Source organism: Nylanderia fulva, unplaced genomic scaffold (assembly GCF_048542155.1).
Source record: "Nylanderia fulva isolate GAGA-0341 unplaced genomic scaffold, ASM4854215v1 Scaffold567, whole genome shotgun sequence".
Taxonomy (NCBI): Eukaryota; Metazoa; Arthropoda; class Insecta; order Hymenoptera; family Formicidae; genus Nylanderia; species Nylanderia fulva.
The window spans coordinates 231-65550 of NW_028190662.1; the positions used below are offsets into that span (position 1 = coordinate 231).

Genomic DNA, 65320 nt, shown 5'->3' on the forward strand with positions numbered 1-65320 from the left:
ATGTGGGATCATCACCCGGATCTCTTTTCATCTGCTGCTGGGAATTATGTAACAATACCTGCGATTTATATCAGCAGGGTGTCGCCCTTCAGGTTTTCCATGTGTTGCAAATCATCAAAGTCAGCCAAATTGTGAAGAACGCAGAAGCGAAGATGAATTTGAAGAAAAATTTCCCATATTCCTCAACTTGAGGAAATAAATGTCTGAAACGTTTGTTTCAGTTTTCCAAACCCATGCTAAAAATGAAATTCTGCATGACTGGGGTATACGTTTAAAATTTTTGGGCCTGTGTCAAATGTCCATTATCCCGATATGGAGTAAGTTTTTGGAAAAGGGCATGGAATGCAGATCTCAAAGAGTATGCTTCCATCTAAATAAAAGCAGTATATTTAAAATTAACAGCTAAGGCTAGGTCTTTTTGATATTCATTCGGTTTAGTTGAAATCTATATTTTATATTAGTACTACAGTTTTATAATACTGGCAGAAAAATACCCAAACGTAGACATGAAAACATTACAGTAAAAGTATTTTTTTTAATTTAAAAAAATCTTACAGATATGGCAATGCATAGTAAACCCACATCTACATACACGGGGAAAATTGAAAAAGTTTCTTTTTTAATTTCTCCTCCGGACTTCGAATACAGAAATGTTGACGCATGTAATAAATTTGTATAATTTCAATACTTTATTAACGTCGTATATCAACGGAAAGGTTCGATCGTTCGAACCGACACACGACAACATTATCGACCTTGTTCACCATCCCATGTGATAGAGTCACGCTGTCAGTGTACATTTATTTACTCCTATTCTTTCGTCGCTCCGATTCGCACGAAACAAACATCCCGATCCCGAGAAAGAGGGGGATTCCGTGACGAAAACTCGGAACGCTCCGAAAACCGAGAATCAGATCTCTGCGAACCGTGCTATCGATCAGCTGCAAATACAAGTAAACATATGTTTCGTTGCTGTATCACTTTCCCTCTCGGGAGCGAGCCTTCACCGAGGCTGTACAAGCCACCAGTCGATCAACAATAATTTGAATTAGAGCGACAGCCGTCGCGCCTCCCTACTGATATCGACAACAGAAAACTATAGAATAATTAACCAGTTCATATCTACAAAATATCTACGATTTACCCGAATTGAATAAGGAATATAAAATATTTGATTTTAAAATACAGTAATTAATTATGAATGTAATAAGTTCATACTTCCACAAAATATTGGCAAATCCTTCTGGGCTTATGACCACGACCTTTAGTCGTACGCACTAGTAACGGGACCCGCGTAATCGACGCCGGTATGATTAAAGGCGCGTGAAGTCGGGTTCACGCGGAAAATCCGGCAGGTCGCCCATAAGCTGTTCGGGCACGCGTGCATTCTCCCGTGTGCACACAATACATTGGTAGAGGACGGTACGCACAGTGGCGCGAGCGCGAATTAGCCAATACTGTTGTCGCAGGAGCGTGAGTGTGAGTTGCGGACCGGCGTGTAGGGCCGCAACATGAATCTGTTTGATAAGGAGGTGGACAATGGATGTGATTTTAAAATTAGCGGATGTTTTAGCGTCATCTGACAGGCTTGCGTGCTTAATCGGCCTCGAACGCGTAACAAGCTGTCTCTGTCTATGTAAGGAGAAAGCGAAGCTAATGGACTCGTTTTTGAGACGCAACGTAGTTGTTTTAGGCGAGCTATGTCGTCAGCAAATAGATTGAGTTGAATCAGTCGAATCCAAAAATATGAGCGGCGACCAGCTCATCGGACCGGAGAGCATGCGGGTTGCGAGTGAGAGGCATCGCATTGTGTTTTCGTCTGGTACGAGCGTTGCGAACGTTATATCACGCCATTTTTGACGCTTTGTTTCATGGATCCTTTTGGTACTGATCACGCACCATCTGAAGTTTTGTTTCAGGATCCTTATGGATACTGATCACGGCAACCATCTTGACGTTTTGTTTCAGAATCCTTATGGTACTGATCACGGCATCATCTGCCGTTTTGTTTCAGGATCTTATGGTACTGATCACGCACATCTGACGTTTTGTTTCAGGATCCTTATGGTACTGATCACGCACCATCTGACGTTTGTTCAGGATCCTTATGGTACTGATCATGCATTATCTGACGTTTTGTTCAGGATCCTTATGGTACTGATCACGCATTAATCTGACGTTTTGTTCAGGATCCTTATGGTACTGATCACGCATTATCTGACGTTTTGTTGCAGGATTATAAAATATTTTTCTTTGTGAGAAAAGCATCTTTCGATTCGTTTCGAACGCTTTTTCCTCAGTTTCCTTACGTGCAAGTCTTTTTCTCCAGTGCATCCCTCTCTCGTCTTTTCAATGTCTCCAACGGCAGTAGCGTTAATGGAGCAATTGAATCATAGAGGTACGGAAAAAAGAGTTATTGTTTGTTTTTCAAACATTGCGGACAAAGGAGTTTTTAGCAACGATTGATTATACGTCCACAATTATAACCGTCACCTTGCGACGAACTTTAGGAAAAACTATTAGATTGTTTTGAAAATCAAAGAAAGGGAAATAATCTGTCCACAAAAATTTGAATTTTTTCCATTCAAATTATGTATTTGCATACGACTACCTTCATGAGAATCAGATATAATAATAGATTTTGCATCGTAATGGCAAGCAACCCAATGTCACCAAACCAAAATCACTGTGCAGTATTTGCAAATGCTTCTTCTTTGAATTATTCAGTGGAACAATCTGATCGGGAAATATTGTCAACCATACAGGTCGAGGGGCCCTAATCAGAATGCTCTCGAGTAGCGCATGGAAACTGTCTATCATCGTTTCCGTCAACCATTCTTTGAAAGCCAAATATTCTTTTCCTTATTGCCATAATGGAACTTGTGACACTGATGATCCATTTTCAGTTGTTTGGGACAGTTTTAGTTATAGATATACGGCGTTTGGGGCAGCCTTCTAGTGATGCAAGTATCAAATAAGATTTTTCTAATTAGACGCCTAGAGCAGGCGAAAGGTCTGAGATATTGCAGACTAAAATGCTACAAAAGCGAATACTGTTAATTTGGATGTGTAATAGACCCAAAACAAAAATACTTTTTCTAATTGTATAGGCGCCACGGGCAAGCCAAAAATCTGCGCTATTACAGACGAAAACGCTATAATAGCGAATAATTTTAGTTTGGATACGTAATAGGCCGAACAAAATTAATTTTTGTAATTGGATGCAGGCGTCTAGGGCAAGCCAAAATTCAGCGCTATTAGCAGCCGATGTTCTAATTCAGCGCTTATGGCAGCTTTTATACAGCGCCTGAGCAGCCGATTAATTTTTTTTTATTTTTCCGGATCTGTAAAATAAAAAAGTTATATAAATACATTATAAATTATTTTAATAAACATATGCAAAGATTCAAAATTATTACACTAATTAAACAATACTTCAGAAACTGCAGTTAAAAAGAAATGAAATTACATCTGTTCATTTTTCTTTTGTATAGTACTTGTAATTCACGTAATCACATTGACACGTCAAAATAGTATTTATTTATTATTATTGTAAATAAATCATCATTGCAGTAGACCTAAAATTTCTTAAAATTAAAAATCATAATCGAAAATTTGAAGTAAATCTAATTTTTTTTATAAATAGAAATATTCTATTTTTTTTTAATTTATCGATTCTTCACTATATATTTGATTCAATAATCTTACCTCAAGATTTTTATGCACAAAATGATGAATACCAATCGAAGTTAAATGCCTATCTTTGTTTTCCCTTTAAACTAAACAACTTTTGTCTGAAATTTTCCTATATACTTTCGAGATATTTAATAAGTACAAAATTTACTTATGAAATAGGTATTTCTGTACAAACAAGATTTATAAATACAGGATTTACTTACAGATTAAACAAGAATTTTTAAGAGGCATTGATGATTTATTGATAATAAAACTTCCTACGACATTTAAATAAACTTGTTAAATATGCAAGACGAAAAAATGTTTCAAACAAACACCATAGGATTTGAAGAAAGACAGATGATGCTGATATTCATTTGACCTTGCAGAGATCTTGAAAATTCCTGTTAACGTTAACCCACTAAACATGAAATATACATGCAATGTTTCAAATTGTTTCATTTAGATTTCAAATGATACATTTTACGTATTTGTTTTTGATATAATTCATAAATGTTACAATTGAAATATTTCATCATAGTATATATTAAAAATATTTCAAATGAAATATCTCAATTGATATATATTTAAAACATTCCAAAGTTATCGTTTTAGGTATATTTACAAAATAATAGTAAAATAAATATTTATGTACACGATTAGATAATCGCTTACATAATTTGGAAAATGGCAATCACGTATTACATTCAAATTGTGTTTATTTATTATAAATAAATTATTAGAGAGAAATATTGAAAAATATTGAATAACATAATTAGAATACGTTGTATATAAATATTTATATAAATGGTCTTGTTTTAAAATTGTATTATTATTTAAATGCTTAGAATGTATATATTTTGTTATTATATATTTATTTATATATTTATATTTTTTTTATATTGAAAAGATTCATTTTTCTTTTTCCTTTTTTTAAATTAATAAATTTTATTAAATATTTGTTTGCCAATTAAACAAAAATGTAATCGTACACCAGCAATTACTTTTCAAAATATTATTTTTCTTGTGTGTGAATAGTTTCATATAATATCTGGATTGCAAATATATATTGTTAATAATAATAGTTTTGTTGCATATCTATTATGCATATAATTTGGAAATAATATAATTTAATAATTAAAAATTGCAAACAGAATAATATATTCACATATTTATATTTATTATATTATATCTGCACATATTCATATTGATGAGATAATTGTTTATTATATAAAATCATGTGCGTGATAATTAAATATTTTCTATGCAATCAAATTAATAAGGAATATAATGATTTAACATGATTATATTCTAAATCTGTTGGTGAAAACGTTACGTGCAACAAATATATACAATTTAAGTTATTAAAATTTTATTATTTTTGTAAAATATCATTGACTTTGTAGAATACTTGAAAATATTACAATTCTATTTCTTAATAATAAATTAATTAAATTTAATAAAGGAAATAAAACATTTTATCGTGTTCTGATATTGGACTTATTAACCATAGCGTGTAATTAAATATTATAGGTCTACGCTTATTGTGATAAAGCTCTTTGATTGTTAATTGACTGAAATATAACCTAAGAGCTTTGGACATTCACATTCCACAGTAATCAAAGAGTTAGGATTATCAATTCTTTAAGGTAACGTATTGATAGTTTGTTCATTACTTATCATAATGCAAATACAATTTGACTTTATCACTTTATAATTATTAAAAATCGTTTTAGAGTGAATCTTATGTAACAAGCTTTTTTTGGTTTTCTTCGGAATTTTTTATAATGAACTCATAAATGTTTTGTATATGTATAAAAAATTTCATTTTAAAAAAGGTAAAAAAAAGTTGTTAAGTCCGCGTCAAAAACTATATCTCCAAAATCTTACAGAATCTTAAAACATATCTGAAAAATAATGTATTTAAAATATATAATGACATTAAAAACTTGCAATAACAAAAATATAAACATTAAAGACTTGCGACAAAAAAAATTAATTTAAAAACTTAACATACATATATTATATAACATACATATATATACATATATTACATGAGGTGAGACACGATGTGAGTTATTTATAATAAATAAACGTTATTTGAATGTAATGTATAAAAGATTGTGAAATAGTTACATGTTTGAACACATAAAACGCTATCTAGCTATCAAAAAAAAAAGTGTATTACCACACACCACACACACACCGCGCGCACGCGCACGCACGCACCCGCACGCACGCACGCACGCGGCACGCACGTATACATTCTTCTTTATATGCTCAGAATAAAAAATCAGCACATGATCCACATTCTCTCAAAACCATGAATATGACACATTTTCATACATAATTTCCAAATATTTTTAAACTATTAATTGTAACAATAATTTTTGGGGTATCACTAAGTCTAGGTTTCATCAAGTAATAATTTAAAATATATATTTAGTATTAAGGCAGAAAATCTATAACTTGGCAAAAATAATCTTATTTATTTATGATCTCCTTCGACAGCGCACATGCTGATTCACTAAAACTCTGATGCTATTACTTTGACTTTGCAACCATATTTTCTATGTATTCCGAATTAGACTTCTTCACAATTATTTTTATTAATCAGTGTAATTTCTGTAACATGTATGTTACGAAAATTGTATGTTACTTTGCACTTATTATTATATTAATTTTATAAATATAATTAACTTTTTTATAATTTTTATTATTATTAGCATAAAATACATATTTATAAATATATAATTTTAATATTGATTGATATAATATAAAAAACACTGATGTATACCTTAATTATATATTAAATAATGCAGAACATTACACAAAAACTTTTAAAAACTATTATAATTATATATAATGAATATTTCAGATTTTTATACGATAATGAATAAAATAGACAAAAATATAAAATAATATCAATTGTGTGTATGTGTGTGTAAAATGAAGACGAGTAATAAGTCATAATGAGTCAATGATCGATATTTATCAATTTGTTGCATATTGAATATCATCCAACTATCCTCTTGAAAAAATAATAGTTTTGATTTTCTGCTTGAATTTGCGCATACCATGGAATATAAAAAAAATCGTAAAAATCGGGATATGTTTCTGTAATATAAGTAATAGGTAAGCAATCAATCTCTAATTCATTAATATTTTCTATGGACCATCGGAAAAATGTTTCGTACACCGGATGACTATAATCTCGTATTATTTTTATGAGAGGACAATGCTTTTCCAAATCCCAATTATGCAAGTAACGTAGATCATCATCTGTTTGTGATTCTGCAATTTCCCTCATAAAATTAATAAAACTTGAGTAGGAATACTAGGGGGGTTCTAACCCGGTCCTCTGAGGGGGGTGCGTGGCGGGGGGGGTTTTTCGGTGGCGAGGGGGTATGACGTCACGCGGGCGGGGGGTCTTATCAGCAGATAAGCTTATCTATGTTTATAAACAAAAGATAAACAATATCTATTACAAAGGGCTGCCGACATTCGGGGGGTGGGGGGGGGGGTTGCGTTTCTTCTCTTCATACGTTTATGTTTATAAACAAAAGATAAACAATATCTATTACAAAAGGGCCGCCGACAATCAGGGGGGGGGGGGGTGCGTTTCTTTTCCTCATACGTTTATGTTTATAAACAAAAGATAAACAATATCTATTACAAAGGGCTGCCGACAATCAGGGGGGGGGGGGGGGTTTGCGTTTCTTCTCCTTATACGTTATCTGTATATTTCTAAGAAATATAATCAAATTCTAAGAAGGGCCACCGCTTGGCATACGCCGACAATCAAGGGGGTTGCGTTTCTTCCCCCATACGTTATCTGTATATTTCTAAGAAATATAATTAAATTCTAAGAAGGGCCGCTTGGAGCCGAGCGCCGACAATCAGTTCTCTGAAAATCTAAGATAATCAAATTCTAAGAAGGGCCACCGCTTGGCATACGCCGACAATCAAGGGGGTTGATACATGATCTATACGTATATTTCTAAGAAATACCAGCGCCGAAACCAGCGGCTGCAGGAATTTATAAACAAAACAAGCGCCGAAAATTTACGTCATCTAAATTTTTCTCGTTCGTACGTTGACGAACAAAGGGTTGATTGGGATATATAACGAGGACCGATGCCGCTGCCGGGCCATAGTACCACTGGCGAGCGCACGCTCTCTTCATTCAAGATGTTTGTCATGCTATCAAGTGCTTCCGACATTCTCAGTTTAAGTGCCGAACAGTTACAATATATTCCGAAGATTGTTTTACTACAAAAGTGTGGATATTTCGTAGAGCATTTGTGGGACAAGCTTCCAGAGCATATCAAGACGGATCCGGAGGTTCAGACATATCGTCGCTGCCTCGAACATTACAATCGGCCGTGGATGCGAACGCATATTGACGGTCCAGCACCGATGATCAGAGATTGCAGCGAATGTCAGCGAAAATAGGCTGAGGTTAAAAGTGTGAAAAAGTGCCAGACATAAAAAATGGAGAACATTGAGCGCGACCTGTTGGAGCGTTCCCGCCAAGTCGGCACCTTGGGCGAATATTTCGGATGGCTGCAAGAGTGCGAAGAATTTATCGAAGAGCTGGAAGAACGCAGCCGTGCCAAGCGTCCGCGGTCTCTCGATTGGACATAGGCAATCTCTCGTGGCGAGAATAGCGCGACTCGAGGGTTGCGAAGGTGCGCTTGCAGAGACAGTATGTCGGTGAATCCATGTTTAGTGGTGGATCCATACCTAGTGGCAGCGGGCGGCGGCAATAACGCGCAAAGACTCGTTTGGCGCGAGATCGATACGGCGTTCGATAGCCGTATACTTACCGGTGCGGTAATTAACGTCGACTATATCGAACCGCGTCAGTTTTTGGAAAATGCAGCAGAACATTGTAGTCGAGAACATGGAGAATGTGCTGCAGAGACACATCAGTGTAAAAGTGAACACTGTTTTCAACGGCGAATTTGTGTCCGGTGACAAGCGTGCCAATAAAAGTATTAATACGAGAAACTTTGAACTCTTCGCACGTCCGATGTACGCGAGTGGTACGAGCGCCCGCGTAATCGAGCCCACGCTAGCATCGCTAGAAGAGTTCCCAGGAACGCGATAGCGGCTGGGCATTGTCGCGGATAATAGATTTGACAGTAAATATCAACAAGTATAATCCTATGCGCGCTGGATGCCATGTCAAATTACCGCAAAAAATTATGGTAAAAAGAGCGGTTGTTAATGTGCTATCAGCGGACAATGCGTGTTCGCATGGTCAGTAGTAGCCGCTCTGTACCCCGCTGAAAGACATATGGAACGAGAATCCTCCTATCCGCATTACACCACAGTGCTGAATCTCCAAAAACATTGAGTTTCCAGTGACTGTGAAATCAAATTAAAAAGTTTCGAACTTGCAAACGACATCTCCGTAACTGTGTACATCATCGAGAACGAGAACATCGTCCCCGCTTGCGTCTTTTCGGAAAAAAAGAAGGACAGGCACGTCAATCTGCTGTACGTGGAAGACGAAAACAGCGTCGGCATTTTGTTTTGATAAAAAATCTGTCTCGTCCTCGTGAGCTCAGCAAGCTGAGCAAAAAAGATCATAAAAAATTATATGCGATCGGTAAGTATATATATATTATTAACTTAAATTTATATTTAAATATTTCTAATTAAATTTTTTATTTTTTACAGATGCTACACTTATTTCGGAGCGGCGGATAAATTGCAAGCGCATACGGAAGATTGCGGGAACTTGAACGACTGTGCTATTCCGGTTGCCGAGCGACAAGGACAAGTGGCTCAGCTTCGACCACTACACGAGGAAGGAGCGGCTGCGTTTGTAGGTGTACGCCGATCTCGAGTGTGTTTTGGCAAAGACCGAAGATGCCAAAAATTATCAACACCATCAAGTATTCAGCATCGCGTATTACGTACAGTGTTCGTATGACAGTTCGTTGTCCACATACAATTCCCGCCGTAGTGTCGATTGCGTCGCGTGGTTCGGCCGAACAGCTTAAAAATTTAGCAATCCGCGTAAAAAATATTTTAACGACCAATGTCCCCATGATAAATTTAACGCCTGACGAGTGGTACAAATTTCGCATCGCAACACATTGTCATATATTGTCGAAAAACCGTTTGACGAAGACGATACACGCGTCCGCGATCATTGCCACCTCACCGGGCGGTACAGGGGTCCCTGCGCATTCAAATTGTAACTTAAATTACAAAGAATCATTTTGTATCCCTATAGTCTTTCACAATCTGTCCGGCTACGACGCACATTTATTATCGAGGACATAGCCACAGCGTTTCGAAGGGGAAATCGAATTACTGCCGATAACAAAGGAAAAATATATATCATTCTCGAAAACTGTTAGATTGACACAAGACAAAAATGCAAAAAATTATATCAAATTACGCTTTATCGATTCGTATAAGTTTCTCAGTGCTAGTCTCGACAAATTAGCGTCATTTTTGGATAAAGATAAACTAAAAATTTACATTCGGAATATCAAAATTAACTAGTGAAAAATTCAATTTATTGACACGAAAGGGTGTCTTTCCATACGAATACATAGACTGCGTGGACAGATTACAAGACACACGTTTACCGCCGCGCGACTCATTTTACAGTTCCTTACCGGCGACACAGTATCCGAGAGTGATTACGCGCACGCCGAGACCGTCTGGAGCCGATTCCCCTTCGAACGCTAGGCGAATATAGCGATTTATATTTAAAAATTGATGTCTTGTTATTGGCCGATATATTTGAGAATTTTCGCGATAGTTGTATAAAAAGTTACGGACTCGATCCCGCGTATTATTATACTCTCCCGGATATACATGGGACGCCATGTTAAAAACATACGAATATAAAATTTGAATTATTAAACAGACATTGACATGGTTTATGTTTGTCGAACGAGGTATACGCGGCGGCCTTAAGTCAATGTTCAGGCCGATACGCACAGGCTAATAACAAGTACATGCAATCGTACGACCCATCGAAACCCTCATCGTACCTCATGTATTTCGATGTAAATAATTTGTACGGATGGGCAATGTGTCAACCATTGCCATATGCTGATTTTCGGTGGTCGACGATATATCGAATTTTGACGTATCATCTATCGCGTTCGATTCGCCTATAGGCTATGTTCTCGAAGTAGATTTAGAGTATCCGCAGCATCTTCATGACGCGCACATTGACCTACCGTTTTGCCCGACGCGCGATAAGCCGCCCGGCAAGCGGGAATATAAACTCCTAGCAACGCTTTACGATAAGAAGCGCTACGTAATACACTATCGTAATCTGCAGCAGTGCACGCGCCACGGGCTACGCATAACAAAAATATATCGCATACTACATTCACGCAGTCAGCGTGGCTTCAAAAATACATCGAACTTAACACACGTTTAGAACACGAGCGAAAAACGATTTTGAAAAAAATTTATATAAATTGATTGAATAACGCGGTATTCGGCAAGACGATGGAAAATGTGCGCAATCATATGGATTGTAAAATTATTAACAAAAGGGGACGGACGGTACGGTGCGGAGGCAATGATCGCTAAACCAAATTTTCATAGTACAAGCATAATTTTCGGAAAAATTAGTTGCCATAGAATTACGCAAACTCGAAGTTAAATTCTACAAACCAATCTACGTCGGCATGTGCATACTCGACGTATCAAAAGTATGTCTTTATGAATTTCACCACGAATACATGTCACCGCTCTATAGTGACATTGTAGAGTAATGTACACCGACACGGATAGTTTTAATATATCAAATTAAATGTCAGGATGGTCTATGAAATTTGAAACGCGTACATCGCTCGATTCCGATACCAGCGATTACGCCGCGAATAATGCGTACGGTATACCGCTCGCGAATAAAAAGGTGCCGGGTCCTGATGAAAGATGAGAATAACGGCGCGATAATGACCGAATTCGTCGGGCTTAGAGCAAAAATGTATGCTTTGCGGGTGGATGGTAAAAAGGACACTAAAAAGGCAAAATGTGTCAAAAGTAACGTCGTAGCGCGTAGTATAACATTCGACGATTATACACGCTTGTCTTAATGACAAGATTGAAATGACCGCGTCAACAGTCATGTATAAGATCGAAATTGCATAAAGTGTATACCACAGCGAGACGAAAATTGCTCTAAGTCCCTACGACGACAAGCGGTATGTCGTACCTGATTCGACCGACACCTTGCCGTGGGGACATTATCGAATACCGTTGTAAATAAATTATATTGTAAGGACGTATTAATGAGAATTATATATATTTTGTTATATATTTCATATATTCATATGTTATACAATATATATATTGTTATACAATGATTGAATAAAAATACATTAAATAACATTGTTTTTATGTATCCAAGAGTTGTGCGAACTGTCGAATCCCAGCCTTTTCACATAAACCTCGTCACCCCTCCTGCGCAGTATTTTCTCCACGAGGTACACATCCGGATAATTTGAAACGATGCAGCTCATGCTCGTAAAACGCTCCAGCGATAGATGTCTTGTGATAATCCTCGAGTAGATATGTTACGGGATTAGTATGCTGCACTTTAACAATCTTAAACACCTCGGTTGTCCAATTTGGCGTGTATCCCTTCTCGAAAAGTTGTTTGTACTTGCTGACGCGTACCTGATCACCTACTTTGAACTTTGCCGGACCCGCGATTTTTACACGATTGTACACGGTAGCCAAGAGTCTTTCGGCGATCGCGGGGGTAACGTCGACGGGTCGCATACCGTTCGATGCTTGCGTCCGTTGTAATCTGATACGAGACGTGGCAGCATGTCGAACCACTTGTAAGTACCATTCAGCGTAAACATCTTCCACATATCGTTCTTTAGTGTGCGATTGAATCGCTCGACGACCGACGCCTTCAATATCGAATATGTAGAATAGTGATTAATGTCATGTCTTCGCATAAGTCGTTGCACATCGGCATTGTAAAATTCCTTTCGTTATCGGTTTGCATGTTTTTCGGGCTCTCTTGCTATCCCGAATTATCTTGGCGATTGCGTCAGCTGTCTCGCTTCCTCCTTTACTCTTGAGTGGTACAGCCCACGCATACTTGGCTCAACACATCGATGATGGTGAGTATGTAGTGGTAACCTCTGTTGAAACGGGAGTATGGACGCATCTCGACAATGTCGGCTTGCCACAAATCATCGATCTCGCACTATGACATGTCTTCGAGGGAAATTTTTCTCGCTGACGCGTGCAACTCGTTTACCAACTGCCGTCTCTCCAAACTATGTTGCTCGTTGTTATTTTCACTATTCATTCTCGTTCTTTCGGGTTCTTTCGGGTTCGTGCCTCGTTGTTTCGGTTTTTTCGGGTTCGTGCCTCGTTGTTTCGGTTCTTTTGCGTTCGCCGCCTCGTTGTTTCGGGTTCTTTCGGGTTAAATTCCTCGTTGTTTCGGGTTCGTGCCTTGTTTTTTTTGGGTTTAAATTCTCGTTCTTTTGGGGTTCTGCTTTCGGGTTTTTTTCGGGTTCGTGCCTCGTTGTTTCGGTTTTCTTTCGGTGGTCGTGCCTCGTTGTTTCGGGTTCGTGCCTCGTTTGTTCGGGTTCGTGCCTCGTTGTTTCGGGTTCTTTCGGGTTCGCGTGCCTCGTTGTTTCGGTTTCGTGCCTCGTTGTTTCGGGTTTGTGCCTTGTTCTTTCAGGTTCTTCGGGTTTTTTCGGGTTCGTGCCTCGTTGTTTCGGGTTCGTGCCTCGTTGTTTCGGGTTCGTGCCTCGTTGTTTTCGGGTTCTTTCGGGTTCGTGCCTCGTTGTTTCGGTTTCGTGCCTCGTTGTTTTCGGGTTTGTGCCTTGTTCTTTCAGGTTCTTTCGGGTTAAATTCTCGTTGTTTCGGGTTCTTTCGGGTTCTTTCGACGTTCGTTCACTCACGTCCTTGGCCCATTCGAAAATCGTTCCTGACTCGATCACAGCCTCGTCCCAAGTCGTTTCTGATACGTTCGTAGCCCGCCTTGGCCCGGTTCGCAGCCGTCCCTGACCTGTTCGCAACCCTTACTGAGTTGTTGATAGCCTTTTATGTAACCTTTAAGGACTTGTTCGTAGCCTCGTTCGCAACCCTGTTTGACATGATCGTAACCTCGATCGTAGCGGTCGCGTTCAACCACCGTTTCCCAGGTCGTTCACTGCTGCTTCCGGGTCGTTCACTGCTGCTTCCAGTCGGTCACTGATGCCACTCATTGTTGTTTGGTAACACGTTTGATAATCCTCCGAAAGCTGTTCAACATTGTTTGCACCCACCGAAAATCCTTTTTTACGTTTCACAACTGTTTGAATATTTTTTTGACAACCCTCTTTTAGATGCCTGTGTCTGAGAAATTTTTGGGCCCGCAGGGCAGAAGCTTTTTTATGGGTTTTTCCAACGCTCGTAACCCTTTTCTCAAACCCCGCCAGCTCTATCTGACTCTTTCTGTTGGGATATCAATGTTTTTAAAGCACTCTTCTAGATACAATTTGTTGACGACATCGGTATCCGCCTCAGGTTGCGCTACACGGCGAATCTTGCGCGATCTCGCGTCATAATCTGTAGCGACGCGATGCAGAGCGTTTTTGCGCACGCATTTTCTAATCAATCTATACCATTGATCGTTTGTGCCAGGGTTGCATCATTTCTCCTCTCGAATAATCCAAATTTTATGATAGACATTTTTTCAATGCTTTGTAAAGTGTCACACGATGAACTGAATAGATTGTCGGGAACCTTGTTTAATTTATAATAATGCCCGCTTCCCGCAGTTCCTCGATAATCGACAAGATCTCGTTGTCATGCGCGTTGTTGCCAGCTTGGTGCGAAGCATCGAGCAATCGTAGGCGATTCACTAGCTCGTTGGGGTCGTCCCAGTGCACGTAATCAATCTTATTGTTGGTTAGCGTCATAGCGCGAGGCATTCCCATGCCAGCTTTTGGGTCGTCCGATTCCACCCGCGTCAACGGTGCGATTATATATTGTACTTGTCTCCCTTGCTACTTTTCACACGGCCTTGCACATCAAAATTGCGTTTATGCGCATTTGTCGCCAATAATATATATTTGTATTTTTGCAAATCATCCTCCTGGTAATCAGGTTTTTTCTTGAAGATCAACTCGTACAATCCGGGCGTTCCAATGTACCGCGTGTCGCCTATGATTATATTGTCATCTTTGTCAATCGCGAATCGCTTGTTTCCGATGCGCATTTCATTCTCGTCGAAATAGACTCCGTATACATTATCAATTTCTTTCTTCTCATCAGCACCGAGGAGAGCGTCCATGTACTTTTGTCCTAATGGCCCCCCAATCCTTTCGCATCATTTGTCGACCTTCCGACGATCTTAACCAGTGTCGAAGGGATATTTCGGGCGGGTTATGCGTGGTTTCGAAAACATTTTCGTCTACGAGTGTTTTGGGTATCACAGGTTGTGCGTTTTTTCGGTGTAGATGTTGTCGGCAATGAAGCGTCCAATGGCTTCGAAATATCATATTTTCTTTTTTTCAATGTCTCCTCCTCTTTATATCGCTTAATGGTTTTATGTTTTCTCTTTTTCTGTGTCTCCCCCTCATACCATGTCTCAATCTTCACACCGTCGTCGTTGTCATCGTCGGTGTTAGGCTCGTTTTTCACCAAAATCGTCGCGTTGTCGACCATCTTTTGTAGCGGCTCGATAATAGGTTTAAAGTGAGTCTTGACAGCGATATCATCATCGATCTTTCCGGTCTTCAGAGCGCGGTGTTTCTTGCGGATCGATTCAGCTGTCTTCGCAATCTCCATGGCAACCTTTTCACGCTCGCGAATATTATCAGCCATGTCGGCAGCACTCTCTAGAGTTTCTCTCGACCGGGAGGATTGTTGGCGACGACTAATGGCTCTGCGGTATCGCGAACTCGTTAAATCCTTTTCTGTATCGCCCGTTCGAAAGCGAGCTGTCCTTGTCTATCACTAGAAATCCATACTTTTGCTGCCAACAAGTACGACATAACTCACTGAAATCCTCATACGACATGTCGGTATTCACGTGATCGTTGTACACGTGCTTCAAATTGGTGGCGTCCTGTTTAAACAGGATTAGCAGGTTCGCGTTGTCGCGTATAAGATGTTTCGGTATTCTCGCGGATGTCTGACAGAGATAGAAGCAGTCGATGTTTGAGTGGCGCCCCATTGAGAAGTACTCTCTTATCGTATTTTGCTTGTCGCATGCCACGTCATCAAAGACAAAAATTGAATTTGGATATGCCTCTCTCGGTGGAATGACGTCACTGTTATTGGAGAATGTAAAGTAGCCGATTTCGTCAATCGGCGTCAATAAATCTTCCAAATAGCGATATTTCGGCTGTTGCAGCGATTTAGAGTACACGTACACGTTCTCGAAACGCACACCGTGCGGACTTTCCAGCAGGCTTATCAACACGTTGGTTTTACCACAGTTTGAGGGGCCGCAAACGATCGCGCGTATAGTTGTCGGTAGCATCGTACCGTGTTTGCGCACACCTTCGTTCACGCTGCAGCGTACTCTGTCGTCGTAATTCATCACTCGTATCGTCAGAGGTTGTTGCACGAATTTCATTTTCTCACTCCCGATTTGACCTCCAACGTTCGCCTATTTATAGCTGCGCGGACTCGCGCTTTGCTCAGTAATGTCTAGAGATTGCAACGGATGTCAACGAAAATAGGCACAGGTCTATTAAATCGTGCGATAAACGCACTTCCGGTCGAGCTTCATATTCCCGGCTATCAATTTGCGGCCCGGGAACTCGTTTGGAAAAGCGATTGGCTAGAGGTGATCAAGGTGTCAACCTATTGGACGCGGCGTACCGTGAACACGATATAGCGTACTCTCGGAGCAGCGAACTCACCGAGAGACACGCGGCGGATAAGGTACTCGCCGAGAAAGCGAAAACTCGCATCGTCGCGAAAGACTCGGGTCTCGGTGAGAGAGCCGCGGCCACAGTTGTCTGGACAGCGATGAAGGCCAAGACGAAGCGCGGCATGGGCTTAAAAACGAAAAAGAGGAAGACGAAGAGTAGAGTACTTTCGGCAGCGAAACGAGGCGGATTTTTGCCGATTTTACCAATGCTGGGCGCGCTCGGATCCCTGGTTGGCGGAGCGGCTGGCGTAGCAAAAGCGGTAAACGACAGAAAAACCGCGCAACGTCAGTTGCAAGAGATACTACGCCACAATCGCGCCATGGAAGGCCGCGGACTGTATCTCGCCCCTTACAAATATGGACGAGGAGCGAGGAAAAAAAAAACGTCAAAAAACGTTAAAAATGCCGAAAGGTGTAACTACAAATGTGCAATTGCTACAACTTGCAAAACGTATGCACATTCCATACTTTAGAGGCGTATTTATGCGCAATAATTTACCGATAAATGGCGCGCGAGAAAATGAGAGTGGTATCGTTAATCTAGACAGTACAGACGGTCCTGGCACTCATTGGATGGCGTATTCAAAAAGAGGAAACCACGCAATTTATTTCGACAGTTTTGGCAATCTTCGACCACCCGAGGAATTGGTGCGATATTTAAATGTGCCGAAATTGGAATACAATTACACCTCTTATCAAACGTATGATCAGAGTATCTGCGGACAGTTGTGCTTGCAGTTTCTCCGAGATTTCTCGCCGCAAATTTAAAGACTGACATTGCGTTATTTAACTCAGTTTGTCAACATGTCGCTAACACTAACATTGACTGGGAAGAGTAGTGTCCTCGCGGCGACCTACTTTTCCCCTATAGATTTGAGCGATGCGGACTACGAGCTCGGTCTGGCAGACTTTGAAACTTATCACACTATATCGAATGTGAATTCCTCAAATAATAAATTTTACTATGGCAAAGACGACGCGGAAATTACGATTCCCGAGGGATCGTACGAGCTGCAAGCGATACATGAATTTTTGAAACGCGCACTTTTCCGAAAACATAATGCTGTTAATGATAAAGGTGTCGACGATGAAGATTACCCAATCGTGCTCCGCGCTAATTATAATACGATGAAAAGCGAGATTAAATGTGCATACAGAATAAACTTTAGCATGCCCAACAACATTGGATCGCTGCTGGGATTCTCGAATCGTATACTGCAACCGCGAAAATGGTACAAATCGGACATGCCGATTAATATTATCAACGTGAACATTATCCGCATAGAGTGTAACGTGACCGCGGGTGCATACAGCAACGGTAAACTCGTTCACACGGTACATGAATTTTCACCGAGAGTACCTCCTGGATATAAGATATCGGAAACGCCGGCGCAGATCATTTACCTGCCGGTCTTCGTACGGAGCATTACTGATTTAGTGTTACGCGTTGTCGACCAGAAGGGACGATTGCTCGATTTTCGAGGCGAAGAGATAACAGTTAGATTGCACGTACGACGGCGGGCGACAGCAACACCTCGTGCGACGGGATGCTCGTGTTGAAAAAAGACACGAAGAACACAATCAGGCTAGCAGCAACATCATTCGCTAATATCAAATCAATCACGAAGAAGAGACTCACCTCGTCAAACGTTGCGTTTTTACAATCTTTGGGGTTTGCGGTGCGTGCCATCTGAACAATGACTGAGATTCTCAACATCGAGGAAGAGCCAGTCTTTGACGATCGCATCGTCAAGATTGAGACTCACACATACAACCCGTTTGCCAACACAACATTTGGACACAGCGATGAGATAAGAATACCCATACAACAACAGGATTTGTTTACATTGCCGTACAAGATTTTCTTATATGTATATCGAGGGAGAACTAAAGATAAACCATCCAATTGAGGGATCCAATGTGACACTGGGAAATAATTGTGTCGCATTCATGTTTGACGAAATTCGCTATGAGCTCGATGGTGTGGAGATTGATCGCAACAGAAATGTAGAAATAACAAGTTTGCTCAAAAACTATGTAACGATATCATTCGATAGAAGCATGGTTATGAGTAACGCTGGCTGGAGTGATCCGATTTCTGCGAGTGGGCACTTCAATTTCTGCGTACCGCTCTACATGTTGCTGGGATTTTGTGATGACTACAAACGAGTAGTGATTAATGCGCGTCATGCGTTGATCTTAATACGATCGCGCAACGACAATAATTGCCTGTATGGAGATTCTGCACTGGAGCCTGTGATCAACATATTCAAGATACAATGGCGAATGCCACACGTGTTGTTGAGCGAGATTAAGAAGCTGTCGATGCTGCGCGCTCTGGAAAGCGGACGTTACCCTCAGCATGGGTTTCCGCTCGTGGGATCTATACGAATTTCCGCTTTGCAGCGTACGACCAAGCATTCGTGGGCCATTAAGACCGCAACTCAACTGGAGAAGCCGCGATATGTAATTTTTGCTCTGCAGACAGGGCGTAAAAATGTCATGTCCGAGGATATCAGTCGATTCGACGACTGTAAATTAACCAACGTGAAACTCTTTCTGAACTCGGAAAGTTATCCGTACGACGACATGAATCTGGATTTTGATAAAAACAGATGGTCAATTCTGTACGACACCTACACACGGTTTCCTGCAAGAACTATTACGGATACGACTACCTCGAGCCAATCTCACCATCACACGGTTTTTTTTACAAAACGTCCTTTGTGATTAGCGATTGTTTTCTCGACAACAACGAATCTGATCAAGAGCGCAACGTGGAATGTGAATTGAATTTGGAGTGTAAGGAAACGTGCCGTAATACTACCACTGCGTACTGCCTTATTATACACGATCGTGTGATCCAGTAAACCCGTGTGAACCAACGTTGTGCGCAAATCACCTAAAAAATGTTTTACACAAAACGCTGTGAAAGAGGGGAGGAGGAGGATACATAATCAGATTATGTGAGATGTTTGATGTTAGTGAATAACCTCTCGACTGACTCGCATCGAAGAGACATCCGCAGCCAACTTTTCGACCTGCAAGGATATTTTATACTAACAAACATTTATCGTAGGAAGGCGGCAATCCTGAGAAGAGTGATGTATCCTGTCGCACTATTTCTTCGCAGCCCTGTGCCATGAATTACTACATGCCGAGACGCGATGAAACGTGCGAGAAGAAATGCGACGAGTAAGTATAACTTTTTCTATTTTATATATTTTATATTTTATATTTTTCTATTTTCTATTTTTATATTTTTTTTATGAGTTATAATTTCTTTTTTTCCTAATTTAGTTTTAATTTCTTTTTCCTAATTTTACAGCGTTTCGCTGGAGTCTCGTGCGGTTCGTATACTAGGAAGACGATACGCATTGACGACCACGGAATTCAAATTCCTCGAAATCGGCATCAGAATGGATCTGCCGAGTTACGTGGAGATCGCCATAGGAGATCATCGGGGAAAACAGCTAATACTATCTCTCGAAACGTGGAAAGGACTCTACGAGCAACGTCACGCTATTCAAAATTATTTGAACAATGACTCTCCCAGCAACAATGTGTATAACTTCATAAGTGTCGGGCCGCTAACAGTACGTTTTCACAAGATAAACGACACCAAGCTCATAAGTCTCGAATCGGCGGACGTGCGCATGATGATGGTCGAATCGACGTTACGTCGTATGTTCGAGCTCGATTCATATATCGAAATAATGTTCGATCGATTGACGAGGCTCATCGCAACGGTCGATATCAAACATACAATGACGGAGACGTGACGCGCGGGGCCCTCTCACCGGGAGCCATAAGGCACCGGTGGGAGGGCAACGCCGTCCACGGAGGGGGTTTCTCTCCTTCTGAGAGGAACCCTCCGGCGAGGGCTCCCCTGGTGGAACGCCGAACCGGATCACCCTCTTGGGGGTCCGGGGGATGCGTCCAGCAGGGGGGCGGGGGGCGATGGCTCAAGCGGGAGTTCTCGAGCCATGGCCCCGCCCCCCAAACTCTTTGGGAGGGCGCGGCGTGGGGCCGGTGTTCGCCCTGCACCGCAACCGCGAGGGAACCGCACAGCCATTGACTGTGCGGTAGGGGAGGGGTCTCGGTCGCAAGACTGAGGCAACTCCCCGGAGACGGCTTGGCGGGGGGGCGGCGAGTCGGCATGGGATACCAGCATCCTCGCCGCCCCCTATCCAACGCCCGGAAAGAACACCCGCTGGGGTTTTAGTGAGGTAGGTCTTGGGCCCCCTGGTCGAACCATTTGTGGCTTGACCAAGGGAAACAAGGAGTTCCACATAACCCGCACCCCTACCCGGGGGTGTGTGGTACCATGAGGTTTCCCCAGCGTCACAAAAAAAAAATATCAAACATACGCAATTCTCCAATATTGCATCCACTGTAACGAATGCGAGAGAATTGCCGAATGCGATACGCGCTAACAACGCCTTCGACATGCACCAACTTGTCGATTGCGAGCTGGTGGCTTTAGTTTTTAATATGTAATAAAATTTTATATATAATTATGTATTAAATATAAGACAAATAAATACTTATATGGTGTACTTTATTTGCGCGCCACCCGTTACATACTTTGCGAGAGAGCAACCACTAGAAAAGAAAGAGACAGCGCGCGAGAGAGAAATCGGATGTGGCGGCTCGCGGCGAGAGAGAGCGGAGAGAGCCTTATCGCGGCGAGAGAGATTCGGCTCGGGCCTGCGGCGAGAGAGAGACGGCGAATTAAGACGCGAGAGAGAGAAAGAAGACGGGCTGCAGCGAGAGACGTACGCGAGAGAGAGAAAAAGAGACATACGAGTTTTGAGAGAGACGGCGAAATAAGATGCGAGCGCGAGAGAGAAGATGTGAAGGAGAGAGAGAGAAAAAGAGAGAGCTTTTAAAATAATTTTTAATAATTTTTTTATATTTTCCTAATATTTAAAAGGGAACAAGAGGTAAAGAGGACATTTTAATCTAAAATAAATACACTCATTTGATAATAATATTTTTTTTAATCTATAAAATATGTGTAAATTTACATTTGTGTGTGTGTGTGTGTGTAAAATTAAAAATGAAAAAATATAAAAATAAAAAATTAAAAAATATAAAAATAGAAAATAGAAAAATATAAAATATGTATATAAAAATAAGGATGTAAATAAAAAATAAAAAATAAAATAATTTACATTATGGACGATTGGGGTGGCGACGGTGATTGCGACGGTGATTGCAACGGTGATTGTGGCGGTGATTGCAGCGGTGACGGCGGCGGTGACCGCGGCGGCGTGGCGGCGGTGTAGGCTGAGGCCTAACATCGTACGGGTCTGGTAGAGTGAAAAGCTGCACCAGACCCCAATCGAGCAGGTCGGCTTCGTCGTCGCCTTTTAAAAATGCGTCCCAATCGAACATCTCTGGAACCATTATTGGAACGTATGGTTCATCTGTAAACATAACAATTATTAATTTAAAAATATAACAATTATTAATTTAAATATATAATACAATATTATAAATTTTATTCTTATCGTCCCAATTTTCATACACAGGTACAGGATCCGGCTCGAACAGCCACACCAGACCCCAATCATATAAATCGCCGTCATCGTCTCTTAAATATGGGTCCCAATCACACATATCTGGAACCATTATTGGAATGTAAACATAACAATTATTTATTTAAAAATATAATACAATATTATAAATTTTATTCTTACCGTCCCATTCGTCATCCCCTATCCATTCTTCAAAGTCATCATCCGAATAATTCTCTCATTCTGCATCCTTTAATATATCATAAACCAGGTCCTTGATCACCCAACAACAACAAATAATACATAGGGCAAACTACAAAAAAAATATTAATATTAATATATTTTTTCCTCCACTATTAATTAATATTTTTGCACTTAAAAAGCACTACCATTTTCGTTGCAATGTCCCGACACTTCGTTGATGACCGTTCGAAACTTTATGATTGCAGAGACAGCCCTGCTCTCCACAGGCTGTACCCCACTTAAAAAATCTTCACAAAGAACTATATCTATTTCAAAAAACATTTCAAGTGTCGAATGTTTACATCTCGCGTTCGAGAGAGCCGGCGGGTCGCATCCATGCGAGAGACACGTGGAGAGGCGCGCGCTCTTCCATGCATTTGCGAGAGAGAAAACGAGCCGCAGCGGCGGCAGCGCGAGAGAGAGACGGTGAGAGAAGGTGCAAAAGAGAGAGACAGCGCGTGAGAGAGAAAAAGAGACATACGAGTTTTGAGAGACGGCGAAATAAGACGCGAGAGAGAAGATGTGAAGGAGAGAGAGAGAAAAAGAGAGCTTTTAAAATAATTTTTAATAATTTCTTTATATTTACTTACAGGTATAATTTAAAAGGGAACAAGAGGTAAGGAAGACATTTTAATCTAAAATAAATACACTTATTTGATAATAATATTTTTTTTAATCTATAAAATATGTGTAAATTTACATTTGTGTGTGTGTGTGTGCGTGCGTGTGCGTGAACATGTAATTATTATAATATAAAATTTATAAAATTATAAAAAGATACAAATATAAAAAAGATATATGAAATAAAAATTATATAAAATAAACATATAAATGATATATAAAATTATGCAAGATATATAAAAATATATAAAAATATATATAAAAAAAGGCCGTCGGAGGCGAGAGAGGTACGGCGGCTTGGGATTCACGCCTGGATTCAGCGGCGAGAGAGAGCCGGCGGCTCGAGGTAGCGGCGAGAGAGAGAGCCAGCGGGCCTGCTGCGACTGCGAGAGAGGGGGTCGCGTTAACCATCGCTGTCAGACTGTGCCTCGGCATCTGCACATAGAAATATAATAAATTATTATACTATTTATATATATATTTTGACATATATACAGGGTGTCCGGTAATGGTCGCCTCAACCGTCGTGTGCAGGTAGAGTAAGTTAAACCGAATAGGAAAGTCCTCTACCGTTTTGCGATTTTCGCAATAATTATTGTGTTATTAAATAAAAAAGATCGGCCAATCTAAGCGCGCGACGAGATGAGACGGCCCCCTGTCACACGATACACGGCGCGCGGCAAAGCGGAGGGAGGAGCGAACGCGATGGCTACGAACGGCGCGTAACGCTAAAGCTCCGCGACAACTATTTTCTCTCTTTCCCTTTTCATCTCACTTTCTTTACTAAAAACGAATCTTTTTATTTTCAAAATGGCATCTTGATTAATTATTGTAAAGTACAGTTTTGAAAAATTAATAATCGCATTGACATCATTTTCGACGATGTATCTCATTAAAATTTAACATGCATACAAAGCAAAATAAGAGTCTGATGCAAATCACACCATACACGGAGAGAATTTTCTCTTATTAGAATTTATCCTGAAAATCATGGTAATCGTGGGATAATATGGTGTAGGAAAAATTTTATAAGAGTTTCTCTGATTAATATTTACTACATTAAAAATTATTAATATGAACATAGTAAAATTAATCGAGTACATTTTTTATTTTATTGTGGTAGATATTAATATTTTTATTGTGGTAAATATTAATCAGAAAAATTCTTATAAAATTCTTCCAGTACCTTACTGTCCCACGATTACCATGATTTTCAGGGTAAATTTTAAGAGAAAATTTTTTATGTGTAGTATTCGGATACGTTTTATCAAAATTTACGTTTTTAAAATAATCAATAAATGATAATAACGAGAGAGAGAGAGAGAGAAAGAGAGAGTGAGGAACGTTATTATCATAAATGATAACGTTCCTCACTCACTCACTCACTCTCTCTTTCTCTCTCTCTCCCTCTCTCATTATTATCATTTATTGATTATTTTAAAAAACGTAAAATTTTGATAGGATGTATTCGAATACTATACAGAGAAAATTTTTTCTTAAAATTTACTCTAAAAATGATGGTAATCGTGGGACAATGGTATTGAAAGAATTTTATAAGAATTTTTCTGATTAATATTTACTATAATAAAAATATTAATATCTATCACAATAAAATAAAAAATATACTCGATAAATTTTACTATGTTTATATTATAATAATTTTTATTTTTATCATAAATGATAATAACGTTTCTCTCTCTTTAGTTCTCTCTCTCTCTCTCTCTCTCTCTCTCGCGGCATAGAAAATATTTGTTATCCTTTCCGCACCACCTTGCGGTAGATAACACGGCGCATTTTTTTAAAAGTGGTATCCCCAGTAGGTCTAATCCATTATCTCATATTTTAATTTAATAATTGTTCGAAGTGCCTTCCTCGTTCTTGCGAACAGAGTTCAGCCCTTCGAACAATATTACGCGTTGCGCGATACGCCATTTCTGGAGTAATGGTAGCAAAAGCTGCGAGAATTGCTTCCCGTACTTCAGCTTCTGTACCATCACGCCTATGCTCGACTAAATCTTTAATGTGACCCCACACGAAATAATCGAGCACATTAAGATCTGGCGATCGCACCGGCCAGATGATCGGGCCGCCTCGACCTATCCATCTCTCTGGATAATGCGCGTTTAAAAAATCGCGCACTTGTCGAGAAAAGTGCGCAGGAGCCCCGTCTTGTTGAAAAATGAGTTCCGCTCTATCGCGAAGAGGAACATCTTCGAGAAGAGCAGGTAACTCATTTTGGAGGAAATTAAGATAGATCGCTCCATTTAAACGGGGTGGAAGAAAATATGGCCCGATCTAAAAAAATAAAATATTAAAAAAAAATGATTTGTTAAACTCGCGAAAGAAAATTTTTTTGCTTACTAACAAGTAAATTTACTACTTACTATTTGGTTCGCTTTTATTCCTGCCCATACATTTATCGCCCAGCGATATTGATAAGCGCGTTCTCGAACGGCATGCGGGTTTTCTTCTGCCCATTGCAGAAAATTGTGTGAATTAAACACACCGTTCGGTGTGAACGTGGCTTCGTCAGTCCATAAAATTCGATCGGGGAAAAAATTATTTCGTCGATACTGCGCAAGAAATTCTGTGTGTTTCACCGACTATTAATATTTATTAAAAATAACGCGAAAAAATATGAAATAAAGATAATAAAAATACCTTCACAAAAATAGACGCGCTGTTCGTCATCTCTCGGTAAAAGTTGCTGTACTCGCTGATGATGATACGGATGCAATCCATTTTGACGTAGAACATGATGCACCACGTATCGCGAGAGACCGAGCATCCGAGATACACGGCGCACACTGGTCCTGGGGTTTTCTTCGAACGCTCGCAGGATTCTCTCTTCTTCTCGTACGTGATAACGTACTGGTGCCCCCACGTTTCGTCGATTTGGCATCACAACTCCTAGTGTTTCTCTGGCGCGTTGAACACAATTCAAAATTGTTTTATAATATGGATGACGCTCACGTTCGGGAAATCGCTCCGCGTAAAGACGAGCCGCAGCACGAGCATTTTCTCCGGCTGCTCCGTATACGATAATCATGTCCGTATACTTTGCTGAAGTATAATCTGCCATTATTTAATAACTTTTTACACGCACCTTACGAGACGTACAACTCGAAAGTTGGGCAGCTACTGTAGAGCAACAAATTACGAGGAAAAGAGAATCGATGATAATTTAAAAAAAATTATTTCAAACGTTTGCCGCAGTATCATCTGATATCCTTGCGCGCCGCGGCTTTATCGCTCCGCGTAAAGACGTAAAGAAAAGCCGCGGCGCGCAAGGATATCAGATGATACTGCGGCAAACGTTTGAAATAATTTTCTTTAAATTATCATCGATTCTCTTTTCCTCGTAATTTGTTGCTCCACAGTAGCTGCCCAACTTTCGAGTTGTACGTCTCGTAAGGTGCGTGTAAAAAGTTATTAAATAATGGCAGATTATACTTCAGCAAAGTATACGGACATGATTATCGTATACGGAGCAGCCGGAGAAAATGCTCGTGCTGCGGCTCGTCTTTACGCGGAGCGATTTCCCGAACGTGAGCGTCATCCATATTATAAAACAATTTTGAATTGTGTTCAACGCGCCAGAGAAACACTAGGAGTTGTGATGCCAAATCGACGAAACGTGGGGGCACCAGTACGTTATCACGTACGAGAAGAAGAGAGAATCCTGCGAGCGTTCGAAGAAAACCCCAGGACCAGTGTGCGCCGTGTATCTCGGATGCTTGGTCTCTCGCGATACGTGGTGCATCATGTTCTACGTCAAAATGGATTGCATCCGTATCATCATCAGCGAGTACAGCAACTTTTACCGAGAGATGACGAACAGCGCGTCTATTTTTGTGAAGGTATTTTTATTATCTTTATTTCATATTTTTTCGCGTTATTTTTAATAAATATTAATAGTCGGTGAAACACACAGAATTTCTTGCGCAGTATCGACGAAATAATTTTTTCCCCGATCGAATTTTATGGACTGACGAAGCCACGTTCACACCGAACGGTGTGTTTAATTCACACAATTTTCTGCAATGGGCAGAAGAAAACCCGCATGCCGTTCGAGAACGCGCTTATCAATATCGCTGGGCGATAAATGTATGGGCAGGAATAAAAGCGAACCAAATAGTAAGTAGTAAATTTACTTGTTAGTAAGCAAAAAAATTTTCTTTCGCGAGTTTAACAAATCATTTTTTTTAATATTTTATTTTTTTAGATCGAGCCATATTTTCTTCCACCCCGTTTAAATGGAGCGATCTATCTTAATTTCCTCCAAAATGAGTTACCTGCTCTTCTCGAAGATGTTCCTCTTCGCGATAGAGCGGAACTCATTTTTCAACAAGACGGAGCTCCTGCGCACTTTTCTCGACAAGTGCGCGATTTTTTAAACGCGCATTATCCAGAGAGATGGATAGGTCGAGGCGGCCCGATCATCTGGCCGGTGCGATCGCCAGATCTTAATGTGCTCGATTATTTCGTGTGGGGTCACATTAAAGATTTAGTCGAGCATAGGCGTGATGGTACAGAAGCTGAAGTACGGGAAGCAATTCTCGCAGCTTTTGCTACCATTACTCCAGAAATGGCGTATCGCGCAACGCGTAATATTGTTCGAAGGGCTGAACTCTGTTCGCAAGAACGAGGAAGGCACTTCGAACAATTATTAAATTAAAATATGAGAGTGGATTAGACCTACTGGGGATACCACTTTAAAAAAAATGCGCCGTGTTATCTACCGCAAGGTGGTGCGGAAAGGATAACAAATATTTTCTATGCCGAGAGAGAGAGAGAGAGAGAGAGAGAGAACTAAAGAGAGAGAAACGTTATTATCATTTATGATAAAAATAAAAATTATTATAATATAAACATAGTAAAATTTATCGAGTATATTTTTTATTTTATTGTGATAGATATTAATATTTTTATTATAGTAAATATTAATCAGAAAAATTCTTATAAAATTCTTTCAATACCATTGTCCCACGATTACCATCATTTTTAGAGTAAATTTTAAGAAAAAATTTTCTCTGTATAGTATTCGAATACATCCTATCAAAATTTTACGTTTTTTAAAATAATCAATAAATGATAATAATGAGAGAGGGAGAGAGAGAGAAAGAGAGAGTGAGTGAGTGAGTGAGGAACGTTATCATTTATGATAATAACGTTCCTCACTCTCTCTTTCTCTCTCTCTCTCTCTCGTTATTATCATTTATTGATTATTTTAAAAACGTAAATTTTGATAAAACGTATCCGAATACTACACATAAAAAATTTTCTCTTAAAATTTACCCTGAAAATCATGGTAATCGTGGGACAGTAAGGTACTGGAAGAATTTTATAAGAATTTTTCTGATTAATATTTACCACAATAAAAATATTAATATCTACCACAATAAAATAAAAAATGTACTCGATTAATTTTACTATGTTCATATTAATAATTTTTAATGTAGTAAATATTAATCAGAGAAACTCTTATAAAATTTTTCCTACACCATATTATCCCACGATTACCATGATTTTCAGGATAAATTCTAATAAGAGAAAATTCTCTCCGTGTATGGTGTGATTTGCATCAGACTCTTATTTTGCTTTGTATGCATGTTAAATTTTAATGAGATACATTGTCGAAAATGATGTCAATGCGATTATTAATTTTTCAAAACTGTACTTTACAATAATTAATCAAGATGCCATTTTGAAAATAAAAAGATTCGTTTTTAGTAAAGAAAGTGAGATGAAAAGGGAAAGAGAGAAAATAGTTGTCGCGGAGCTTTAGCGTTACGCGCCGTTCGTAGCCATCGCTTTCGCTTCTCCCTCCGCTTTGCCGCGCGCCGTGTATCGTGTGACAGGGGGCCGTCTCATCTCGTCGCGCGCTTAGATTGGCCGATCTTTTTTATTTAATAACACAATAATTATTGCGAAAATCGCAAAACGGTAGAGGACTTTCCTATTCGGTTTAACTTACTCTACCTGCACACGACGGTTGAGGCGACCATTACCGGACACCCTGTATATGTATATATATATATATATATACTTACAGCCTTGACAGATTGGGCACAAGTTGGCCAGGAAGAGTACGAACACTCTTTCCAAACAATCGATGCAATAAAGATGCGGTACATCTCTGTACCGCATCGTCACGTGCCTGTGTATTAGTGTGGTTGCCGCGAATCTTTCCCTGTTTCTCATAAAACAGGGAATGCAGATTTTCACTGACCCTCCTGGTGAGACGTATGCTGTTATAACGCATACCCATGTTTCTTCGTCGAGGGTTGCGATGGTCCGTATATCTAACGTACGCGAGTGGTACGCCTCGCAAACAGCGTTTTCGCTATCGTATCCATTGTCATGCAAATCTTCTTCCTCCTCTTCTTCTTCTTTATCATCATCATCCTCTTCTTGATCTTCATCGACGATGGGTACGATATTGACCTCCATCTTCTCAATATCACCTAGTAGGATATTCACATCCCTGTCATAGTCGGGGTCGTACATTGCCACATCGCTGTCGCTGTCGCTGTCGTCGGAGATTGTTATTATCTCAATCTCGTCATCAGCAATTGTGATCACCTTCATCTCATCGTCGCTCTTACGCGCTACGTTCTCCATTTTTATTGAAAAAAACTATTCACTCGCTCACTACTATGCTCGCAAATGTTACCGTACTATGACCCGGCAGTGGCATCGGTCCTCAATATATATCTCGTTCAGCCCTTTGTGCTTCACATGCGATCGAACTTATCTCAGAAAGAAAGATGATCGGTCATAAAAGAGCAGCCGCTGCAGCAGTTGATTATTGTTTTGTTTACACCTCGTGAAAATATGTCTTGACACATTCACTACAATCCTCTCTTTCACGCGTGATAAAACTTATCTCATAAACACTGCTATACTCTTCGCATATATTGTACACCTATTTAATCAGACAAATAAATAGGTTGCAACAAGTAATCTGACGATGACGATGACGACGATGGCGGTGGTGACGGTTCTCTCATATCTGTCTCCTCTATTTCTTGGTCCGAATCATAATCAGATGATTGTGTTTTGCATGACACCGATGGTGAAGGCATATCCATGTCGGCAAAATAAAGGTTGTCCACAGTGAAATATTCTGCACAATTTTTGTAGCGACGCTGATAACATGCGACTCGCTTGTGTCGTTTAGACGATCTGGTGCATTTGGATAACCCACCGGTCACTCTTAAAATGTCTTCGTGCATTTCCAGGAAATAGGCAATATCTCTCGTATGCGGTTTTTGCACACCAAGTTTGCGATTTCTTACGAATTGCACACTTGAAGTCACCGCTTCACGTTTAAAATGAAACGGGTCATCTTTTTTTTCATCATAATAGCATTCATCGAGATGTCTATACCATCTCTCAACATTCTCAAAACACCTCGAATGATCTTTTACCGCGTTCTCCATTTTTGTAAAAAATTCACTTGTACTGCACAGAAATAATTACTTTAATTGCACACTAAACTTTTTTCTCACAGCTATTTTTCCTTGAGAAAAGCATGCGCTCGCCAGTGGTACTATGGCCCGGCAGCATCAGGGTCCTCATTATACATATATCCCGATCATCCCTTTGTCAACGTCAACGTACGAACGAGAAAAATTTAGATGACGTAAATTTTCGGCGCTTGTTTTGTTTATAAATTCCTGCAGCCGCTGGTTATCGGCGCTGGTATTTCTTCCTAAGATAAACAATAAAGAACCGCCGCTTATTGGGGAGATACCGCGAGGGTGATATACAATCCCATGCAAAAACATGTCGCAGGCCGCAAGCGGCGAGGTTGCAGGCAGCAACTTGTTCGCCCTGAAACTTTACCCACTGATATTTCTTAGAAATATACGTATAGATCATGTATCAACCCCCTTGATTGTCGGCGTATGCCAAGCGGTGGCAAGCCCTTCTTAAAATTTGATTATCTTAGATTTTCAGAGAACTGATTGTCGGCGCTCGGATCCAAGCGGCAGCCCTTCTTAGAATTTAATTATATTTCTTAGAAATATACAGATAACGTATGGGGGAAGAAACGCAACCCCCTTGATTGTCGGCGTATGCCAACAGATAACGTATGAGGAGAAGAAACGCACCCCCCCCCCCTGATTGTCGGCAGCGGCAGCCCTTTTGTAATAGATATTGCTGGAATGTTTATCTTATCTTTTAATAAATATCGCTGGAATGTTTATCTTTGTCGGCAGCGGCAGTCCTTTTGTAATAGATATTGCTGGAATGTTTATCTTATCTTTTAATAAATATCGCTGGAATGTTTATTTTTGTCGGCAGCGGCAGTCCTTTTGTAATAGATATTGCTGGAACGTTTATCTTTTGTTTATAAACATATAAGGTAACATGAGCTCCTTATCAGGTAACCTGAGCTGATAAGATAAGCTTATCTGCTGATAAGACCCCCGCCCGCGTGACGTCATACCCCCTCGCCCCCGAAAACCCCCCCGCCCCGCACCCCCCTCAGAGGACCTGGGTTAGAACCGGCCTAGTATTCCTACTGCATTTTTTTCGTCTCTCCGATTTTTGCAAATAAGACATTTGTATTAGACACTTTTTTGCAACAATATTTATTAGAATTACACATTTCTAGTATAATGATAAATTTTTATTAGTTAGGAAAAGGCGACAGTTTATTTTCTGCTATACTTTTTAAGAAATGTTGTCTCATACGTTTAACATCAGCAGAATATGTCTTATTACAAGGATTTCTTCCTAAAGCTATATTGTAGCAAATGCGGCAGCAAAGATTCCACAATATATACCATCAGGTTGTGTTTGAACGTTTTCAAATATTATATTATTTTTATTTATTTGTGGATAACGGCGATGAATGTAATTTTTTTCTTTAGCCTTCAATGTTTCGTATGTACAGCCAGATAGACTGTCGTACACTCGAAGCTTGGTGCCGTCAAAAGAAATACATCGCCAGTGATTACTGCAATTTCCCCCAATAATTTGTAAGCTTTTGTCGTTACAACTTGCTTCAATTATATGAGGATATTCCAAATATTGCACACTTTGTGTCTCAAAACAAGAATTCTCTCTTATGACGCGCAAAAATCGATCCCATGATTCGTCATTTATTTGACTATCTAAAGGTAATACATTTTCCTTTACTGAATCAAAAGGAGCAACTCAATTATCAAAAAATTCTTTTTGCTTTGCAACTAACAGACGAATAAATCGTCTTTGATATAAAATATTTTTTTTTTAATAACCAGAACGCACATGCAAATTGTTCTGGTAGAAGATATTTTTAAAGCAACTAACAGACGAATAAATCGTTTCTGATATAAAATATCTTTTTTTAATAACCAGAACGCACATGTAATTCGTTCTGGGAGAAGATATTTTAGAAGCAACTAACAGACGAATAAATCGTCTCTGATATAATTATATATAATCATATATAATTATAAATGTATATATAATTATATATAAATAAAAAATTCTCGTGCAATCTTTCAAAGCGAAAGCGAAAGACACAGGAAAGGAAAAAAAGTAACATTGAATATATGTGTGTGTGTGTGTGTGTGCGCGCCGTGCGGCAACATCTTATTTGCAAACAAATAACAATCAGCCGCGCGGCAACAACGCACGAACTCGGGAGATGTGCAGTCCACTTTTCGTCGCCGAAGACAGAGAAACTAAAGATGCCGCGACGTAAGTATTTTACATAATCTCTCTCTCTCTCTCTCCCTTTTTTTATCTAATAATATTTTTTATCTAATTATTTTAGCAAAAAGTGAGGGATACGTCATCCCGAAGAGGAAGACGATAGCGGACGCGAGGACGGCGACGGCGCCGCTGCTAGCGGACGCGAGGACAGCGACGGCGCCGTTGCCAGCGGACGCGAGGATGATTATGACTCCGCTGCCAGCGGACGCGAGGATGATGATGACCCCGCTGCCAGCAGACACGTCAGCGCAAACAGTAAGGCAGGTTAGTAATATTATATGTAATATTTTACACACACACACACACGCACGCACGCACGTACGTACGCACGCACGCACGCACGCACACACACACATATACACACATACCTATCGATTTATTTAGCTATCTGCCTCTCTGTCTATCGATCTACCTATCTACCTATCTATTTATCTATCTGTTTCTCTGTGTTTCTGTCTCTGTTTCTTCTCTTTTCTACATTGCTTTCTTTTATATCTGCACACGTATATAATAATTAATATTTTCAACATTACTTCAATAAAAATAATTACATACATACATACATGCAAATATATATATATATATATATATATATATATATTTATATGTATGTGTGTATGTATATACATATAAAACATGGGTAAAAATACACGGTTATGAGAAAAAAGATAAAAAAGATAAAATAAAATCGAGAAAAGATAGCTGAAAATTCCTTATCTTGATTTCCATAAACTTTTTGTAGTGCCGAAAATCTACGGCTGCTTTATAATCTACATTATCTAAATTTTTCTCGTTCGTACGTTGACGAACAAAAGGATTGATCGGGATATATAACGAGGACCGATGCCGCTGCCGGGCCATAGTACGGTGACCACGAGAGCGCATGCTTCATTCAATGTGTAAGATGTTTGTTATGCTATCAAGTGCTTCCGACATTCTCAGTTTAAGTGCCGAACAGCTGCAATATATTCCGAAAATTGTTTTACTGCAAAAGTGCGGCTATTTCGTAGAACATTTGTGGGACAAGCTTCCGGAGCATATCAAGATGGATCCGGAGGTTCAGACATATCGTCGCTGCCTCGAACATTACAATCGACCGTGGATGCGAACGCATATTGACGGTCCAGCATCGATGATCAGGGATTGCAGCGAATGTCAGCGAAAATAGGCTGAGGTTACACGTGTAATACGTGTGAAAAGTGACAGACATTAAAAATGGAGAACGCAGCGCATATGACGGACAAGAAAAATTGTGCAAACTTGTGTTTAAAAATGGAAAAAGACATTGTGATCGACGTTTCTGATGACGAGATGGAGGTCATCACGAACTCCGATGACGAGGCGGTCGACGAGGTGGTCGACGACGACATGTACGACCCTGTGTACGACAGGGAGGTGAATATCGTCCTGGACGATGTAGCAGAAATGAAGTTCGAACCAGACATTACTGAACAAGAAGAAGAAGAAGAAGAAGAAGAAGACCAACCATTAATTGATAATAGTTACAAAAGTGATGATCGCGTGATCGAGTCGTCTCGCGAGATTACGCTAAATAATGCGGAAATCATATCCCTCGATGAAAACACGAGAGTGTGCGTGTTCTATTCGTACGCGTCACCGTACAGATCTATGAAAATCTACATTCCCTGTTTTATGAGAAACAGGGAAAGATTCGCGATCATTGATGTCATCCAGAGGCACGAGACAATGCGGTACAGGGATGTGCCGCATCACCATTGCAGCGACTGTCAGGAAAGATTGTTCACAATCTTCCTGGGCAACATGTGTCCAGTATGTCAATGATGTAAGTATATATATATATTAAAATTCTAAAGAAAATCTATAAAATATTAAATTATTATATTTCTGTGTGCAGGTGCCGAGGCATAGTCCGCCGCGTGAGCTTCTCTCTCTCTCTCTCTCTCTCCCCCCCCCTCTCTCTCTCTCTCTCTCTCGCAGTCGCCGCATGGATGCGGCCCGCTGGCTCTCTCCTTCGCGCCTCTCTCACCACGCCGGCTCTCCTTCGCGCCTCTCTCGCCGCTGAATCCAGGCGTGAGCCGCCGTACCTCTCTCGCCTCCGACGGCTTTTTTATATATATATTTTTTTATATATTTTGCATAATTTTTATATATTTTGCATAATTTTTTTATATATTGTTTAAATGTTTATTTTATATATCTTGTATATCGTTTTATATAGTTTTACATAGTTTTTATTTCATATATCTTTTTATATTATAATAATTACACACACACACACACAAATTTTTGTAAATATACACATAAAATTTATAATAAATTATATATTTTACCTAAAAATTGTACAAGTAAACCTTATCGTTTTCCCATCCCTTGCGACACCCCCACTAGCAAAATAAAAATAATAATAAAAATAAAATTTTTAATATAATATATTTCTTTTTGAAAAGATAAATTAAAATATAAAAAAATCATTCTCTGCATCATCATCTCTTCTCTCGATGCCGCCGGATCCAAGCATGGCCCGTCTTCTCTCTCACAAATGCATGAGAGAGCGCGCGCCTCTCCACGTGTCTCTCGCATGGATGCGACCTGTCGGCTCTCTCGAACGCGAGATGTAAACATTTGACACTTGGAATGTTTTTGAAATAGATATAGCGTCTAGTGATATAGGCCTTTGTGAAGATTTTTTTAAGTGGGGGTACAGCTTGTGGAGAGCGGGTCTGCCTCTGCAATGGGTATCATAAAGTCTTTGGCAGTTATAGAGTGAATGTACATTTGTGGCCACAAACATTTAAGAAAATGTGTTACGATTATAACAACTAGCTCCCCGAAATTGTAAGTAATACAATTTATTTAAAAATTATTTCAACTAATATTATAATTTATTTCAAAGGATATTTTGATAGTATTAAAACTTATCATATTTTCTTATTCTTTCAGTTGGTAAATCAAATTATTGATAATGAAGGAATATATGTGGAACCGATTGAAGAACATCTGACGGAGAGGGAGTGGATACAGATAATGAGGATGTAGGAGCGGCGTCTCTTAGACGAGATGTGGGGCGACACGGAGGACGCCCGCATGCAGAAAACCATTTATGCATCACCGCATAATATTTTCCACCTTCGGGAGCTGTTCGGATTGGACCTATATCCATCTGAACCTGAAGTGGAAGATTGGAACGGTAAGAATAAAATTTATAATACAGTATTATATTTATAAATTAATAATTTTTCTGTTTACAGACGAACCGTTCGTTCCAATTCCGTTGCCGCCGTGGCTCGTCCTATCGGACCCACCACCGCCGTCGCCGCCGCCGTCGCCACTGTGACCCGCCTCTTAAATTAAGCGGTTTATTTTTTATTTTTATTTTTATATATTTTTTATACTTATATATTTTTAATTTTTATACATTTTTAATTTTACACACACACACACACACACATGTAAATTTACTCATATTTTATAGATTAAAAAATATTATTATCAAATAAGTGTATTTATTTTAGATTAAAATGATCTGAATTACCCAAAGCTTTCGGACTGGCAGAAGGTACGAATAAAGGCATTTTTCCACATTTATTCAATACTATCGATAATCAGTCTTATGTCGGAGCGTTACCCGGTGTTCAATATTATTTACCCGATTCTATGCAGATGAAAGAACGCAAAAAATTTCTCGCGTGGCACTCCGAGATGACGCGCGCGAACTAAGTGTTTGATTTTCAACGTGAAATATTGCTTTATTGTCGTAACAATGTAGATATCCTTAGACGAGCGTGTAGGCCTTTAGAAAAATATTCTTAGAGCGTGGAAACGTATGTCTATTCGAGGAATACACAACCATCGCCTCAAGGTGTATGCGAGTATTTAGAAAAAACTTTTTACGCGAAAGAGAGATCGGTATTATTCCAACGGGGGGATACAGACATGCGAATATTCACTCGCGTAAAACCCTGCAATGGTTGATATGGAAAGAGCGGGAGCTCGGTCATCATATTATCCATGGTGGTCGCGCTCGAGAATATCGATTACGCGATGGTACGCTAATCAATGGATACTACGAGTCAGTAGAAAATAACGTAACGCAATATTACAGTTTCACGGTTGTTTTTGGCATGATTGTCCAAGATGTTTTCGGGTAAATCGCGATAGACTGCTTTCGACGGATCGTACAGATACGTGTGATTCACGTTACGAGCACACCGTTGCAACGACATTTCGCCTTCGAAAGCGCGAATGTAGGGTGATTGAGAAATGGAAATGCGACTTTGATCGCGAGATGAATGAAAATGTCGAGATGCGCGAATATTAACATCGACATCAAATGATAGACACCAAACCGCTCGATCCCCGAGACTCATTTTACGGTGGACGCACAGGAAATATTGTAACGCGATACGAGATCACGGGTACGGAAAAGATACGTTACGTGGATGTATGTTCTCTGTATCCGTTTGTGTTGAAGACCGGTGGTTTTCCGATTGGTCACCCGACAATATACGTAGATGAGGAATGCGAGGAGTTAATTGGATTATCACCGGGATATAATTTCGATTCAGTCGAGGGGGTCGTGCGATGTAAAGTACTTTCTCACCGCGATCTCTTTCATTCTGTATTACCCTATTGTGTGCAGGGCAAATTATTATTTGCGTTATGTCGTAGTTGCTGCGAAACATTTTCTCAGATTGTGTGTACTCACAAAGCTCACGAACGCGAATTCGAAGGTACATGGATATCGTGCGAATTACGAAAAGCAATCGAGAAAGGATATTTTGTGACAGGGGTTAGTGAGATTTGGCAATATAACATCACTCGTTACAAACCCGGTACGCGACAAGGGGGTCTATTTATGGAATACATCAATACATTTCTACAATTAAAGCAAGAAGCTAGCGGATGGTCGAGCAACTGTGTCGATAACGTTGCTAAAGAGCGTTACACCCGCGAGTATGAGGAAGTAGAAGAAATCGTTCTTGAAAAAGATAACATTGCACTCAATTCCGGTTTACGCTCGTTTGCTAAATTATGCTTGAATTCTTTTTGGAGTAAATTTGGTCAACGTGCAAACTTACCGAATACCGTGATTCATGGTGGAAGTAACAAGGTGTGCTATCTTCTCGGACGAATTTTCGTCACATTCTGCGCAGCACCAAGTTTCCGCCATCTTGCAAAATCACCATTGCCAACCGATAGCAACGCGACGATAAAAGTAAACGAAATAGTGTCACGGTATACACAGGTTATACACAATTTTATAATGCCGTCGTGTTCTTTCAAAAACTGTAAAAATACGTCGCAAAATAAAAAAAATGTAAGATATTTTTCATTTCCAAAAAATCAAGAAATGATTGCGAAATGGAAAATACTTTGCAAAGAAAACGTCAACCCAAACAACGGTATGTATATAATACTGACAAGTGATAAATGGAATTTAACAAATTAAAAATTATAAAATATAATAAAATTGATAAAATACATTATTTAAAATTTGTTTATCTAGCTCGGGTTTGTTCCCAACATTTCCATTCTTCACAATACAAAGATCGATCGTGACTACTTGGGCTACTACCTAACTATAGCCCTGTGAAATCTCGGAAATTGAAACTTGATGCAATTCCAATGGAATTTGTAGAGAACAATGCAACAACTGTGGTGGAGAAGGATTTGAGTATGTATATAGACATTACTTCTATTGCTGTGAATAGATTTATGTATTAAGTAATTATATATTAATAATGTATAAATAATACTCCTGTCTTCCATACAATATATTAAATATACTTTCAGGAACAGAAGTAAGAGAATGTACACACGTTGCTACAGACTGTGTTGCATCGAGCTCTGAGAGTTTGCCGGAGCGTTGGCCGAACTCCGACGGGTTAGCGCCCTCATTTGAGTGGAACTAAAATTGTCGATAATTACCGACAATTTTAATTTTGCTATTATCGACAGTAATATATATATGTCAAAAAGCCATTTTAGTATGTTCAACATATTGAAATCAGACAACATAATATATTTTTACTGTCGAATCATCTCGCACACGCATCTCAGCGTGTCAATGACAGTAAAACATACATATATAAATGTGTCTCTTTATGACATAGTTGAACACAATTTCAATATTGCTCTTTTATATATTTTGATGATATATGCATATTTTCATGTATTTTTCAAAGGAAATATACAATCTACCATATATATATATATATACAAGGTGGTTCAAAAGTCCGGCAACGGTCAATTATGTCCAAGAAATAGTGGTCTTATGAATAAAATATAAAAATTGCAGGGTTCAACCCGGGAAAAATTTTTTATATATAATTATATCTAAATAATTATATAATTATACATAATTATATGTGAAATATGTTTATTTTATATATAATTAAATTTATTTATATATAAATTATGAAGTTCATGTATAATCTCATGTCAAGTTATATATGAAACATTATATATATTTATATATGTGAATACTTATTTATTATATATATATATATATATATATATAAATTTATATAAGTATATGTATATAAAAAGCTCTTTTATCTAATTATATATAGACATATTTCATATTTAATTTGGCAATTATATGTATAATTTTATATATTTCTATATAATTTTATATTGTTATATATAAAAATTGTTTCTAGGAAAAATAAGCTATTTTATGGTGACTTTGACTTTGACGTAGAGGTCAAATTTAAAGGTCATTTCAAGATCAACTTTTATTAAACAAAACCCTCTATTTTTATTACATATTCTTGTAGCTTATCTCGAGAATTTTCCAAAACACTAATAAAATATTTTTTGATGTACTTATTGAGTTATAAAGGTTTGAAGTGAACAATTCTTTTATAAAATTGACAATATCTTGTAAAACATTCAATTTTCGTTATACATTTATACTTTTTATGCACGGAATAATGAGACCAATCAATAAATGCAATGAAAACACAGTTGCAAAAGACGTATGTAATTTTCAAGAAGCAACTGCCCAGCAAACAACATTATAATTGCTATATAACACGTAATTAACGTGCATGTAACATGTAACATACACGTTAGTTGTAATTTCCCACTTATGGATTCTATTATTTATTGTAATTATATCCTAGATAGGATAGTGACTTAGCGAAAGATTATCTTTCGGCATCCTACAATATCGATGCTATCTGGGATGTAATTACAATATATAAATAACATATGTCATATTACAAATGTGACATCTATGAGTGAGAAATTACCGTATATATTACATGTAACATGCACGTTATATAGTATTATATACATGTAACATAGCAGTTATATTTTGTGTTTGCTGGGTGCATTTTCTTTACACCAAATTGGTCTCATTATTATGTGCATAAAAATAAAAAGTATGATAACGTAAAACTGAATACTTTACAAAGATATAATTTTATATCAAACAATTGCTTCGAATCTTTATAATTCAAAAAGTACTTCATGAAAAAATGTTTTATTATATAATGCTTTAGAAAGCTGTCGAGATAAGCTACAAGAATATCTAATAAAAAATAAAGGATTTTAATTTAAAAAATTAAGTTGACCTATAAATGATCTCAAAATTTGACACCTAGGTAAAAGTCAATACCTTTAGTATTTTTTTCATAAGACCACTATTTTCGGAGATAATTGGCCATTGCCAGACTTTTGAATCACCATGTACATATTATATATATGTTTATGCATGGATATATGCATCTATATACATGTATATATATGTATTGCAACGTCTTTTCCTGCTCCGAAACGCCAAGTTCGGACAGGGGAGCGTTCAATTTAAAGATTCCCCAAGTTTAAATAATAAAACGGTAAAAATCGGTACCAGAAGAGTTAATTACTCGCACTTAGGGGCGTTCATTAACTCACGGTAAAGTTGGGCGCCAGGCGCATGTGAACGCGCCACGATACTACTGTGAACAGCACTTAAAGTCACTTCTCCAAATTTCATACAGAGTCGCGGGTCTATAGGAGTGATGGGTCTATGGGAGAGAGAGAGATATAGAGAGACATACACGTGGTGTTATAATTTGACATAGATATATATATTTGACACTTAGGATTTACAATTTGACATCTGATAAATACAATTGGATAATATAATTAGATAACAAACAGTAATATATAAACTAGCGGTAGGGAAACAAAAATATAATATCCTAAGATCTGCGAATATCGGTACTTCGGAATTGATTTACAAAATTATTCTTAATTATACAAGGTGAAGCATCTTAGAGAATTTTGCGACAATAATATACAAACGGGATAAACAAAGACAAAATCGGTAAACGTTATGATGGTCCAACTTATTTTCGCGGGCATAGACAGAGGTCACAATAAGATACTCCGGGACACGGCGCGGTATGCAAAAAAAAGATAACAACTAGATGACGGTAATTTCGTGACTCTCTCGCACGACTCTCTCGCCGAGTCGAAAACAATGAAATAGTTACCAAACTCGCGGAGAACGGCTACACGCAAATTCCGAAAATCTAATAATCGAGCCTATAGGAAACGTGGCTCTGAATATCTCGGTAACCCGAATTTATAATAATTACTTTCGAGACGATGGACTGTCGGCGGCACTTTTCGGAGAGGGCTCGGCTCGCGAAACGCAAAGTCGGCTGGCCCCGCGATACGATACTCCAAGAAAAGACAAGAGAGAGACCGCTCTCTTACACACAAAATGATACGAAAAATGAGAGAGTGCGGTACTCACGGTAATTACAATACACGATCAATACCTACGGTACCAACCAACACGGATCTACGACTACTCGAGAGGCGGCTTACAGTTTCTGGCGACGAATTCTGGTCCTCGGGTCGCACGTTTGGGAGTTCTGGAGGCACCCTCTCTGTTCTAAGGCACACCGAACAGTGGAGAGCCGGGCCTCGCGCGCCTCGGTACCCTACGTGCCGCGCCGATCTCTCGCGCATTCCCTTGATGATAGGGTCGATGGCGGGGCCCTAAAGTCTTCCCCGCCTCCCCCTCTAGCGGGGTAATTCTCTCGCCGGTATCTTCTTGCTGCTCGAGAGGATTTTTCTCCGGGTCTGTTCCTGCGGCTTTTCTCCTGGTGGAACAAGCGGTAGGCTGGCCGGGCCCTCCGTCGTCCTTCTCCAGGAGCGGTCCAGGTGTAGGCGCGACTCGGAGTCCCCTCGGTATCCTAGAATATCCGTACGGCATCAACATTGCGCGAGAGATAATAAATAAAATTCGGCTTCTTGATACTTAACTGCGCGCGGTCCCGTGCTCTCTCTCTCACTCTCGATCCATCCTTCTCTTCGGCTGTGGTATTTCGGCATCCTCCGTCTCTCTCTCTCTCTTGCTTTACAACCTCTCCTGCCGCTCTCTCGGGCCGTCGTTGTCGCTCTCCCTACAAATCGTGTTGCACGCGCATCGACGGGCCGATGCTGCGTGCAATTGCGATTCTCGCAAAAATACGGTAATAAAAAACGAAACCACGCAAACGGATCGCACCCTCCCCGAAATGAGGGGCGCTCCAGATCACCGCGTCCTACCCGATCGGGCTTTTCGCCCTTGTGACGGCGCTCTCAAAAGCGTTACGTCACAGTATATATTTCTTACATATATAAATGCATGCATAGATGCATACATATATACAAATACATATACACATACATGTATACACATACGTGTATGGTACGTATATTGATATTACCTGTAATTTTCTATAAATTACAATGTATGCAGTACGCACAATTCGCTTTTCTCCTCTTATCAATAATTGAGAAAATAGCAAATATATTCAAACTGTAACGGTTCACCTTTCCCGACGCCGCGGATCGGCTCGCCGGTTCCAGGATTCGGGAGGAAGGGGGAGATTCAGACTCGCTTATTCCTTATTAACAATGCTTTGGTTTATTCAAAAAGAAACAAGTAAACAAAATGTTCGTTGGCATAAAGCCTAAATGAGAAACTTATTGACTACCCGGTATAAACAAAATACGGAGGCGTATAGCCTGTAGCGGTGTCCGGAAAAGACTTACAAATTACCCGGTATGACTTTAGAGATACGGTGTACGGAGGCGTATAGCCTGTAGCGGTGTCCGGAAACCGGGAAACCCGGTGTAATGACGAGAAACTCGTCACCCGGTGTATAGCAGGAAGAGACCGGAAATCGGGAAACCCGGCGTAACAACGAGAAACCCGTTGCCCGGCGTGTAGCAGGAAGAACCGGAAACCGGGAAACCCGGCGTAACAACGAGAAACCCGTTGCCCGGCGTGTAGCAGGAAGAACCGGAAACCGGGAAACCCGGCGTAATGGCGAGAAACCCGTCACCCGGTGTATAGCAGGAAGAGACCGGAAATCGGGAAACCCGGCGTAACAACGAGAAACCCGTTGCCCGGCGTGTAGCAGGAAGAACCGGAAACCGGGAAACACGGCGTAACAACGAGAAACCCGTTGCCCGGCGTGTAACAGGAAGAACCGGAAACCGGGAAACCCGGCGTAATGGCGAGAAACCCGTCACCCGGTGTATAGCAGGAAGAGACCGGAAACCGGGAAACCCGGCGTAACAACGAGAAACCCGTTGCCCGATACTAAAGGTAGGAGGCCAGAAACCGAGAAACCCGGCGTAACAACGAGAAGCCTGTTGCCTGGCTAGGAGGTCCGGAACAGGACTGGTGCCGGCTCATCCGTCGAGCCGGCTTATATACCCTGCCGGCGGTTCCCCCACTCTGCATCGAGGCTGTGGTGGGGGTAACGCGCCGGCGTCGTAGTGGGGCGCCTCTGGGGGTTGTAGTGGGGCGTTCCTGGGGTAGGGTGACCCGTGTATCGCTTTGTGTTTTGCGTTTAGGGGCGCCTTAAGCGCCATAGCCTCAAGTGGCGGGCGGGTGATCGGCCCGCGAGGCGTTAGTAACGGCCACGCCGTTACAAAACAATTAGCTGTATATTTTTATATAATATAACAGAATATTATATAATATACAAAACATTTTTATGCATATATAGAATGAAATGGGCCCCTCCATCGCCCATTCCCGTAAGAACGTAACCATAATATATGTATTTTTTTCGTCTCTCCGATTTTTGCAAATGAGACATTTGTATTAGATACGTTTTTGCAACAATATTTATTAGAATTACACATTTCTAGTATAATGATAAATTTTTATTAGTTAGGAAAAGGCGACAGTTTATTTTCTGCTATAATTTTTAAGAAATGTCTTATACGTTTAACATCAGCAGAATATGTCTCATTACAAGGATTTCTTCCTAAAGCTATAGTTGTAGCAAATGCGGCAGCAAAGATTCCACAACATATACTATCAGGTTGTGTTTGAACGTTTTCAAATATTATATTATTTTTATTTATTTGTGGATAACGGCGATGAATGTAATTTTTTTTTAACCTTCAATGTTTCGTATGTACAGCCAGATAGACTGTACACTCGAAGCTTGGTGCCGTCAAAAGAAATACATCGCCAGTGATTACTGCGATTTCCTCCAATAATTTGTAAGCTTTTGTCGTTACAACTTGCTTCAATTATATGAGGATATAAAATATCTTTTTTTAATAACCAGAACACACATGCAAATCGTTCTGGGAGAAGATATTTTAGAAGCAACTAACAAACGAATAAATCGTCTCTGATATAAAATATATTTTTTTGTTACTACTGCAACTTTATAACTATTATTATTACTATCGTACTATTGTAACTACTATTTATTATTACTATAATATTTCTACTACTAACAACTATTTAAAATAAGCAAGAGACTGCTTTATTTTTCAGAAATTGTTACTTTTAGAAAATATGTATACATATATTATGTAAAAAACAATTTATAACAATTAAACCCCATAAATATTGAATAAGAATGAAGAAGGTGTCATTAGAATATCGCAAAAAATTTATAGATGGAGAAAATCTTGCAAATTTTAAAATCATCTTTATTTTTCGAATGATTTCAAGAATACAAAGTTTCACTGTGGATATCACGTTGCAGGACATCCTGCGTATATATACACATACATACATACATTCATATATGTGCGTGTGCGTGTGCGTGTGCGTGTGCGTGTGCGTGCGCGTGCGCGTGCGTGTGTGTGTGTGTGTGTGTGTGTGTCGATCTTGCTATATTACTGCCGCGTTACCTCGCGGATCTTCCACTCCGATCACACGTTCAAAATCGCACAGTCGCAGGTTAGACGAAGCGAGTGAAACCAAAGAAAATATGCAATTTACATTCGCCAACGAGGAAGGTGACGACGACGGTGACGACGATAGAACATTAGCACATAGCGTAGTTTCTCCGTCAAAGAGAAGAAGAGGTTTACTCGATTGGATAAATCTCAATTGATGGAATCGAAAAAATTGTATTACGACTCCTCGCATTATGCAGGCTACTCTGCGGTGGACAATTTATCGCGAGCCGTTAAACCGAATTTTACGCGTAACAAAGTCGTCGAGTGGCTTAAATCGCAGAATGCATACACGCTGCATCGTCCGGTACGACGAAAAATTTCCTCGTTTACATTATAACGTAACAAATATCGATGATTTATGGGAAGCCGATTTGATCGATCTTCGTAATCTCAAGAGCTATAATGACGGTTATTCTTATCTATTAACGGTTATCGATGTGCTTAGTAAATTTGTTTGGGTAGAACCTTTACGTGACAAAACTGCCGCCTGCGTAATAAAGGCCTTTCAACAAATATTTTTGAGAAACGAGGGTCGACTACCTGTATACTTACAGACCGACAAAGGCAAAGAATTTATCGCCCGTCCTGTACAAAATTTCTTAAAGAAAAAGACATCCGATTTCGTGTAACGCGCAATCTCGATATTAAAGCGTTTATAGTGGAACAATTTAATAGAACACTCAAAGAGCGGATGTGGCGTTATTTTACGCATAAAAATACACGTCGTTACTTTGATGTTTTACAAGATATTGTTCACGCTTACAATCATACTCGTCATTCCACCATCAAAATGCAACCCGCTGTCGTTACGTGAGAAAATGCTCGTACCGCGTGTGAAAATATGAAACAACGATGGGATAACGATAAAGAAAAGAAAAAGAAGCGTGGGCGTAAACAAAAGTCTAAATATCGCGTGGACGATCTCGTACGCGTCAGTAGAGCAAAAGTAACCTTCGAGAAAGGATACGAGGCGAAGTGGAGCTAGGAGATATTTCGAATTCATCGAGTTCTCGAATAGAGAAAACCCCGCGTGTATGAATTAAGCGATTTGTCGGGTGAAGTTATAAACGGAATTTTTTACGAACAAGAATTAGCACCGGTTATTAAAGACTTACGCGACGAGGAATTTATCGTCGATCGTGTGATAAAAAGCAGAGGGCGCGGCAACAATAAACAATTATTAGTTAGCTGGCAAGGTTATCCTTCTAAATTTAACTCGTGGATACCCGCTTCAAATTTAACTATTTTTCGAAATGAGGGCTGATCAATTTCTTCTGGTTCTTCCAAGCAATAGCAGTATGTGCTATTTTCCCAACAATAAAACCTCGTCGTTCATTACGGAATTACCTCAATCGCTGCACTTACACGGTAAATGGGAAGTCGCGTTGAGTAAAATCCAATTCCCTAATACCTTTTTTCATATAAGGCGCGAAGAAAATATACTCAGTTTCGTCAATATTGACCCTCAAGTTAAAAAGAAAAATAAAAAAGATGAGGTGTTAACTTCGAAGGAAGCCGTAATACCGTGTGGCGTTTATAATAACATGGAAGAACTCATCTCCATGATTAATTCGTCATGCAAAGAAGTCGGTTCCCATTTTCGTTTAGAGCAAGAAAAATTTACAGGCGGTAGTATTTTGTTCTCCCTCGCGTGTCCTGCTGGTTGCAATCTGATTCATTATATGCATTTTTCCGATAGACTTTTGCAAATGCTCGGTTTAGCTGATTTTCTTTATAACGCTCCTAAAGGGAAAAGTCACTTTTGTTCTATGCTCACATCTAAACTTAATTCCAAAGAAAAATCTACTTCAATTTTTCTTAAACTCGGTTCTCTTGACGAAAATGGAGTACGTCGCGAAGGATTCTATAGTTACAAAACGTCTAGTTTGGCGCGGGGTATTCCCGATAAACTGTTCGTTTATTGTGATATTTGCGAGCCTTACATAACAGGCGATGTGCAAACTCCTCTTCTCCGAATAGTGCCTGTCACGGGGGGTGGGCGCGATTACGAATTTGGAACGAATCAAGTGAAATATTTCTCACCTCCGCATTATATCCCGGTGCGCCTAACAAATTTCCGACGGATTGAAATCAATATAAAAGACGATACTATAAAAGAAAATACCATTTGAATCTGGCACGTTAACGGTGCTTTTACATTTTAAACGTATCGATTAGATTTTTAAAAATACTCTGTAAAGATTTTTTTGATAAGAAAGAAGGGATTTGTTCATTAATATGGATTATTATTCGGAGTATTATAACGAATTACAAAACGGTGGAACTCGCGGCGGTGGAATTCCACGAGTTTTTGTCGGTTCACCTTATCAACGAAGTCATGGAATAGGTAGTTTTCTCGGAGAGAAATTTCAGACGTGTATTGCCTTATTTAACTAGAGGTCTAGGGGCAGTGGGTAAAGAAGCTTTGCGGGCTGAGATTAATATAATCGAGGATGTTGAAAATAAAATGCCGTTAAAGGTAGCTGTCAAACATCATTTTGAACAATCGCGTAACAATCTTAAGAGAAAAGCTAGGAAAAAAATAAGTAGTCTAATGAAAGGTACGGAATATAAATCAGATAAAAAAATTCATGTAGCACAGTTTCCTTTCGGCAGGCTTAAGACTCACGTCGCTAAATCCTCGGTAACCGCGTCACGTAAACGGCGTAAGACAAATAAGAAAAAAAGTTTATCGAAAATCAAGTCGTGTGGGAAAAAAGAACAAATACAAAAAAACTAAAAATAATACGAGGAAAAATCGCTTGATTGTAAAAAGATTCAAGTCGTTTGCGAAACGGCGTAAAGCTAATAACGGTAAAAAGCGCACAGTATACGATATATTTTCATAATCGCCATTATTCTAAATACGTTTGTCCGTGACAATAACGTTGGTAGAGCGGGCGGCGATAGAAAAAAATGTCATTTCTTCACACACACTCGAGCGAGTGTTTAAAGAGCGAGCTCGATCTCTTCTCTTTACCGCCCACGCAAACTAGCATCGAAAGTTCGCAATGGATTCATTACAAACCCGTGACCTCGCTTTTGGACGACTCCCCGCTAGAATTCGTCATCCCGGGTCACGGAGAAGAATATTTAGATCTCACACACACGTTATTAAGTCTTCGGGTACGCGTAGAAACCGAGCCGCTACCCGGTCTCGCCGCCGGATCCGTCAATGTGGGCCCCGTAAATCATTTTCTTCATTCCATCTTCAATCAAATCGACATGTATTTCAATCAAAAGCTCGTGTCGCCTCCAAACAACGCTTATGCGTACCGCGCGTACATCGAAGCGTTATTAAATTATTCATCACCCGCAAAAACTTCCCATCTAACCTCGTGATTATGGGATGCGGATACACCCGGGCACATGGACGATACGGTAGGAGCGGAAGGCAATACTGCTATAGCAAGACGAGCTCATTACATACGCGGAGGGCGCGCGATAGATCTTATAGGTCACCTCCATTGCGACGTTTTCAATCAGGACAAATTCTTAATTAATGGCGTCGAGGTGCGGTTGAGACTCGTGCGTTTGAAAGATACGTTTTGTTTCATAGAAACTAATTGCACGTCGAAAATTCATATACTCGATGCAAGCGTAATGGTGAGAAGAGCGAAAATAAGCTCCGGAGTATTACTAGCGCATGCTAGAATGCTGAGCAAAGTTACTGTCAAGTATCCGCTTACGAAAGTTGAAATTAAAACATTCACGATTCACAGCGGGGTTGTGGGTGAATCGTTAGATAATGTAATACTGGAACAATTACCGAAACGAATAATAGTAAGTTTTGTCGATAATAAAGCGTTTAACGGTGACAGAAAATTGAATCCGTTTAATTTCCAAAATTACGGAATAAATTTCTTCTTGCTTTACGTCGACGGTACACAAATACCCAGTAGATCGTTACAACCGGTTTTCTTGTCTCGCGAACCGCTTTACATCGAAGCTTATTATACGCTCTTCTTGGGGACGGGTATCCATTTTTTGAACGAAGGAAATTCCATAAGTAGAGATAATTATTCTCGGGGATATACGTTATTCGCTTTTGATCTTACACCCGATCTATCCGCTAATTGCGCCGGTCATTGGAATCTCGTGAGACACGGAAGTCTACGGTTAGAAGTAAGATTCGAGAAGGCACTCACCGAAACAATTAATTGTATCGTTTACGCCGAATTCGATGTCATAGAAATCGACGCATCGCATCAAGTTATCGTCGATTTTTCCGGTTAGCTTTTAACGCTCGTTCACTAACATGTATTTATACACCGTAATGTAATATGCGATTAAAAAATTTTCCCTCTCCTCTTTCTTTGAAAATTTCGATAACGCTTTTCACGAAGTGGAAACTATGTAACGTGCTAGAATGAATTCAGTTTTGTACGAGACACGAACAAACGCACACGTTTCGCTAAGAGCTTGTATCTCACCAACGAAAATCTCACAATATGGATATAGTCGTCGACATACAAGGTTTCCACGATGAAGCCAATAAATTTATCGCAAAGAAAGTCGCCGTTGTCGCAATCGATGCTCCGATTGTCGAGCATTGGATTATGATGCCACCATACGCGTTTGGAAAATTACCCGCAAAAGCAAGACGAGAAAACAATTGGCTCTCACGAAATTATCACGATATCGAGTGGTTCGACGGCTCAGTTAATCCAAAATATTTTACCTCACATCTCCGCAAAATTGCAAGACACGCACGTTGCATTTACGTCAGAGGTAATGAAAAAGCAAACTACTTGAGGAATTTACTTTCCAGAGATATAAATAATTTGGAGGGTACATCACCAGCATTTAAAAATTTACCGGATGAGGAAGATATCGTACAATATTGCGGTCATCACGGGATTCGAAAATTCGGAATCTTTCATTGCGCGTTATACAATGCTTATAAATTAAAATGCTGGCTAAGTGCGTAAAATAATTGCGAGAACGTTTTGACCTCTACTGAAGCTACTTGTAGTTCTGACGAAAGTTGGGAAATTACCTTCGACGACAGCGATGATAAATACGAAGCTACCGTTTCTTGCGATGTAAATGAGAATATAACTAAAATACAAATAGAGGAGAAAAATCAGCAAAACAACGAACAGCAAATTGAAAAAGAAGAAGAGAGATTTGTGATTTTTGAATCGTCATCGACGTTGACGAATAGCAACAAGAACGAAACAATTTCCATCTTGACGCAAACTGACATTGAAAACCTCTCAAAACAACTTAAGATAGAAGAAGACGCATTATCGAAAGAGGTAAAACCCGGTATTGTTCAAATAATACCGTACACTCGTTCGTATTCGGGACAAAAAAATGAACTCTCGCGAAATTCTACAAGCATTGCGTCATCTTGATGCCAGACATGTTGGAGTCTATGCAGCCGACAGAGTTCCGAGGGTGTGAACGAGGTCAACGGCTATCGTCGCTAACACCGACAATCACGATCGACCTGGAGAACATTAGATCGCCTTCTACCTCGATGAACACGGCACAGCCACTTACTTCGACAGCTACAAATTGCCCCCCTTGTATCCAGAATTTCTCATCCGACTTCGACGAAACTCCATCATCCATCGCTGGAATATTCAACAATTACAAGGAATTTTTTCTAAGACTTGCGGACAATACTGCTGTGTATTTTTATATTATATGTGCAGCGGTTATAATCTTAATCAGTTTTTCGCTCTTTTTCCAAAGATTGTGAATATAACGATCGTTTAATCATACACTTATTTCGTAAAATGTTTACTCATAAAAAACAAGCGAATCATAACAATATATAATATGAACTTTGGTATCAATAAATAAATTTTGTTTTGTAAAAATATTTTAAATATAAACCATATTTGTACTTTTAAAACCATTGTTCGATTTTCTTTCACTTCCTCTTTCCAGAAATTTCCTCAACGTGCACGTTCCTGTTCACCTTCATTAAGCCGCGCGTTATTTTAAAATAAAATTTTATCTGCCATCTTTTCAACAATAAGCATTCTTTCTAATCTACGACGATGTATTATTTTTTATCGTGACACGAGTCAGAATGCTCGATTGTACAAATATTTGCGTGTTCTTTTTTTTTATTACCCTACGGCATTGTCAGCCACTACCTGCCACCGATTCCTGGTCGACCGCATGACGCTTTAAGTTAGAAAGTTACTTTATAAAAGTAATTCGTTACTGTTACCGTTATTTCTTCTAAAAAGTAACTCGTTACCGTTACCGTTATTTAAAAAGTAACGAGTCGTTACAATTTTCGTTACTTTTTTCATTTTTATATATAATAACAAATTTATATATGTATGTATTAAAAAACAAAAAATTTTTTATAAAAGAATTAAAATAAACACTTAAAAAAAATTTTTAAATATTTTTTGATATTAAATAGGATTTATTTTAAATATTACTAAGTTTTAACGAAATTATTTTTTAAAAAAACTTGTTCAAAAGTTAAATCTTCAACTTTCTTCTGTTTTCCATGTGTACACTGACCGGCAGGATGGTGTCCGACGTCAGAAATGTACGACGGAGGGAACGAGACACCGATAAACAAGCGCGACCCGAGGTGTCTGTATGTCCGTATAGCTGTCTCACTCGCACTTCTTCAATTCATAGTCGAGTGAGTGAGACAGCTATTGGACACCACTAAATGACACCATGTCTTGTATTGCTTTCTCTCTTGATCATACGATGTTTGAGAGAGATGCAATATCGGAATACCCCCTACTACTTTCTCCTTCGCTCCTTGATCTCCGCCGCGCTTCAAACGATACATACAATGTCGCGCTACGTATGTGTGCATATGATTTTTAGCTGTTATACACGTATACACACATCTGAAATCTGACGCCGGACATCATTCCTGCCGATCGGTGTACAATCAGAACCTCTCTGGTACAATGACGCGAGTTGCGTGTTCCGAAATTTAGTCTGGTAATACTGAAATACTATATATTTCTAGTATTGACAATAAAGGTTTGTTCGCGATGCATGCCCCAACATTCTCCTTCTTACACCAATGCGCTCGTATTGGTGCGCTCCTCAAATTGGACCAATACGAGTGCATTGAAGTGAAAAGGAGCAAGTTGGGATATGCGACGCGAACAAACCGTAAATTTCGGAACGTGACCTCGTTTGCGATTGGTCATTGCTAGTTACTTTAGATAATTACCAAATAAATTCGGAAAAAGCACTGACGAGATAATAGTACGTCGTCAGTGGTAAAAGTAACGATAAAAGTAACGCGTTAAATTTGTTACTAGTTACCAAAGAATGTAATGAAATTATTTTTTCCGTTCCAAATAAAATTTGTAACGCCGTTACCATTACAGTTACCAAAAGATGTAACTGTAACGGTATATATACTTAACGGTGTTACAAGTAACGCGTTACTTCCCAACCCTGTAATTATACATGGACTTTTTTCCCGGGTCTTTATAATATGTTGTATAACTTGAAAGATTGTAATACATTGTTGCAACGAGGGTCACTATTTATATTTCGGGAATAGGAACAAAAACAAATAGTTAAGCTGCGAATATATTTTTATTGTTTTTCAAAGTACTCGCCACAATGATCGATACACTTTTGCATGCGCTTAAACCAATTTTCAAAGCATTTATTCCATTCCGAATGAGGTATCTCCAAAACATGATTTTTGAACGCTTCAATAGCTTCTTCGGGCGATGAAAATCGTTGACCACGCAGTTTATTCTTCACGGATGGGAACAAAAAAAAATCATTGGGTGCCAAATCAGGGCTGTACGGCGGATGATCCATCAATTCGATGTTTTGAGTGCTCAAATAATCTCTTGTTTGAGCCGATGTGTGAGAGCTCGCATTGTCATGATGAAGAACAATCCGACGTCTCTTGTTTGTTTTCCTTATTTCACCGAAGATTTCTGGCAAACAGATGGTTGTGTACCACTCAGAATTTACTGTTCTACGATCCTCTAGAGGCACTGTTGCAATATGACCAGTTTTTCCGAAGAAACAGGCCACCATTTTCTTTGAAGTGCTTCGTGCGCGAACAACTTTTGTTGAATTTGGTTCATCTTGGAACACCCATACAGTCGACTGCTGCTTACTTTCGGGCTCATACGAATATATCCATGATTCGTCACCTGTCACGATTTTATAAACGTCTTTTGAAGCACCGCGATTGTATTTCTTAAGCATTTCTTTTCACCAATCGACACGAGCCTTTTTTTGAGCGATTGTCAAATTATGTGGGATCCAACGCGAACATAACTTTCGCACAGCTAAGTGTTCATGTAAAATCGCATATATGCTGGTGAAACTAATGCTTAGGGATGCCTCAATCTCACAATAGGTTACATGACGATCTTGCTTAATCATTTCGTGCACAGCATCGATGTTTTCTGGCACTACAGTCGATTTTGGACGACCTTCACGAAACTCGTCGGACAGCGAACTACGACCACGATTGAATTCACTATACCAGCGATACACAGTGGTTTTTGATGGAGCTTCATCGCCAAAAGTCAAATTAAGTTGATTGACGCACTCTTGTTGTGATAATCCACGTCGAAAGTCGTAAAAAATCATTGCACGAAAATGTTCACGATTCAGTTTCATTTTTTGCCGAGACAAAACTTTCAACTAAATATAAAATAAACAAATAGCGTCCGTATGACAAAATGTTCTGAGTACGTATATCGTCAAAAATGTCAAACTTTACGATGGAACCGTCAGATGAACTCACATGACATCAGTATTGCCAATTCCCGAAATATAAATAGTGACCCTTGTATAATCGAAATATTTCGTTACATGGATATATAAGTTTAATTATTTAATATAAAACACGATATACACCTCCTTCTACTCGGCCATAGAGCCAAACGCGATGTTATTGCGAGATAAAAGTAAGAAAATTGAGAAATCTGGGAATTTCGTATCCGTAATTGGGATCTCAAAAACTCTCCTTATACCTCTCTTTAAATACCTCTGTAAGAAATAGGCGAGAAAAATATTGGTCCGAAAGTTGGCTAAATCGGGAAACGAACCCGAGACCTTCCGCTTGCCGGGCGAATGCTCTTCCAACTGAGCATTCAGACACTTACAAAACAATACTTTTCTCAATGTTTTTAATCCCCCACTGCCCGCCCAAAGCGTCGTACTTAGGCCCAGACGCGAATAAACAATGATAAGAATATTAAGAATATTAGATTGGCTCTTATTAATATATTTAATATAAAAACACGATATACACCTCCTTCTACTCAGCCATAGAGCCAAACGCGATGTTATTGCGAGATAAAGTAAAAAAATTGAGGAATCTGGGAATTTCGTATCCGTGGTTGGGATCTCAAAAACTCTCTTTGTACCTCTCTTTAAATACCCCTATAAGAAATAGGCGAGAAAAATATTGGTCCGAAAGTTGGCTAAATCGGGAACTTTCGGACCAATATATTTCTCGCCTATTTCTTACAGGGGTATTTAAAAAAAGGTACAAGGAGAGTTTTTGAGATCCCAACCACGGATACGAAATTCCCAGATTCCTCAATTTTTTTACTTTATCTCGCAATAACATCGCGTTTGGCTCTATGGCCGATAGAAGAAGATGCATATCGTGTTTTATATTAAATATATTAATAAAAGCCGATTTAATATTCTTAATATTCTTATCATAAGTTTAATTAATTGATCTAATATTGTGACAAAATATTTCTCAATCTTAACAAAAATATAAAAGTTAGTTTTATCAGATTAATTAATTTTTTTGCAGATAATGAATTTATTTAGATGACTTGTTTAATTATCATGTTGTTAAATATGTAGGATATGCAAATAAATTTTTATATGTAGAAAAAAATAGTTTTTGCTTTATTGATTCAAATGTGAATTTGAAAAAATAATTAATCTAATAATATATTTAAGCTTTAAAACTCAAGAAAAATTTTTATGTAATTTTTCGTTTCATTATAGGTATATAGAGAACAGAATTAAATTATTATAAAAACTGAACTGAAACTTGTATAAGTTATATTTAAAATTTCTAGATAATAGTTTCGTGGTGGCGTTCTTGATAACCATCGATAGGGCCTGCGATATAATTGACAATTTTAAGTTGTCCCTCTGCATTGTAAAAACCATATCGGCCTTTAACACTTCCGTCTTGAAGACGCTCCTCCATTTTGAATTGCCGATTTTTTCTACAATAGAAATAAATTATCAATTAAAATATAATAAATAAAGCTCGCACTGTAAAACATAAAATTATAAATTTAAGATTTATTTTGTTTTTATTATTGCGCTAAAAAAATATGTGCCCTCTACATAACTATATAATCAGTTTCTATGAAAAATTAACTTATTTATTTAAAATTGACACATTACCATCCGGGTCTGGCTCTTACTAGTTTAATAAAATTTAAAAATGAATTTTATGTCAATCTTTTTAATGATTGTTTTTTTGAAAGTTTTTATGAAACTTTTAACTCATATAAATAATTTTCTGATTCTTTGTGTATATAATATTGTAATTATATTAACTATAATATATATGTGATATATAAGGATATAGAAAAGTAAGGGCGGAATATAGGCTAATGTGTAAAGGAAAAAGGGAGGAGGAGAGGCTAAGATGGTACAAGGAGGCGATAGAGGCAAGAACGGAAGGAGAGGTATGGAAGATTATAAACAGGGAAAGGAAAAAGAGAGAAGGGGTGAATGAGGAGATAAAGGCGGAGGAATGGAAGGAATACTTCATGGACTTATTGGGAGGGATAGAGGTAAAAGTGGTAAGAGGAGGAAAAGAAAAAAGGGAGAGGGATGAGGAGCAGGAGATAAGCAGGGAGGAAGTGAAGAGGATGCTGGGAAAACTGAAGAAAGGAAAAGCAGCGGGGGAGGATGGGATACCGAGTGAGGTATGGAAATATGGAGGGGAGAGGGTAGAAGAGTGGGTATGGGGAATGTGCAACAGAGTATGGAGAGGAGAAGGATTGCCGGAGAGGTGGAAAGAAGGGATAATAGTGCCACTGTTGAAAAAGGGAACGGGGAATAAAGTGGAAAACTATAGAGGAGTAACATTGATGCCAACGCTATACAAGATATACGTGGGGATTTTAACTGAAAGGTTAAAGGAAGAAATGGAGGGGAAGAATATGATACCGGAGAGTCAGACAGGTTTTAGGAAGGGAATGGGGGTGATGGATAGTATCTATGTGTTGAACTGTCTGGTGAATAAGAGGGTAAACAAGAAGGGGGGAAAAGTAGTCGCGGCATTTATGGACCTGAAGGCGGCGTTTGATTCGGTAGATAGGGAGGTGTTAATGGAGGCAATGAAGAGGAGGGGAGTGAGGGAGGGATTAAGGAGTAGGATAGAAGAGGTGTACAGGGAAACGAGGAGTAAGGTAAGAGTGGGGAAGGAGGAGGGAGAAAATTTTTGGACGGCAAGGGGGGTGAGGCAAGGTTGCCCAATGAGTCCGCACTTATTCAGTTTGCTGATAGCGGATATAGAGGAAGTGCTAAGAAAAGGAGGTTGGGGGGGGGGTGAAACTGGGAGGGGAAAAGGTGCATTGTTTGGCGTACGCAGATGATATGGTACTGTTGGCGGAGGATGAAGAAGGGATGATACATATGTTGGGGAAAATGGAAAGTTATATGGACAAGAAAAGGTTAGAGGTGAATGTGGATAAGACAAAGGTAATGAGGTTTAAAAAGGGAGGAGGAAGAATGAAGAGAGTGGAGTGGAGATGGAAAGGAAAAAGGTTAGAGGAAGTGAAAGAATTCACATATTTAGGGTATAAGCTACAGAGGAACGGGGGGCAGGAGGCGCAGGTAAAGAACAGAGTTAGGAAAGCAGGAGCGGTGATAAGACAGGTGTGGGGAATGGGAAAGAGAAGGTTTGCAGGAGACTGGATGAAAAGAGTATGGCTAATGGAAAGGTTGGTGGGGACGGTGTTGGAATATGGGGCGGAAATATGGGGATGAAAGGAGAGGAGAGAGGTGGAGGCAATGCAGGAGCGATGGATTAGGTGGACGTTAGGAGTAGACTGGTGCACGCCGGGGTATATGGTAAGAGAGGAGATAGGAAAAGACAAATTTAGGATAAGGGCAGGAAGGAGGGCGGTAGGGTATGAGAGGAAGTTGGAGGAAGGAAGGGGAGGAAGTTTAGCGAGGAAATGTTTTAAGGATATGAAAGAGAGGATAAGGGGAGGAAAGGAAAGAACGATGTGGGAGGAAGAGAGGGGGAAATTTTGGGAAGAAAGAGGAATAGAAGGGAAAGAGATGGAGGAAAAAAGGGGAAGGGGAGAGGAAGTATATGAGGGGTGGGAACAGAAAGACAGGGAAAGGCAGAAGGAGGAAAGATGGGAGAGGATAAGAGAGTCGAGATATAATAGATGGTATGGGGAATGGAAGGAGGAGGGTTTACCGGAATACCTGAGAAAGGGATGGGGGGAAAGTAGATGGAGAAGGATAGTTAGGTTCAGAATGAACAATGAGATGAGAGGGGCGAGATACTGGGAAGAAGAGGGGAAAAGAAGGTGTAGGTTATGCGGGATAGAAGATGAAACATGGGAGCATGTGATAGGAGAATGTGGGGGAGAAGGGGGGAAGGGAAACTGGTGGGAAAGAATGAAGAAAATACTGCAGGAAGGAGGAGAAGGGGAAGGATGGATGAGAGAAATAGAGAAAAAGAGGGAAGAGGGGAGAACGGAAGAAAGGAGGGAGGGAGGGGAAAAGGAGGAAGGAAGTATGAGGAGGAGAATGAGTGAGGTATGAATGAGGTGGTGGAGAATGTATGGGGAATCGGAAGCCGAAGCGAAGCGATAGGTAGGGACGGCTCTTTCTCTCTCTAAAGTAGTAGATAAGTAGGTTAAGGTAGAATTAAATTATTTGTAAATTAGATGTAAGAATAGAGTTAAGAGTAGATATAAGTAAGATTGTAAGAGTTTGTAAGGTTGGGGAACGCTCCTTCAAAAGCGCCTTCAATCCCTTAGGGGACGAATAAAGAATTAAATTGAAATATATGTGATATATACATATTTATATATTTACCCGCGTCCTGTATCAAAACCGAATATATATGTTCCTAATCCCTGATGATTTCTTATTTGAAAGTCTATTCGATTTCCATCTGACGATTGCTCCATTGTTCTTTTTGGTATCACATGATAAATTGTTGAGATATGATTTGCATATGGCGATGTGACTTCTCGATTTATATTACTGGCATGCAGTGGCAACATGATTGTGAGCGAAGAGAGTTTCAGAAATAGCTGTGCAATAAAAAATATACGAATTTCTCATATATATTGAATGGTGATATTTTCAACTTCCGATGATTTCGACTAAAAATGTGCGATTAGAATCGGAATTAATTTTTTTAATGCGGATTTTATGCGAAAAATGTAAAACTTTTGTATCAAACATTTTTTCGAAAAATGTCATCTATGACTTTTATAAATAATCTTTAAAATTACTATAGACCACCCTATTTAAAAACTATAAAGAAGTGATTATTTTGAAATAGAAACACTATTTTATAAATTAGAAACACACTTTATCTAATAGTTCATTTTCAACTTCCAGTTTCGGCGGAAATTAATGAATAAAGACTGGATATTTAATCAACAAATAAAAAGGCAATAAGAGCTAGATAAGTTCTATACTAGAAATATATTTGTGAAAAGATTTATAACATAAATTATTAAATATTATACAGAAGTAAATTCGATTCGTCGTACGTTTCGGTTGTCTTTTTCAACCTTCTTCAGCGAGTACATTAAAAATTAAAATATTAGTATAAGTTAACAATAAATTATTCATCAATGTCATTATAATATAAATTGACGGAGTCAATTTATATGCTTACACCCGAGATCAACGCATTTATAAAGCAAGAGCATTTTTTTAGTATATATTCTATTCCTCACAACGTCATTATATGTAATTGTCGTGAAACAGATCTCTCGCTAATTGTTCTGTTAGGAGGTCGGTTGCGAATCTCAATAACAGCCATTGTTAATATGTCTATAAAATCATAAGTATACGGAAAAAAATTAACATTAAAGATAAGTAAATTAATGAAAATGGACTTACAGTTAAATCGAGTAAGATGTATTGTGACGTGAAGGCTTACATATGTTTAATAGCTCGAGGTAACAATAACGTATGATTTTTAACTCTCAGAGAGACGACCGCACAAGAAAATAGTTCCCAGCAAACACAGTATATAAATGTTATATACTTAAGCATGTTACATGTAACGTATATGTTAGTTGTAATTTCCCACTCATAGATGTAACATTTTTAATATTACATATATTACATTGTAGTTATATTGTCATTATATCCCAAGATAGCACTGACTTATCAATACATCAATGCTATTTGGTATATAATTACAATATAACTACAATGTAATATATGTTATATTAAAATGTTACATCTATGAGTGGGAAATTACAACTAACATGAATGTTACATGTAACGTACACGTTATATTACCTGTTATATTTCGTTTTATTATAGCAATGTAACAATTATATATTGGTGTTTGCTGGGGATCTTCTCTTGTGAGTGAAAATGTTTATTATATTTTAGTTAACTCGCGCGTTACTTTTGTCTCGCGCGGCGCGATTACTTATTCGTTTCGGTACGAGTCGGGAATTAAATAACGTGAGGCATTAATTGCATATAATTCAAAGTATATTCTTAAACACAAACTTCAACTCGATACATGTATATGAAACCGCTCGGATTAATCATGTGCGTCCGTACGCGGTGAGTGTCGAAAACGGACTCTAGTATGTAATTTCGCTTTTACTGTCTTTCGCCTCAAAATCGACCTTCCAGAGGCTTCGAGAGGCTTCGCTAATTTTCTGTCCGTTTATTTCTTTGTCTCTTACGTCTCGATGTTTGTCTCTGTGCTTCTCGTCTTTCGTCTCGTCTGTTATATTTTTATTTATGTTTATTTGTGTCTCTGTACTTTTCGTATGTGTGTGTGTCCGTATTCGTATACGTGTTTTCGCTTGTTAATTTTGGGGAAGTATGTGACGATGTAATCGCCACAATATTATTTACTTTCTGTGAAAAAAAAACAACTTTTTTCACGAATAAAATAAAAATTTTTTAAAATAACATTATCTTAAACTCTAAAACGTTTTCCTTAATATTTTTCGAATGAGAATCAATAAAAACGTTTCCGAGAACCACTTATAAAACGTTTCTAAAACAAATATGTGTTATCTCTTATAAAAATATTACATAATGGTTATCATAGAGAAATTCTGTATTAGTTACATAATTTTATATCTAAATTTTATGTATCTGTTACGTTTAAATTTCATGTATTTATTACATATAATATACAGGCATAATGTTGCTGACAATTCCATATAAACGTTACAATAGTTGACATATCGGTTATCAGAACAGAGAATATCTGTAAATGTTACAAATAACATTTAATAGGTTCTGTAATAATTACGTAATTTTATATCTAATTTTATGTATCTATTACATATCATATACAGGCGTAATGTTGCTGACATTTCCATCTAAATGTTACTTAATAGTTCACATAACGGTTACCAGAACCGCGAACAACCGTTAGTTTTGTAAATGGTCTGTAAAAGTTACAGAACAGTGTTTAATACGTTATTTGTGCATTATAAATTTTCAGTAAAATTTTCCTCGAAAAAAACGTTTTGGAACGTAACCTAAGTAATCGAAAATCACTCGAATCGACTTGAAAATAATTTCTACTGTTTTCGAAGTTGTTGATTACACAAATCTGCAGTCAAATTTGCACAATTGAAAATGGCAAATTTAGTATAATGGCTTTTACTGCAAAAAGATATTGGTGCAAGTTGCTGTTCTTCCAAACTGAGATTAAATTTCGACTTGTATTGTCCATATTATAGGTTGATAGAAAATGAGTTAAAATTTTCAATTGTGCAAATTTGACTACAGATTTATAATCCTCGAAAACTTAAAAATAATTTTCAAGCCGCCATTTTTTTATATTTTTCTTCAGATTTATAATGAACGAAAATCTTATACCCTATTATTTTCAAGATAAAATTTCTCAAATTTTCGCAATTTAATTAAAGATAATTAAAAAGGCCATATTCCTTTAGAAAATATACAAATGTAGGAATATTTTGAGACCTTAAACGTTTTTTCCGTTGCATAATTTTTGGAAGGAAAGATGACCCGCTTGACGCGAAACGTTCCATATATCTAACAATAAGTATACAATATGTATACATATATATATATAGAACGTTTCGCGTCAAGCGGGTCATCTTTCCTTCCAAAAATTACGCAATGGAAAAAATGTTTAAGGTCTCAAAATATTCCTACATTTGTATATTTTCTAAAGGAATATGGCCTTTTTAATTATACAGAATGTCCCATTTTAAAAAACGCACTTCGATAATTCTTCAACGAAACATTTTCAGTAAAAATGTTTTAGACAAAAGTTGTATGGTTTCGAGGGGGACATAAAATAGTGCCATTGATTTTGACTTTGAAAAGTCATTTGAAAGTCACGTGAATATCAACTTCAATTTCTTAAATGGAACTATTTATTTTTCATTGTATACTCTTGTAGTTTATCTCGAGTGCTTTCCAAAACATTATAACAAAATATCTTTCATGGAGTACATTTTGAGTTATAAAAGTTTGAAATTAACAACTTTTTTACATAAAATATAAAATATCTTGTAAAATATTCAGTTTTCGGTATTCATAGGCTGCGTTTGCTTTAACGCTTTCAGCGTTATAAGCATTTTCTGTCTTCGTTGCACATCGAATATCAACGAAGACAGAAGATGCTTAAAGCGCTGAAAGCGTCCAAAACGAACGCAGCTATATCTTAATACTTTTATGCACAGAATAATAAGACTAATCAATTGGTATAAAGAAAACACCTAGTTGCTTTAAAAAAGATGTATGATGAATTTGTAATCAACACACAATTAAAAGGCAATAAGATCTAATTAAATTCTATCAATTAGTAATTTATTTGTGAAAGGATGTATAACATATTAAATAACAGACAAAAATAAATTCGTTCGAACGTTTCGGTTGTCTTTTCCAACCTTCTTCAGCGTGTACAATTAAAATTATAGGTTAATAAAATTTTATAATAAATTACTTATAAATGTCATTATACTAAAAATATACAGAGTCAAGATATTTTATTTATAATTAAGCGAAAGCAACGCATTTATAAAGCATGAGCATTATTTTTATATAAACTAATCTTCAAAACGTCATTATATGTAATTGTCGCGAAACGGATCTCTCACTAATTGTTCTGTTAGGAAGTCGGTTGCGAATCTCGATAACTGCCATTGTTAATATGTCTATAAAATCATTATGTACGGAAATTAACAATGCAGATAAATAAAAATAAAAAAGACTTACAGTTAAATCAAGTGAGATGAAATCTTTGACGTGAAGGCTTTCAGATGTTGATTGCTCAAGCTTGCTATAACGAATGGTTCTAAACTCTCAAAAAGACGACCGCAAAGTGAGAAAAATAGTTCGTTGTTTATGTTTTTTAACTTTCAAATCTTAGGTAGTCTATGTACAATATCGTCATAAATTATTGGCAAGCCATCTATGTCTGTTTTTAAATTGAGACTGTTATTTTGTCTTTTTATAAATATCATTTCTGAAATCAATCTTTTGTCATAAAGTGATTCTTTATCAAGTATTTTTACGTCGTCCCAACAAAATTCATGATTATATTTTAATCTATGGTCAGTGATTACAGATTTTTTTACGTTCCTGTGTATATTAGATCGATGTTCAGATATTCTAGTAGATAATTTCCTACTAGTTTGACCAACATACGACGCATTACACTCTTTACAATCTATTTTACATATCACATTGGTGTTTGAACACTTAGGAATAGGATCTTTGTGTACTTTTATGTATTTATTCAATTTGTTAAAACTGTAAAATGAGAGTTTAACATTCATGTCTTTAATGATGTTTCTGTATTGTTCACTAAGCGTCGGTAAGAATGGGATGCAAAAATACGAGACTTTTTCAATGTGATCATTATTTTTGGTAAGAATATTACGTTGTTCAATTAAATATTTTAGTCTATGGTTCATTGTGTCAAAGATTAATTTCAGTGGATAATTATTTTCAAGCAATAAATTAATTACTAGCTCTAAATTTTTCTTATGAAATTCTGGAATTGGATTAAAAAATTAATTTCGAACCTACATGACTTACTTATGAGATGGAAAAATAACAATTACATTTCGGTGCAGACATCAATCTTTGTCTTTCAGTGAGGGAACATTACCGAGAGCTTACGGTTTACCAAAAATCCACAAAAAAAATTGTCCGTTTAGACTAATTGTATCCTCTATAAATACTCCTTTATATCAATTAGCATTACATTTACATCAAATTATGAATAATTGTTTCCCGGTCTGTAATAGCCACATAGAAAATAGTTTTGGTATGGTTAACAAAATTTCTGATGTTTACATCCAAGATGACTACAAATTTTTATCTCTTGACGTTATCTCACTTTTTACTAACATACCTATCGATTTGGCTCTCGAGAGTGTTTCCAGTAGATGGCAATATATTGAGAATAAGTGCAATCTTCCTAAGTCTGAATTTTTAATTGGAGTAAGCCTCGTATTAAATTCTACGTTTTTTACATTCAACAATGTTTTTTATCGACAGTCCTTCGGCACACCAATGGGTTCTCCTTTATCTCCTATCATAGCGGATATAGTACTACAGGACTTGGAAAATAAAGCTCTACAACTACTAAAGTTTAATCCACCTATATATTTTCGATACGTTGATGATATAATAATGGCTGCTCCGTTGGATTCCATAGATCACACTTTGAATGTATTTAATTCCTTTCATGAAAGAATCCAGTTTACTCTTGAGATTCAAGATAATAATAAAATTAATTTTCTCGACTTAACATTGATATTGAAAAATAATTACATTATATACGATTGGTATCATAAAAAAACGTTTTCCGGTAGATATCTGAATTTTCTTTCTCAACACCCTATGAGTCAAAAAAGAGGTACAATAATGGGACTTGTTGATCGAGCCTTTTTATTGTCAGATCCAGAATTTCATAAGAAAAATTTAGAGCTAGTAATTAATTTATTGCTTGAAAATAATTATCCACTGAAATTAATCTTTGACACAATGAACCATAGACTAAATAAAATATTTAATTGAACAACGTAATATTCTTACCAAAAATAATGACCACATTGAAAAAGTCTCGTATTTTTGCATCCCATTCTTACCGCCGCTTAGTGAACAATACAGAAACATCATTAAAGACATTGAATGTTAAACTCTCATTTTACAGTTTTAACAAATTGAATAAATACATAAAAGTACACAAAGATCCTATTCCTAAATGTTCAAACACCAATGTGATATGTAAAATAGATTGTAAAGAGTGTAATGCGTCGTATGTTGGTCAGACTAGTAGGAAATTATCTACTAGAATATCTGATTATCGATCTAATATACACAGGAATGTAAAAAAATCTGTAATCACTGACCATAGATTAAAATATAATCATGAATTTTGTTGGGACGACGTAAAAATACTTGATAAAAAATCACTTTATAACAAGAGATTGATTTCAGAAATGATATTTATAAAAAGACAAAATAACCCAGATAGCCAAGCGTTCCTTGGCATAAGAAAGAAAATCGTTGCTTGACACAAGTTTTCATTCAGTTGTCATTATGTTGCTATCATCAATATAATAGTAATTTTGGTTTAGGTTAACATAAAGGCATTATACGGACAATAGTTGCCTACACTAGTTACTGCAAACAAGCGGAAATGCTGTAGCGTACTTATTGCCATAAAAGTTGTCTCTATCTGTTGTAAACGGTTTCTGTAAAATATTTAGTCGATATTTCTGCCAATTGAATGGAAATATGTGTACTGCTATAAAATAATATAAATATATACTAAAAGATTTTATGCGCATAAAGTGACAAAAAATCTATAGTTTACGTTTATATTATAGATTTTTAATATTTTATCACTTTTTTTGTCATTGCCGTGGGATTTTTTCCTATCGGGAACTTTCATGTGCGCATGCGTAAGCGACGTCACAGTTTGGCGTGCTTGCGCAAGTTTCCGCTGGAAAATTAAACTTGCAGCGCATCACTGTTGTACTTACAATATTATACGTTAAAGACGCAAGACGTATATAAATATACAGTAGTGTAGTTATTCGTTTGAAAAAAGTATATTTCGAAGATATTCACGCAGTACTATGCAGTAAGTATTAACATATTATATATTATATCAAGAGACACGGTAGTGTCTCGCGACCAGATAAGGGCGTAGCGGAAACACCGTGTATCTTAACGCGAGTCGGACATTTGAGTCTTTATAATATTTCGAATCCTCAATAATGGCTGAAGCAATCGAGTTTATACTAGACTTAATCGATAGATT

General features: G+C 38.3%; 2 protein-coding genes and 2 pseudogenes across 2 annotated transcripts; 3 read left to right on the forward strand and 1 right to left on the reverse strand.

Moving 5' to 3' along the window:
- Positions 1-24943: 24943 nt before the first annotated feature.
- On the reverse strand, positions 24944-26026 carry LOC146721009 (uncharacterized; annotated as a pseudogene).
- A 357-nt stretch (positions 26027-26383) lies between these two features.
- Positions 26384-27465, forward strand: LOC146721010 (uncharacterized; annotated as a pseudogene).
- Positions 27466-47763: 20298 nt separating this feature from the next.
- On the forward strand, positions 47764-48189 carry LOC146721011 (uncharacterized). The gene has a single exon (XM_085487517.1). The coding sequence runs from the start codon at positions 47764-47766 to the stop codon at positions 48187-48189; it is 426 nt and encodes a 141-aa protein (XP_085343643.1).
- A 261-nt stretch (positions 48190-48450) lies between these two features.
- On the forward strand, positions 48451-49083 carry LOC146721012 (uncharacterized protein F54H12.2-like). The gene has a single exon (XM_085487518.1). The coding sequence runs from the start codon at positions 48451-48453 to the stop codon at positions 49081-49083; it is 633 nt and encodes a 210-aa protein (XP_085343644.1).
- The last annotated feature ends 16237 nt before the right edge of the window (positions 49084-65320 follow it).

Coding starts and splice junctions, on each gene's coding strand:
- LOC146721012 (XM_085487518.1), top strand. CDS start 48,451: ATGGTGAGAAGAGCGAAAATAAGCTCCGGAGTATTACTAGCGCATGCT.
- LOC146721011 (XM_085487517.1), top strand. CDS start 47,764: ATGTCATTTCTTCACACACACTCGAGCGAGTGTTTAAAGAGCGAGCTC.